We start from the raw sequence: 69,800 nt of genomic DNA, 5'->3' as shown, positions 1-69,800 counted from the left end.
CAGGCTATGCAGAGGCTCTAAGGGCAGGTGAGGGGGGTCAACTCCCCTCCCGCGGGGGTCCTGGACCTCCCAGGCAAAGGTGGGAGGATGGGGGGCAGGTGAACACTAACATTTACTCAGAGTCTGTATGTGCCTGTAGACATCATTAATCCTCCAGAAGACCCTATGAGGTAACTGTCCTTGTTCCCATTGTACAGACCGGGAAATAGGCGCAGAGACACTAATTCACCTGGACAAAGTCATAGCTCGTAGTTGGTGGAACCAGGACTCAAACGCAGCCCTCAGGCTCATCCCTCCCCCATCTCCTGGCCCCCCAGCAGAGAACTCTCAGTGGGGGGAGGTACAGATGCAGTGACCAATGACCCCCCCATCTAACCTGATGCAGGAGATAACAGAAGGGAGAGGAAGGTGCCCCGGGAGCTCAGGGGAAGGGGCACAAACTTCAGACGGGGACAGCAGGAAAGCTTTTTCACAGGGGAGGCCTTTGGAGCCGGGCCTGGCTGAACAGGTAGGGGCATCTTCAGGCAGAAGAAAGAGCCAGAAGGCTCTGCTCTGGCAGAGAAGGCAGCAGCAATAAGGCTTGAATGTCCATCTAGAAAGTTTGGCCAGGATCCTGTAGGCTTTATCCCTTGTGGGTGTGACTGTTTGATTAAGATCTGTCTCTCTTCCCAGTTTGTAAGCTCCCTGAGTGTAGAGGGCATGTCTTTTATTTATATCTCCTTCCCAAACTTGGCACACGGGGGGGTGCACAACAGATGCTCAGTACATCTTTGTCAGTTGAATGAGAAGGGCCTGCCTGAACCTAGAACTCAGGACCCCTCGCTCTGCCCCTCCCTTCACTTCTTTCCCACCCACCCTGAGCTTTCCAGCCCTTCGTCCTTTGTAAGGGATTTCTCCTCTGGGGCTGAGTCACACCACCCAGCCGGGCTCCTGAGCTACGGGGTGGAGGCTCTTCTGCTGCTTTGGCCTCTCTTCTCTCCCTCCTCAGCCCACCCATGCCTACCATCTGCAGAGCCCTGGGCAACAGCGCAAAGGGCGGCCCACACAACGCACGTCTAAATACCTAAATATCATCAAGACAGCCATCCGACTGGCAAACATACCTTCGTAATGACAAAATTGCAAAGAATGTATGAGGCTACAGTGGTAAAATATCAAACAATTTAATGATGACTATGCATGTCCCGGAGTCCTGTTGGTGGGTTGCTGTCTGGATGAGTAATAAAATAAAAACACATAGAAGAAGCTGGACGCCAAAAAGTAGATGATACAGGATTCCGTTCATGTGAGGTTCAAGAACAGTCAGAATGCATCTGTGGTGACAGAAATCAGAACATCAATTGCTTCTGGGAGGTGGGTTTCAGGGAGAAGGAATACGAGGGACCTATCTGGGGTCTGGGGTTGTCTTCTATCTAGATGGGGGCATTGGGAGAATGGGAATATACACCGACCCAAACTCATCCAACTGGACACTTAAAATGAGGGCGTGGCACCATACGTCAATTATACCTCAAACACGGTAACAGAAAACCCAATAACATCAGACTCATGAGAAATTTAGAACAACTCAGGATTAAAAATCACACAAAAATAGCTGTGCACAATGCTTAAACTGTCATATATTTACTCCACAAAATTTATTTTTCCTGCCACCATGTCAGCAAATCACCAGTTTTGCAATCAGGATTTTTATATAATTTGTGTTCTATTTACAGGAATGATCTAAGGCAACCTTTTCTGGTAGAAATAACATGAGTTGGGTGCCTGGGTGGCTCAGTCGGTTGAGCGGCTGCCTTTGGCTCAGGTCATGATCCCAGGGTCCTGGGATCGAGTCCCACATCGGGTTCCCTGCTCTGCGGGAAGCCTGCTTCTCCCTCTCCCACTCCCCCTGCTTGTGTTCCTGCTCTTGCTATGTCTCTCTCTGTCAAAGAAATAAATGAAATCTTCAAAAAAAAAAAAATGAGTCAAAGATGCGAGTCACATTTATAATTTTCTAGCAGCCACATTTTAAAAAGAGAAAATAAACTGGTGAAATTCATTTTAGTAATATATGTTATTCAATCCAAGGTATCTAAAATGTTTATTTCAACAAGTAATCAATATAAAAACCTATTGACATAGTTTGTGTTCCTTTTTTCTTATTAGGTCTCTCTCTGGAATTTGGTGTGTATTTTACACTTATAGTACATCTCAATTCAAACTGGTCACCGTTTAGGGGTGCCCGGGAGGCTCAGTGGGTTAAGTATCTGCCTTCCGTCAGATTGTGATCTCCCAATCCTGGGATGCTCAGCAGGGAATCTTCTCTTTCTCCCTCTGCCCCCCCCCACCACTCATTCTCTTGCTCTCAAATAAATAAATAAAATCTTAAAAAAAAAAAAAACTGGCCACATTTCAAGCGTTCAGTTATTATATATAGAGTGCCTACTGTCTAGGACAGCTCAGCTAAAGGTTGAAAAAAATCATAGCAATCTTATTCCAAGTGTACAAAATTTGAATATATTTTCATTAAACACTTAAGTTCAACTGATAGAAAAAAATTCAAAAATTAAATTTTGTTCATGTTTTTTAAAAAGCATGCAAAATGATTGATTAAAACCAAAAGATGTAATTACCTATTATAATTATATATTATAATTAATGATATCAAAAATTTATTTTTTAATTTTTTATTGTTATGTTAATCCCCATACATTACATCATTAGATTTAGATGTAGTGTTCCATGATTCATTGTTTGTGCATAACACCCAGTGCTCCATGCAGAACGTGCCCTCTTTAATACCCATCACCAGGCTAACCCATCCTCCCACCCCCCTCCCCTCTAGAACCCTCAGTTTGTTTTTCAGAGTCCATCATCTCTCAGGGTTCGTCTCCCCCTCCAATTCCCCCCCTTCATTCTTCCCCTCCTGCTATCTTCTTCTTTTTTTTTTTCTTAACATATATTGCATTATTTGTTTCAGAGGTACAGATCTGAGATTCAACAGTCTTGCACAGTTCACAGCGCTCACCATAACACATACCCTCCCCAGTGTCTATCACCCAGCCACCCCATCCTTCCCACACGAATATCAAAAATTTAAATCAGAATTATTTACATAATGAGGAAATTTTATTTTAATTTTTTGGAAAAGATATTTATCATTCAATATTTTTGTAAAAAATTTTATAAGAAAATAGCATTAGCTGTTCACTTTTTTGTTATTGTAATGGATCAGTATCATGCTTTTTACATCTCGACCTGCATAAAGACCATATGATTAATGTGAATTGCTCAACGTAACAAACTGTTCCTTAGTTGCTGTGTCAACTGTAGCAAATACTACACGTAATAACTTGGTAATTGTGAGTACTTCCAGAACCATTAATTGGAGCAGTCAGATAGCTAGAAAAGGACACTTGACGTTACTTGGAAGCGATATTTGTTTTTCAAGAATCTATTGCATTCATGCTATCTAAGAGCAAGGATATTCGAAAAGCTAATTAATTCTTCTTCTTGGTTTCCTAAGGGCTTCCGCGGCTCTATGCTTTTCCACGTTCCCCATTCCATCAAGTGGAGCATGATGTCAGCGGCAGCAGGTCCCAGAAAACTTCTCAGATATCTGACTGTTGTTTATTTTGCAAACCTGGAGCAAATGATGTGGATGAGGAGATGCATGTTCCTGGGGCCTTCACTGGGCAATCACGAGGGTGGGTATTTAGGATTATGGGCCATCTGATGCCGGCACTGAGCATAATGTTCCTGAGTGACAAAAGGTGCCCTTGTGTTCTTTATGGGGGTGTGTATGTAGTGAGTTCCAGCAGCTAGCTGCCTGGTTTTATAAATAAAGTTGTACCACAGTCACCCCGATTTGCTCAGGAATTGTCTGGGGCTGCTTTCGAGCTACAGGGGAGAGACCACAGTGTGTGGCTTACAGGCCCAAAATAGTTGCTATCTGGGGCTTTAAGATAATTTGTTGACCCAGGGCACGGTCTTGCCTGGGTCTGAGTGGATCTTCTCCTTGGGGCTCCTTGAGCTGAGACCTCACATGCAGTCCAGATTCATACCAGACTTCTGCTGTGGTTGTGAGCCTCTTAAAGGAGGCAAACTAGGGGACCAGGGAGGTCACCCAAAGCAGGTCCTCCAAATTCAATTCTGAGGGCCTCGGGGGTTTTCTACAGTGAATTTGCTCTATGCATGGCATTTGGGATCATATTCTTTCCTTAGTGAGGCCAAAGTAAGCAAGGGGTTGGGGCTGACCAAGATAATGGTTCTTTTCCTTCCCCGCTTCTGTCAGCCACTCTCCATCCCTCCACTCTCCATCCCTTATTAGAAGAGCCGTGATGGAATTTCCCATAATTCTCCACTCTCCTCTGAACGAGCAGAGCTGATACTAAGCTCTGTCTCCTGGCCCCAGTGTCCTGGACAAGGGATGCTGGTGAGCTGGGCCCTTGCCTGCCTGGGGAAGCCCGATTCGGCTCCAGAGGATGTGCCAATGTGGCCAGAGATGCGGGGTGAGTAGATAAAGGGCAAAGTGTTGGAGTGGGGGCTGCTCACCCCTATTGCAGTACTGGTCACAGTAGCATTTTGTTTGATTCCATACCCGTCTCCTCTAGTAGATGCATCGTTCTTCGTCAGCCCCGTTGCCCATGCAGCACCCAGCACATGGCGGCTCCCCAGTCAGTGCCCGTGGTCAGCCATCTTGGCATGTTGTTCAATGCCAGGCATATAGGTATGGGTTACAAAGATGAATCCAATGGGTTTGTGCCCTCAAGTAGCTCACTGTCCAGTGGGGGAGACAGAGAGACTAGCAGCTTGGGTCCTCTGTTTGAGGGCAGAAGCCTCAAGGAAGAACTCCCTCTGAGAGCTCCAGGTAGGACACCATAATTCAGCTTGCAGGGATGGGAAGGCTTGGGCAAAGGGTGACAAATTAGACGACTTATTGAATGAACACGTGAACAAATGAGAGATGAGGGTCTAATGCTGGGTCTGTGAACTTCAAAAATGTGGGAAGGGATTGCTTCTGAAGTTTTAAATTGAATCCGTTTAAAATGTTCCTGGGCTGAAAGAGGGAAAGGAGGCGAGGCCTGGAGGGAGGGACTGAACTGGGAGGGGCTGCCGGGAGCAGGAGGACCAAGGCCAAGGGGATGGGCTCCTGGGCCTCCTGCCTAGACTCACTGGGGCAATCCCCACAGAGCCACCAGCCCAGGAAGGTTGTCACTGCGGGGGGGGGGGGGGGGGGGGGGGGGGGGGGGGGGGGGGAGAGAGATGAGCTGTCGCAGCGGCTGGAGGACAAATCTCTTTTAATTTTGTTCTTTGGAGGAAGGGGTGGGGTGAAGCCAGTGTCAGAGTGAGAGATTGGCTGCGTGAGTAATGGCCATGCCATCTCCACTAACACCCCTGCTGAGGGATGAGGAGAGAGAGCGGCCCCCTCCCCTCGCCTTTCCCGGGGCTTGCCACCAGGGCACAGGGAGGGACTTCTGTTCTCCTGGCCTCCACCTGGGCAAGCAGAGGCCGACCATCTCAGAGAGCTGAAGCTGGAAAGGTCCTTAGGAACCATTTTCCAAGAGCTTCTGAAGTGGCCTCCATGAAGTTTTAAGGAGGAGTCCATGGGAGGGTCTTCAGGGGTCCACCACCCCCACTGAGAAGCAGGTGAAATTTTGTATGTGTAGGAATTTGTTTTAGAAAAGTGGTGGGGGTACATTCATGGTTTTCATTGGTTTCTCCGAAGTGTTCGTACTTCTCACCCCAAGTTAAGAGTCTGCCCTCTTGCTTAGCAGATGGGGAAGGAGAGCAGCCTGTTCCATGTCCCATGGCAGATGTGTGGGTCCTGGGGGCTGCGCTGTATTCAGCTTCATCTCCCCATGATCTCTGCTAAAGGGAGGTACCGAATGAGAGAATCCCAGTCTCCCCATCTTCCCTGCATGGCCTTTCTCCTTGTGAACCATGTGGTGGAAGGGCTGGAGGGGTGAGAGGTAGGGGTGAGACCAGGGGGTTCCAGCAAAGCCTGTTACGTGTGGTGTGTGCATGAGCTGCCCCACCTGCTTCCCCAGAGGTTACGAGGGGTGGCGAGGGGGCTTTGGTGCTCCATGAGGCAGACTGAAAGCACCTGCAAGGACCCCTCAGCTGAGGCAGACTTTCTCTGTACTCCCGCAAAAGACACCTGTGTGGTGCGGGGCGGGGGGGCATAGGGCAGCCTCACTGAGGGGTGAGGCGACCACAGGTTGCAGTGGAGGCCAGGTAGGAGGGTGTTGTAGAGGTCCTGGTGAGAAGTAGGAGGAGGGAGGACAGAGAGAAAGAGTAATGGAGTGGTCCCCGTCCCTGGTGGTGACAAAGGGGGGTAGGGCGGACTTCATGCTGGTGCTGGGAAATTTGAAAATGTGGAAAGGGATTGCTTCTGAGGGTTCAGACTATATCTAACCCTAGTCCCTGCTTTGGCTTCGTGTCACTCTAGGCAAGACTGGTCTATGGGTTGGCCTCAGTTTTCTCGTCTGTTAAATGGGAAATAATCATAGTAGCATCCCTTCTTAGTAAGCAAGGCCAGAAGGCAGGAGGGGGGGGGGCATGAAAGCACTTTGATGCCTACGGAGAACAGATGTGGGATTGTTGACAAGCCTTCCAGAAAGGTTGCGTGGGAAGAAGCGATAGGGGTGGGGAGGAGAGGACGGGGCAGGGAGGGCCAGAGAAGGAAGCATCAAACTCCGCTCAAGGTGTCTACTTGCCTTCCCCAAAGCACAAGCTACTTGACAAGAGCATCTGACAGAGCCTGACAAGAGGCGGCCTTCGACTGGGGAGGGAAATGGTGAACTATGATTTTCCACATGTTCTAGCCCAGTCCCCGACTGCCCTGGAATACAGATAACTCACTACAGGGGAAGATGGGAGGAACGAAGTCCAGAAATAATACGGCTGCGGGAAGCAGAAGCGGGATAAGAATTATTCAAATGTTGAAAGCCAAATTGCTCGTGAGATCCACACTCAGAGCAGTGGGAAATAAAGAAATAAAGCTGGGAGGATCTGGGAAGGCTCCCCAGGGGAGGTGGCTTGTGTGCGGGCTCTAGGTAGGATCCCGAGAGGGACAAGAGGAGAGGCACAAGAGGAGAGGCACAGCCCAATGCGGGGGACCACACAGGCAAAAGCAGGGCATCAGGAACAAGGGGAGCCCAGCCGTTTTTTTTCCTGGATCCATCTCGGAGGCAAGAGAGGTCATGAAGTGGGCTCACGGTCCAGCTGACTTCCCAATTTTTGCTTCTTGAGGGTGTGTGTGACTCCACCGAGGGTCCCAGCCCGTGGGTGCCCACGACTGGGAAACGCGTCCCAGTGCTTTCTGTCAGCCTCCCAGCCCCTGCAGGAGGCCCGCTGAGCTGGGCTCCGCTCCAGGTTGTTCTCCGAGAAGCTCGCCTGTTTACCACCTCGCTGCAGAGCAGATGGATGATGCGGAGGCCACATTTTTCTCCCCGAGCAGCGGGGAAAATGAATCTCACCAAGTGCTGCCGACACCATCCTACCAGGTTCCACATCCATCTCGGACCGGGGCTGCTGACAGAGCACCGGCCTGTCCCTCCGCCGTGCTCTGGGACCCAGGAGAGAGAGTAAGACAGAGGAACATTCCTCCCTGCGGCTCCTTCTCTCCCCACACTGGGCCTCCGACCTGCTTGTCACTTGGAAGCAGATGCGGCGCCAAGACAGAGGGAAGATGAGGCTGTGGTTGGGGGAGACGAGATGGAAGGCTTTGCATTCAGGCCTGATAGCCTTACACAGTCTTAAAGCGTGACGCAGGGCTGTCACTTCACTGAAACCCCAAAGCGTCAGGCTTCCCAGGGATGAGGCAGCTGGCCAGATGGGACAGTGGTCTGCAGACCCCGATCTGAATCCTGGCCCCTTCCATGAAGCTCTAGGACTTGGGGCAAATCACTCTACTGCTCTGGGTCTTGTTTTCTTCCCAAATTGGAATGGATTCCTCCCAGTGTTTGTGAGTGATGACGCACTGGGGATTGAAAGATATGATACGAATTGTCCCACCATTTATTGAGCACTTACTGTGTGCTTTAGACTGTATGGAAAAAAAGGGCTGATCTTCACAGGAACCTTGGGTCGAGGCCAACTTCAGCCCCATTTTACACTTCGGGTAACTGAGATGCTGATTCGAGGTGACTTTTGAGAAGGAAACCACAGCCCCAAGACTCAAACCCAGCCCTGTCATCTCCACAGTCTTTTCTTCTTACTCGATGATGTGCCCATCCAGGGCGCAGGGACTCTTGGGGGCCTGGAACTTGGGGAATCTCACAGAGAAATAAATAATTGAAAGGAGGGATTTGAGAGTCTTGAGAGAGCCCTTGGGGAAAGCATTTCCATTCTGGGACTCAGGTAGCACGTGTAGCTCTCTCTCTCAGTGGGCCCCCGGCCCCCCCTGCCATCTTTCCAAGAGCTGATCTTCTGGGGCCACTCTCTCAGTCCCCATGGGTGCACACTGGCCCCAGGAGACAGTCCACCCTCCTAGTTCAGCCCCGCCTGCCTCCCCAGTTTGCCTGCTGAGTTCTGGGGTGGGGAGAAGCCTTGTGCGTCTCCCCAGTCCCCGGGCCCTTCTCTTACTTCTCTGTCTCTCTGGAGTCTGGGTTTCCTTCCAGCGTGAGTTCTCCTTATGCTGTTTCTAGAAGAAAGTTTTGACCTTCCTTGGGCCTTTTCTATTTGGCCATTGGACTTTGTTTGACCTCCTTCCCTAGCCCTCGGGAAACCCTCCAGGCAAAAAGGTAGAGCCTATTTTTACAAGAGACTGAGGCACAGGCAGGGGTGAGCCTGAGCACTCGAGGGTAGGACTTCTTCCAGTCTGGTCTTTGAGTGCAGCTCCTGCCATGCCTGCCTGGGGCCTATGGGTTGTGGGTGGGCCAGGGAAGGCAGGCACCGCCCACCGCGTCACTGGGGACCAGCTGGGACAGCCTCTCTGCCTGTGGGCCCCGGTGGGTGAGAAACAAGGTCGATGCACATTCATTCCCTTCCAGCAGAGGGGCCTGGAGGACAGAGTAGCCCAAATAGAATCACACACCCTATCCCGGTGCACAGTCTATGGGGGGACTGAGTTTCAGGCCTCGGAAGGGGAGAAGAATGGGGAATGGAGTGGGGAGCCCTGGTGGCAGGCCCCCCAGCCTGTGAGCACAGCCCAGAGAAAGGCCAGTGTGAGATAAGCTCCCTGCCGTTAGGCTGGGAGCTTATCTCCAACCTGCAGATATCTATCTCTGCCCAGCTGCATGCTTATGGCCCACAGTGGTCCTCTGAGCCCTGTACCAGGTTGAGGAGTGGGAGCAGGGTCTGTGTGGCTGGGCAGGCTGCTCCCTGGCCCGCCTTAGCTGAGGGCCTGCTTCTCCAAGCTGAGTGTCCTGGCCTCGGTTCCAGGGGCCCGCTCTCTCCAAGCATTCCTATCCCTTATGACGTCACCTGGACCAAGATTAAGTCACTCCACCCCTCTCCTCCCTGCACACACAAAGAGTCAGTTCAGACCTCCTAGTTTTAGAATAGCTCCAAGGAATATGAGTAAAGGGTCTGTCCTGAAGATGATTTTAAATGTAAGTATTATGACACCAGCCTGGATTCAGATATCTTTTCGGTTGTCAGACCGATTGATTGAACCCCTCCTGCCCCCCAGATTAGCAAAACATCAATATCTCTCTTTTAGGGACTCCAAGCCTCTCCTCCAAATTGTTGAAATACCCCAGAGAGGTGGCTCAGTCTAAGAGGGAAGTCCCACATCTAAACACTAAGCTGAAAAAAAAATGGGAGTATCATATGGAGAATCAGATCATATGTCATATCATTTTAGAAAATTCATCTTTCCCTGGAAAATGATAAAATAATAGCTAGCATTTACTAAGGTGAGTCGTGGGCTGGACATTTTCTGTTCTTCACATGCAAGAACTCATTTCATCTTCTCCAGAACCCTGTGAGGTGAGTGCTATCTTGTCCCCATTTCACAGACAGGGAACTGAGCTCAGGGAGGAATCGATTTTGCTGCTTTCCATGGCAAAGCCATATTGGCTGGGGTGACCCCCAAGTCACTTGGGGTGCCCTTCCTGTCCAGCCAGCCTCAGCGGGGCTCCTTCCATCCACAGGAGAGGTGTTAATCTCTCCAGATCTCTGTCCCCTTTTCCCGCAGGAGTCTTCATGACTTCTGCGCAAAGAATATCAACCCAGAGAACCAGGGCGCACCCCACCCCCCATAAGGCTTCTGGTCCTAGGTTCTACCTCACTAGGCACCAGTCCAAAATAAATCATTTCATTAGAGTTAATAACATAGTCCCTTTAACTGCAAAGTGTTTCCAAATAGAGGGTCCTCCAGTCTGCTTTAATGAACAGATAAGAATCTTTGTAATTAACTCAGTGATGGCTTGCATGTAAATGGGAATGCTTCTGAGTGCCAGGAGACTATTTACTTATTGTTTTAAGTATGGGGTAAATATGGCAGGGCAAAATATGCTCCTGACCAGCCCTCCCTCCAACAAGGTCCTATGCAGTCAGCCAACCCCCCCACCGGCCCCGCCAAGTTTATTTCTGTGGATGGGCAGCAACGCCTCTTTGCAGAGACCCCCTGGGTACACGAGAGCCCAGAGTGCTGCCTGTCTTCATTCCAGCCCCTCTTCATTAGGCCCACCGTCCTTCCCTCTGCAACTCTGGGCCTTCCTGTCCACTGGCGCGGTGGGGCTGGGAGGGCTCTGCCCCATGATGCGCTCAAGCATTAGCCACCCCTGCTCATTCCCGCGCTGGGGCTGTAATGAGCATGTGCCGTGTGCGCGCGTGCATTTGCAGGCCTGTGTGTTCTCGTGTGTGTGCGCACGCGTGTGTGTGTGTGCGCATTGTGTGTGCACGCATGCGTGTTGGGGGCAGCGAGCTTGGCGGGCATGTGAGTGTGCAGTGGCGCTCAGAGAACGTGCATTTCTGAGTGCTCTGCCCGCGCGCCCAGCCACTCACCAGAGCCTGGTTCCTCATCTTTTGACAAAGGCAGCAATTTAATCATCTGATGTTTCTGGTGCTTTGTGGTGTCTGTTTATGGAGCAGGGCTTGCTGGGGTGGAGGGTCACCTCGTGGCTCTGGCATCTCTGCAGATATCCTGGAGGAGCCCAACTGCTGATGGATGCTTCTCCTCCCTTATCCCCTCCCTGGGAGAGGTAGTCCCTGCCCAGAGGGCTAACCACTAGCTCCCCTCCCCTGGGCCCACCCCTTCCTTGGATACCTGGTTAGAAAGCCATCTCATCCGGGGGACTGGAATCTGGACCAGAGCAACGAGGAGGAGGGGGGCAGAGGCAGGAGGACCCCGTAGGGTGGGCAAGTGTGTGTGAGGGAGGAGGCCCGGGACCAGTGTCCTAGCTCCAGGGGAGGGAGGAGTATGTGTGGAGGTGGGGGGGGCGTAAATAATTAAGGAGAGGCAGGGAGGGGGGAGGCTGGGGGGACCCCTCACTCTGTAGCTTTCTCCCGCCCCCTCCCTGATAGGTCCGGGGTGCAGGGCTGTAGGTGGAGTCCACTTTCAGGGCCAGTGCTGGGCTGCAGGGCTAGGTGTTAACCATGGGGCCCAGAGATCCACGCCAGGGCCCTGCTCACTTTCCCTCCTTCCCTCGGCTTGCTGTCAGTTCTCCTAGCTGGCAGGACCCCTCCTGGAGGGAGGAGCTATAGGGAGCCCCCCAGTGCCCCTGCTTGAGGTCCATGCTTAGCACCCAGGGCGGGGTTGCCAGGCACCGTGATGTCTGTGCTTGAATTTATGTATATAGGTCTGCATATGGGTCACCTCTGGGCTTCTGATGGGAGGGCACAAAGGCACAGTTCCGGGAGGGCCCTCTGACGACATCCAATCCACACCCCTTGTCTCTCAGAGGAGGGCCAGAGACTCCTGCCAGGTCACACTGAGGGGGGTTGCCCAGGGGACTGGAAGCCAAGCCTCATGGCCCCGATCCAGGCGTCCCCGCTGTGCACCAGCCTCCTTTTCCTCCCTGAGGGGCAGAAAGGGTTGGGGCCTCTCTCCGGCCTCTCCCATGCCTGGACAGCCTGGGGCTTCTCCAGGGTCACCCGAGGGAGGGTCACTTCCTCCCCTCCTCACACCCACTCCTCTTGGTTGGGTTCCCGTAGAGCTCCCTCTGTTCAGCCAGGAGAAATCCATCCCACCTCCCAAGCCCCTGAGTGCCGGGTCCCGACTTCCCAGCCGTCTGGTAGAAACTACCTCATGCCTCCCCTCAGCACCGCAGACAACCCTGCTCCAGGCTGCCTTTCTGGATTCATGCCTGCCTTCCACGTTTACTTCATCCCCTCTGCTCTGTGGGCTAAGTGTGTGTATCAAGTACCTTGGGCTTACTTGCACCAGTTTGTATGTCTGTCTGAATACACGCTGTCCTTTCTTCAGGGTGTGACCAGTCTCCCTCATCGGACGGGGTGTTTGTCAAGGGCAGGTGGCTTGTTTTCCCCCTCAGATTGGGAGCTGCTGTAGGACAGGGCCTGTTCCTCTTCTCTAAGACTGGGAGCTCCCATGGAACAAAATCTGGTCTCTCCCCTCAGACTGGGAGCTCCCTGAGGGCAGGGGACCTTTCAAGCTCTGTCTTAGCCCCGAGACTCACTGCCCCTCTGGCACGCACAGGATAGTCACCATTCCCACCCCCCTTTGCTCCTCCACTATGCTCTTCCCACCCCAACATGGCAAATGCAAACCCATGGTGGCATCAGGTAGAGGATGGCAGAGCTGACAAAGCTTTGAGGATAGCCAAAGACCACAGGAGCCTGTGACCCTCCCTCCTCCCCCACAGTAGCTATATCTCTATGGTGGGAGAGGTGTGACATGGCAGGGCTGGGTGGTGCCCAGGACTTCACACCTAAAGACACACAAACCATCAAGATTGAAGGCACTCGAGGGACCATCTGGGCCCTGGATTCTAGCTGAGGGTCCTGGTTTATTCCACACATGGGGCTCAGTCTGTGGCTGAGTGAGAACCCGCCCCAAACTGCTGGGCTTCCAGCCCGGTGTTCTTACCTCTGCATCAGAACGATCCTCCGAACTCCAGGTCCCCGAGAGGTGGGCAGTGTGGGGCAGTGGGAAGATCTGGAACTTGGAGCCATGTGATCTGGGTTTGAATCCTGCCTGACGCTGTCTGCTATTTATTTGTTCGGTGCCATGAGACACGTCGTATGATGCTCTCAGTAAGGGAGGGGGTATTGTCCCGCTAACAGCTGCAGCGAGGCCATGGTGCTCACAGTGTTCCATCTGTCCCCCCACACCACCCATGATCTATGCCTTCAGTGGTGGCCCCACGGGCTGCCCCCATCCCTGAGCTCATCAAATCTTTAGAGACCCCTCCTTCATCCTCCTCTCAAGCTCCAAGTCTCTGCAACCTCATTCCCCTCCAACTGCCAATGTGGCCTAAAGATGTAGCAGAAAGAGGGTAGATTTGTGGGTGCCCGCCAGGTCACTTCCGAGCTGGAGGCCATCGGAAAGTCACTCGCCCCCTCTGTGTTCCTATCTCTTTAACATGGCAGTTATAATTCCTATCTATCTAGACTCTTGTTGGCGATATAGGTGTTGAAACAGTGGGGCCTCGTGAGGGAGGGCAGTGGACACTGCCTAGCAGTGGTGATTTCCATGTTTGTCCAATTGGGGAAACGAGGGCTCAGAGCTGGTGATAGACAGGCTGAAGGTCACACAGCAAATGTGCTGTCAGATTCCGGGAGTCCTTACCGACTTGTCGTAGGAAGTATCCTCCCTTCAAGTGAGGGTTTCCTTTCTCTGGCCCATTTATTGCATTTTCAGCGTTCTCAGTTTGGCTCCAAGACCTCTCCCTCTCCTCCTGAAGCCTTCTCTTAAGGGGAGCATCGTGCCTGGCACTTAGTAGGTGCCTGTGAAGATTTGTTGAAGACAGGCATGGAGGCACATGCAAGGCTGGGGTGGGCAGGGAGCTGGCAGGGGGGTGGGGGGTGGGGGGTGGGCAGGGAGCTGAGCACCAGGGTGGGCACAGGCTTGAGGCCATTTCGCCGTCCCTCCGGCTCTGCCTTTGCCAGGCCTGGCTGTTTGAGAAATCTCATTTTGCTAGCAAGCTGATTCATGGGCCTGGGGTCCTGGTGTTCCCTGAGCAGCTCTCCGTCAGTAGCTATTCTTTACAAGGTCCCTCGATTCGTTTTCGGGGTTGAAGACAAATTTTTAAAGGGAAGTTCAGTGCCAAGGTCATTCCAGAGGGGCTGTTAACTTAATGTCCTGCCTTGTTCCCTCCATGCCTGCTCTCTTTTGAACTACACGAGGGTCAAGACTTGCCATTTCTAGCAATTGCTTCTGAGTTCTCGCATTTGGACAAGGGGTGAGGAATGGAGAGGAAGGGGTACGGATTACAGGACAGGGTGGCAGGCAGGGCTCTGGCTCCATTATGAAGTTTGCCAGGTGACTCTGGGCCAACAATCCCCTTCTGCGGGGTTCCCTGTGTGTGAAAACGTGGGTGCTGACAAGACACCATTATGGTAGCATCCACTTTGTCTCCTGGAGTGGCCTGGTCTCCGAGATTCATTTGGGCAGGAAGTCTCGGTGTCCAGCAGTGGCTCATGTCCCCTCCCCCTCATCCCCACGCAGGACAAGGCGGTTGGCAATTCCATAGCCGAATGCCATGGTGTCCACCCAGCTCTGTTCCCGCTGCCCTGGTTCTTGTCCCTTCTGCTGCAGCATCCTCTGAACTGGTTCCCCTGCCCCCCCAAATCTTCCTTCCAACACCAGGTCAGAGGGAAACAGTCTGAACTGCAAGTCTGAGCCTGACCCCCCAGTCCATGCTGAACCCACCACACTGCCTCTGGCCTCTGCAACTTTGCATGTGTGTTTCGTGTTTCTCCCACCACTGGGGACTCATATTCCAGAAATACGTGCATAGAGAAACAAAGAAAACATGCGCAGAGATATGGCAGCAAAAAAAAGCACGGGGTATGGGGTATGCGGCCTCCGGGCCTTTATGCCCACTGGCTTTCCCTCCTGGAATGCCCTTGGCTCCGTCCTCAGCAAACCCAGTTTGAGAATGTCTCCTCCCTCCTCCTTTGTGTCCCACCAACCCATGGTGAAGCTTTGACACATGGCATCAATCATTCCAGATAACCGTGGCCAGCTGACACGTCCATCTTCCCCGCAGGGCTGGGGCTCCTAGGGGACAGGCCCCTGGGTTTGCCTCCATGCTCCCCGGGAGGGCCCGATGCACAGTAGGAGCTTAGTGTGCTGAGTAAACCAATGGATCCTGAACGTTAAGGCCTGAGAAACTTCATTTGCTGAGAGCCTCTCTGAGCAGGGTCTGTGCTAGGAGCTTTGGTCCTCACAGCACCCCGAGGGCTGCCATGATCCGTTGAGCAGATGACTATGGAAGGCAGGCTTCCTTCCGTGGTGGGCAACAGCATGTTGGGGTGGGTGCCAGTGCAGCCCTAGGCCTGTCCCTGGTCCCTTGTGGGACAGATGTTGATGGCTGTAGCTCCCTGGCTGGGGCCCTGGAGGCTGGCCAGGCAGCCTTGGCTGGGCTCTTGCCTCTGGCCAGGCCCCCCCATCTCACCTCCGTTCCTCGGGCTACTGCCCGTTCTGGGGAGTGGTGACCCAGGGCCATGGGAGGCCCTGTGCATACACACAGGCCAGATGTACCCTGACAGGCTGTGGGCTAGCCCTTGGCCTGCTGAGAGGGAGAGGCCTACCCAACAGCCTTTGCTTTCTCCTGCCTGGCTCTCTACCATAGAGACCCCCAGGCTTTCCTCCATGGAGACGGGCAGCCTCCCTGAGCGGTGACAGTGACAGTGAGCGGGAGGGACCTGCTCTGGGGGATGGGCTGAAGGTGGAGAAAGAGTCCAGAGTGAGCTCAGGTGTGCACACCAATCCTTTCCCACCCATCTCCTTACTCTTCTGTGCCCCGCCCCACCGCCCCCCCCAGCCTTTTCTCTGGAGTCCCTGAGGTTTGCCCCACCCTCCCAAGTCAATCAGGGCAACTCCTAGAGGAGATGCCTCTTTGTAAGGGCACTTTCTGGGTCAGCGAATCCTTCATCTCCTGAGGAGGGCAGCCCCTCAGCCCTAGAGGGTCTGAAGGGATGTGGATGTTGGAGGAGCAGAAGGACTGTGGCCCGGTTCAGCCGCGTTTTGAATCTCATGTCATTTAGCGTGTCCACCGTGTGCGGGTGCATGTGCGTGTGCACGCATGCACAAGGACGAGACACAGAGCCGGGCACTATGCACTTTCTGTTCTCCAGGAGCCGTTGCTCCGGTCCAGTCTGGTCACCCCCATTTATTTAAGAAAATCCGACACAGTGGTGGGTAGAACCCAAGAGAGAAGTGGCGGTGGGCTGAGAGGGGTAGGGGAGACGCCCGGCTCCCTGCTGCCTTTGCCCGTCCCAAGGTCCTCCACAGCATCCCCTGGTACCCTCTCCCCCTCCCACCAGATTCCACTTCCTGGGGGGATGGGTGGCTGCCCCTGCAAAGAGGAAGGAGTGGTCAGCAGAGCAGGAGGGGCAGGGCTAAGGCGCAGTGTTGACCTCACTCTGGGCTCAGCAGGGAGACCCGGCCTCCCTGGGCCGCCCAGACCACAGTGCTGGGGTGTGGCTTACTAGGGGCGGGCCCAGGGCTCCTCCCCATTTAGGCCCCTGCCCAAAGCTGGTGGGGACAGAGGAGGGAGTCCTGAGATCTCAGGAAGGTGCCCGGCTTGGCCCAAGACTCCTCTGTAGGGTCAGCTCCCAGGTCCTGGGAAGGGGCTGGGGAGCACCTGGAAGCCAGCAGATGCTACAAGTGTCCCCCCATCCTCCCGATATTTTGTCCACAGCAAGATCCTTGGCAGGGCAGGCAGCCGCCGCCTCCCCCTCCTGCAGGACAGAAATCCCTGAATAGTGGTTTGAGAAAAGTCTTTGTGCAGCTTGTGACACAAGACCCCCCAAAGCCCCCCCACACAGGGGGAAGACAGGGGACATGGGGGGCAGGGGCACAGTGTGGGCCCGCCTCACCCCAAGCTTGGCCTCCATGCCTCACTTTTGGGGCAGGGGGTTGTCTAAGATGGGAGGAGGTCTGGAAAGTGTAGAACAAGGGCTGGGATTGCTTTCCTCCTAGCAAGCTCCTGAGGAAGGAGCCCTCCACCTTCGGTGGCAGAATCGGGTACGGGGTGAAGTGGCGGGAAGGACCATGTGGGGTAGGCGGCTGCCCAGCACAGAGCAAAGCTGCAGGGGCAGGGAGTACAAAATCCACTTCAGCCGCCCTGCATCGGTGTGAGCAGGGCTCCCAGCCGTGGCCCACACAGAGCCCAACCCCTGGGCGGACTGCGCCTCTATGCCATCTCTTTGATTCTGCGCATGTAATTGTGCAGGTCTGGGGGCGCAGTGGGCCGCGTGGTGCCCGCCACGTCCGGGCAGCCCCAACCCAGGTCTTCTTCGTCCTCCTCCTCCTCGCCAGCGGGCACCGAGTCATAGCCAAGCTCCTCCGTGGGCAGCGTGGTGAAGGTGGTAAACTTGACCCGCTTGCGCTTGGAGGTGGGCGAGCTGGCAGCGTCCTCGGCCTGGTCCCGGGCCGAGCCCCCCGAGGAGCCGTCGCCCCGCCCGTGCACCTGGCTCTGCACGCTGGTCTGCGAGCTGCCGCTGCTGGGGTGGTCACCGTGGCAGCAGGCAGGCACGGTCTCCAGCGGGTTGCCTGCGGGCGGGGACAGCTCCCCCTGCACCCGCAGCGGCTGCCCGTTGCCCAGGAACACCCAGTGGTGAGAGTGGTCCATGCTGGTCTGGCCCTCGGGCGGGATGCGCTTGTGTTGGTAGCGCAGCACGAAGACGATGCAGTTGATGAGGAAGACGAGGATGGCGAGGCAGAAGACGCCCAGCAGCGCATACATGCCGATCTCCAGGTCCGTCAGCCCACGCGGCATCTGCAGGAAGCCGGTGGGCAGCGGCAGGAAGTCTTCCGTGGGCGGCACGGTGGGGCTGGCGGTGCCCGGGCCCGGGGCCTCGGCTGCCGGCACTGCCGTGCCCGGTGGGCCGGCTCCCCGGGCCTCGTCCTCGCCCCCACCGGGGCCCGGCTGGCTGGGCCCTGGGTAGTCGTAAGTGGGGTCCTCCTCATCCCGCCCAAAGTGTACCCGCAGACCCACAGGGGTCGTGGCCAGCACACTCTTGCGCTTGGTTTTCTGGCAGCTCTCGGCGATGGTGAGCTCGGCACGCAGCAGTTCCCCTGCCCCCTCAGCCTCCGCCACCACCAGCGGGAAGGCCCGGTCCTGGGTCACTGTGGCCACCCGCTCGTCCAGGCTGCTCACCAGCAGCCCGTAGTCCCGGGTGCTGTAGAGGGAGAGGGGGGCGGTGGTGCCATCACTGTAGGAGAGCCAGAGGCTCAGAAGGGCTTCCTGGAGGAAGAGGAGGAGGAGGAGGAGAAGGGGACAGGAGTCAGAGAGCTAGTCCTGGCTGGCTTCACCGCTAGGTGCTGAGCAGATGCCAAGCTCTATGAGGACAGGGACTGCGGTACTCTGGCTCCCGGATGTATTCCCGGCACTGCAACCATGCCTGGCAAGTGGCAGGTGCTTAGGAACAATTGTGGGAGCAGGAAGTCCTCCTCTGGAGGTTGTGGGCAGGTAAGGGGTATGTTATGGCCTCATACTGCCCTAAGAATTTCCTTGTCCACTCATCCTTCTCCCCTTGATGAGCTGAACGTATGTTCTGCCTTGGGTCTACCTCGAGTCCCTTTTGCTGCAGGAGGAACCCCGTATCTCCATGCCTGACTTGGGATCATCCCCATTAGACATGTGGAGATTGAGAACACATACCCCACCCCAGCCTTCTCCTCTGTTAAAACATTCTGAGAATTGCCTTCCCTACAGATGAGGAAGCAGGGCCCTAAGAGAAGGGATTGGCCTGTGGTCATGGAGCAAGTTAGGGGCAGGGGGACTCCTGGCTCAGTGCTCAACACCTGCCTTCTTGCTCCCTGTGCTCCTGCCTGTCACCTTTCCACCTCTGTCTTGTGCCCCGGCGTGTGGGGCTGCAGCTGGGGCTCCAGAGATGGGGGGGTAATTCCTAGGGGTGGAGGCGGCCAGACTCCCTGTGCAGATGGCAGGAGAATGGGGTGAGCCAGGTGTATTGGGCACCAAGGGTAGGCAGAGCTTCCATTAAAGCCTGAATTTGGGGGACTGATGGCACAAGGACAGACTGGAGTTTCCTTCTTCCTTCCACACCCCCAAGCCCCCAGTTTGGTAGGCTGGGCATCCGGTTACCTGCTTGAGGAAGCTGAGGGTCTGCTGGGCGGCTGTGGTGGCCAGGATGGTGTGGCTGCTCCCTGGGCTGGGCCGCAGGGAGAGGGCAAGGCTGGCCACCACCTGGGCCTGTAGTTGTGTGATGCTGACCTTCTCCTCCGTCACTGTTAGCAGCGTCTCCCCAAGCACAGACTCCGTCAGTGGGGACACCACCTGAGGCAGAGTGGGGCAGGGGTGAGCAAAGGCCAGGAAAGCAGCACCCCCCAGGATTCCCAGCCACGGAGGAGTCCCAGTGCTGCTGGAAGAGAGGCCCGGAGTGCAGGGCCGGGTGGAGGGGTGGGGGTGGGGGGTGGCAGGCTGGGAGGCTGGACTCTTAGGCTCTGCCTTAGGGCTGCAGCTGGAAATCAGGGTCCAGGGGCTCACAGGAGCCAAGCAGGAACACAGATGAGAAGAGGTGGGCAGAATTTAAGGTAAACAATAGCCCCACACAGTGATGAATAGCAATTGATATTTGGCCTCAATGAGAGACAAAAGGGAGTGGTGGGGACTGTGACAAATAGGAGAACTTGTGCTCATGGGGGGGGGGGGCGGGGCACCAGTATTGACTCTAGCCAGTTATTGCCAGGTAGGAATGTAGGCCCAGGGTTGCCAGATTCATATTTTGTAAAACCAGAAGTCTAGATTTTTAAAAATGAGAGAGCTGCCAATTGTTTCAATGTTGGATCAGTTGCTTTACAGATAAATACATCTGCAGACAGATTCTAGCCAATGGGTTACACTATTCACCATCTCTTAGAGGGATGATTTCTACCCAGGCACCCAGATGTAGAGGAGGAGGGTCAGCTTTGAGTTCCTAGGTCCCTGAATTCCCTTTCCTGAGCCCCCTCCTCTCACCCACACCTGCTCTCTGGGACCACACCGAGCCATACAGGGTTGGTAAAAGTCGACCGGGCTTGCAGGGAGATCCTTTGCCAAGCGGAAGTGAAAGGAGCTTACCTCTGATGGTGGGGTTTCAGGCGGGGGGGTGGGGGCGGGCTGAGGGGCAGAAAGTGTGTTTTGGGGGACTGCCGGGGTTGATCCCAGAGGCCGAGGCCCTAGAAACCCTGTCCCAGGGACGTCTGTGTTCTCTGCCCACGCAGTGCCCCTGTGCCTACCTTGAAGGGGGTAGTGCCCGGCTCCAGGCCCGCCAGCGTGCTGCTGTCCACCATGCGTGCCACTCGGGGGTCCCCCACCCGCATGAAGTCGCTGACCAGGTCGGTGACCTCCACCAGCCAGTCCGGGCCCAGCATGGGGACCACCTGGTCAGCGCCCTCGGACGACGTCGTGTGGAACTGGGTGAAGACCTGCAGGGTGGCGTGCTGGTACTGCAGGGTGCAGCCTCGACTGGCGCTCTGCCGCCGCTCCTCCTCCTCCTCGTCCTCGTCCTCGCTCTCCCGGGCCGACCTGGGGTGGGGAGGCCGGGGCTCAGGGCTCCCCGCCTGCCCCTGACCTGCACAAGTCACCTCCCTCACCCGTGTGGGCTGCAGGCTCCTCCCCGCCTCCTATGGGTGGTCACTGGGCACACGGCAGCCTCCCCCCCAGCCCCATTCCTTCTGTCTCCGACCAGCTTAGAGCCAGGAGTCCCCAGCCTTTTCGCTCCTAGAAAGGGGCCTTCTTGCCCCCCCACCCGCACCCCTTGGCCCTCTCGGCCTCTGTGGGGCTTCACCGATGCCTGACAATAGCTGGGGTCCGATCCTGACAAGCGCGGTCTCTTTTTCAGCGCTAAGCCGGCGCCTGGCCCTGTTCTCCACTCTAAACTGGAGTGAAGGCATTCCTTGTTCAGAGGGCCAGACCGCTTGGCTGGGGGGTGCCCTTGCAGCTGGGGGCGAGCAGAACTTGGAAGTGATGCACTTGGATATTTGGCTGAGGAGATTTCCAGGCACCGCGTGGAATGTGTGGCCTGGTTCCTCTTGCTGCTTATAGGAAAACCCAAGAGGAGAGAGGTAAACTGAGGGAAGCACCAATAAGCAAAAGGGAGCCAGGACTGGATGATTCGGGAAATTCAGCCTATCCAGGTTGCCGAAGATGCTAAAACCAGGAGATCCGCGGTCAGGAGAGCATGCTCTGGAAAGAGCGAGCCAAGGACACAGCTCGTGCTTTGCTACTGCTGTGGATGGATCAAACAACTACAATATCCATTTACAGGGGGCTCTTTTACCTGGGTTAACCCATCCTCACAACCACGCTGAGGTGTCAACGTGCCCATTTGCAGATGAAGAAACGGGGCGCACAGAGACATTGTGTAAGTAGTCCAAGGTTGCCCAGCTAGGAAACAGCAGTCAGGATTTAAACCCAGCCTGTCTCCCTTCAGAGTTCACTACACCCTTGTGACTCAAAGCTGGCCCAGGAGCTGGGCCCAGGGCAGAATCACAGGCCCCCTCCCAGACCCACGGGATCAGAATGTGCACTTTAATAGGCTCCTCGGGAGCTCATGTGCACCTTCAAATTTGAGAGGCTCTGATCCACACGGTCTGGCTTTTCCTCATCTCTGTAGAATTGAACTGAGCCCAGCTATCCCTTGGCCACCGGCTTCTCCCCCAGCCCAGCCCCTCCCCTGTTAGTTGCCCGCCCCTCTTCCTCCCTCTGCCCTGCCGGCTCCCCTCTCCAGCAGCAGAGTGAGGGGTGAGTGGAGTGCATGCCCCAGAGATGCACACTCAGGTGCGTGAGGTCCCCCTCAGCAAGGGAGCCTGGTGTGAGTCACTGTATGCCTGGGCTGATGCACTCACGAGTGTGCCCCTGGTGTGCACAGGCTGAGGTACACGTATATAGGTGTATGTGCTTCTGTGTTGTGTGTCTGCTCCATTTTGTCTGTGGCCTGGCTACTCTCTCATCCTGTCTTCCCAGCCAACTCCTTTCTACTCATTCTTTAAGACTTAGCCAAGAGTCACCTATTCCAGGAAGCCTGCCTTGACTTGTCCTAAAGGAAGAGGCGGTTCTCTCCTTTGCGTCACCTGATTCCCCGCACAGAGGGCTTCCTGTGTCTACTGTGTCCTGTGGCACGTACAGGACGGTCTCCCTGATAGACCCAGAGCTTGGCTGGGTCAGGCACTGGCCACACTCACCCCATGTCTCAAGCACCCATCAGTGTCTGGCACACAGTAGCTGCTCAATAAAAGTTTGTTGATTGCCCAACTGACCTGCAGCCTGTGTACACCTAGGGTCTTACACACATATGTGGATCAGACCATGGGCCAGGGCTGTGTCCACCTGTGAGTATGCCGAGTATCCACTGTGTGTGGAAGGCTGTACCTCCGGTCAGGGAGGATGGGTACCCTCCAGCCCTTCACTTGGCTGAGGCGTGCGTCCGAGAGTTCGATGTGCAGGGGCAGCTTGGGGACCCAGACTGTCATTTCCAGGGGGGCACTGAGGATGTCATAGCGGAAGGTGACCCTGGCATTCATGGACCCGCGCGACTCCTTTCCGCTCACAAACACGTAGTCGCAGCTGCTGGATACCTGGGGAGGGGGAAGGAGGTTGGTTGGCATGGCTTGCCCTACAGGGCCTCCTGTGGGCTGAAAGAGAGGAGCGGGGGCGGGCGGGAGGCACCAGATTTATTTCCCTTGGGAGGTGTCAGCTTTGGGTGTCCCTGTTCCCATTATTTCTTCACAGATCATCTCTCAGCGCTTCTATGGGAGGTGTTTGCTCCCTGGCAAGGAGCCACCATGCACCTGACTACAGGAGACTGTTTCTGATGAGGCAGACCACACCTCAGAGGAGCCTTCAGGCTGAGGGGCCCCTGGGCTGGTGCTCTGGCAAAGGTGTCTTTGGTGGCAGCCTCCACAGTACAGAGGGGCATGTCTGAACCCATGATTCCTCCACGGCCCATCTGGCCCTGCGGCCGCAGGAAAATAAACAGCTGGTTCATTTCAGGTGCGGGGATGGTTCTAGCCAGGGGTGGAGGTGGGGATGGGGAGAGGAAAAATTAGGACAGACAGGTGGATGGCTGCTACCAGTGGGTGCAGCTTTTACAAATGCATGCCCACCAGGACCCCAACTCATATTCCTAGAGGTTCCTTGGATGACCACGCACCTGCCGAACACATCTCGGGGAACACCTGTGGCAGTACTCAGGACAGATGTAGGTGGGTGTGCATACGTCAAGTGTGACCAGTATGTACCTGGCACACTCTGGAGTGAATCTCATGTGCAATGCATTGAGGTGTTCCTGCTAGTACACACCCATGGGTGCACACCCTCGCATTTGGGGAGGGTCTAATCATGCGGCTGGTGGGCTCATGACATTCCGAAGGCTCTGGTGGGGGGCAGGGAGGGTGCCAGCACGGTGGCTCATTTCTGATGAGCCCCTGGCTATTCCTAAACTCCTGCTAGCTCCCTTAACCATCTCGGATGGGGGTGGTAGGACGTGGGAGAGCAGCCCCGCCAGAAATGCTCATTTCCCACTTCAGAAGGCAGAGAATTCCATCTGAAGGCTGGTAAATTCCATTCGGAGTGTTTGCAAACTCCATAAAGAACCTGAGCGTATTTCATTGAGAGTGGAAACAAATTCCATTTAGAATCTTTGTGAATTCCCTTTGGTATCTAAGCAGTCAAGACTTTGTTCTGGTCCACTTTGAGGCTGGAGGCAGGGAGTGGGGGAGTCTGGGGGGCAGAGGCAGATGCTGGATGAGGGCCTTTGAAAGCAGGTCCATTTTTTTTTCCTGTCCCAGCCTGCCAGCCCTGGAAAGCCCCACAGGCCTGGGCAAGGCTTCTACTCTGCAGGGGATGGGGGTGTGGCACCAAGCCATCTGCTCTGGCTCACCTGGGGGGCATTCTTCCTGGGGGGGGGGATGAGGTGAGGCTCCAGCTCCCCAGACCTGAGGGATCTGGGGCAGAGTGTGGAGAGAGAGAGTGCACACACCCCAGGCTAGCCCCAGTTAGCCTGAGGGAGAAGGACACCCACGGCCCACTCCTCCTGCTCTCCTTCAGGCTGAGCTATTTACAGGCTCAGGGAACAGACTCCCTTGTCTGATCATCTGATTTGGGCACCTGCTGGAGGCTGGCCTGATGAACAGCTCACCCACCACACTGACACCAGGATTGCCACTCCCCTGCGTCACTGTCTGTCCCACTGCCTGAGACGGCTGTCCGAAGGGGCAAATCTGAAGGCCCTCCTGGGGAGGTGGCAAACTGGGTCATTTGAGTCAGATGGCTGTCCTGTTTGTTGGGCTGTGAGGACCTGGGGCCCAGAGTGGGTCTCTGGCGAGGGAGCTGTGGGAGGGGCCCACAGGAGTTGGAGGATTTGGGGGGTGTGTGCCTTGAGTGGGTCCTTCCTTACACAACCTTCACTCCTGGCCTAACTTCTTACACAACCTTCACTCCATGCTTCTGGGGCTTCCGCTCTGAGCTGAATCTCCTCCATTTGGGCACCAGCACCTGGGTTCAGGGCGTCAGGGTGTGTCCTTGAGTCCCCCCCCCCCCACCACCCAGTTGCCTTGCCCAGTGTCTGTCCAGGCAGGGGCTCAATCATCACTTGCTGCACTGGATTGAGCTCAGGCTATCAACACTGCCTTCTCCCCTCTGCCTGCCAAATGGTCTCTTTCATATTCCTGCAGGAAGCCCTCCAGGACCAGTAGTACCCGGGGCTTTTCCTCACCCCCACCAGCCACGGATGCCTGAAGCTATTCCCACTGGTACCTCCCCACCCACCACGTTTCTCCTCCTTTTGCCTGCAACAGGAAGCTGCCTGGGATGCCAATTCCCCTCTGGCTTGGAGTTCCACTCCCCCTGAAGGTCTGAGGCCTTCTTCCCAGGGTTCCCACCTCCAGGAAGCCCACCTTGATGATGTCCTCATTGTCAGATTCGCATTCCACCAAGGCAGAGACATCTAGGACGAGGCCAGTCACCTCGATGGCGATGACCTTGACCGGGATGGCCACTGTCCTGCCAGTCAGAATAGCCGTGTTGATGATCTCGGTGTCCTGCAGGAAGGGTGGGGCTCTGCTGAGTGGGGACACTTGTGGTCCTCTGCTCTCCCAGGACACGCCAGCCAAGGCCCAGGCACCTGGCTGCCCTACTCCTCAGATGCTCAGCCTTCCCCTGGGGACATCTGCACACATGTGCGGAGAGGTGCAGCCGCTCAGTCTCAAGAGTCTTCTCAGACACTCTGCTCACTTGGCCTCCTGCAGTAGCCTTCTGGTCTACCTCAGCCCACCGCCAGGAAACAGTCCCCAGTGCCCCATCATCTTCTTTTGACACCTTACATGCTCCTCCGCACTCACGGAGTTGCATCCAACACATCTGCCCGGCCATTCCAGGCACCCTTGGGCTGTTTGCCGACGATCCCTCCAGCCTTACCACCCATGGCACCCTTCCCCCATCCACCGCGCCTTAGAACAAACTACTCACATTCCCATCACCACACCTTTGTCCGTGTGATCCCCTGTCTAGAGCACCCTCCTCACCGTCTCTGGTTGTATGAGCCCTTCCTTCCACATGTCCTTCAAAGCTCAACTGCACAGCCACCTCCTCCAGGAAGCCTCCCCTGAGTGGTTTCTCCATCGGTGACTTCTTCCACCTCTGTCCCCCTGAGCATCTGCTGTCCTACTCCAGCACGAGGCACAGAGCACCACCCGCCTCCAGTGAGTGCGCGTGCACATACACACACACACACACCCCTACACTCACAGGCACACCTGGGTTCAGGAGGCACTCACACTCTTGGGCGCGGGCCCACATGTACACACACATCAATCCATATGCACGCTCAGCGGGGCACATGCCGGTCATGCGCACACACCCGTGACAGACGCACGCATCCACTGGCCAGTCACCGCCCCGCTCACCATGGCTAGGGGCAGGATTGCTTGGACATCCCGCTGGATGACTGTCAACTCAGTGACCGCCCGCTCCAGGTCAGGCTGGGCGCTGGGGCTGCGGTAGTCGATGTGCCACATGATCCTCCGCTTGACCGATTGGCTGGTGAAGTTCTCCATCTCAAAGTCCAGCTGCAGGATCTCCAGGGGCCCCTGGCCTTCCCTGCAGGGTTGGGGCAGGAAGCAGAGCCCAGGAGGAAGGGCTGGGAGCAGCCAGGAGCTCTGAAATCCCTGGTGGGGCCCCCAGCCCTCCTCGGCAGCCTGCCTGCTGGGGCCTTCTGAGCCACCTGAGGTGCCCCAGCCTGGACCTCAGAGTCCCCACCACCTGAGCGCCTGTCCTTCTGCCAGCCTGGCTTCCTCCATCAAGAATGCCCCCACCCCTTCAGGTGCTGTCCTCAGAGAGGACAGAGGTGCTTACCAGGGGGGCAGCGGGGTGCCCTGGGCCCAGGCCACATCCACGGTGGCTGTTGAGTGCTTTGCCCCCGTCAGCAGCTCCGAGGTCACGTGCCACTGACCACTCCGTGACTTGGTGCCCAGAAGGGTCACACCCTTCTTGGCCTTCACCCTGGGACAAAGTGGGAAGAAAGAGAGGGAGATGGTCAGCCTAGGTCCCAGTGGCTGCCCAGCTGGCCACTCCCCCCTAGGCTGGGGCTGGGAGTAGGGGGAGTAGGTGAGTAAATGACCTCAGTAAATTATCTTGGACTCAACGCTGGAGGTGAACCTGGGGAATCTGGTATCATGTAGCTGAAACCTCCGACCCTCTGTGGAGACTACAATTGCTTCTACCATATCTCTCTGCCAAGTTCTTATCAAATCTCTACTTGCATACCTCAGTGACAGGGGACTCACTACCGCACACATCCAATTCCACTCTCAGAAAGCCCCTAAGGACTAGAAATGCCTTTCCTATATTTAGCTGAAGTCTAACAGTCATGGGTTCTGCTGGGGCAAGAGAGAACAACTCTCCTTCGCCTCAATTGTATCAGTTCCTTGGACAGCAGGAGGGAAGCACGTGTTCCCTGAGTCTTCTTTTCTCCAGGCCTAAAATCTCTAGTTCCTCCAATTATTACTTTCTGCCATAGTTTCAAGTCAATCTTTGCAACTAGGGTTCAACCCTTGCAATCCTCCTCTGGACACTGAACACACAGGCGTTGTGGCCTCTACTAAATACTGATTAATACTGACTAAAGCAGAACTGTGACCTCCTTAATTCTACATGTTCTACTCCTATTAATGCAGCCCCAAATCTGTGATGAGTGATTTAAGTCATATTCATATTCAGGTATTAATCATTGGATCAGGTCTATCCCTTCCAGGAATATCTGAACTTTAAGGTGGTACACTCAGGAAAGAGGGCAATACTTAACTCAAAAAAGTTGGAGGTTAATGGTGATGTTTTGAGTCCTATGCATAATGTCTGGGGTGGGGGGAATATTTTGGTGGGGCCTTGATACGACTTAAGGTATTTCTGAATTTGTAAACTGTATCCCGTTCAGGGTGTAGAAAAGGCTGGGACTCCTGAAATGTTTTCTCCCATCTCCAGGATTGGGCAAATGTCCTGACACATGGACGAGACTCCTGCTCATCTTTGGCTCCCAGCCAATGGGCTGCTCTCTGATCTCCATTTCTTCTCTTTGGCCTCCGTCTCCTCATCTGTAAAATGGGAGAGTTGCGCCAGCTAACATCTCCGGGCCCTTCCAACTCCGTTCTATCATTTTGACACCTATGCTTGTGGGAACTGACATTTCTGTGAGCTACAGAGGTCGGGCAGAAATTTTTGTTGCCATCAAGCCGATGAGAACACAGGCTTAAGTAAATAAGATGTCTTCCTGAGGTTTCTCAAGCGATAAACGGAAGAGGTAGGATGAGGGTGCTGGCCAGGCAGGTGTGGGCACACCCCTCAAGGGAGCGAGCTATGCATTTGACCTCGGAAGGGAAGGCAGACCCCTCTACCCACAAGCCCCCTACCTGAGTGTGAAATGCTCCACACTGGCGCTGGAGGGAGAGGAGGAGTTGGGGGCCAGGTAGAGGAGGATGCTGAGCACCTCCCCAGGCTTGAGGGGCCGATCCGGCAGGCGGATCATCAGGTTGCTGTCCAGCCGGTGCTCCTGCAGGGTCCTCCTGGGGGGCGGGCGGAACAGGCTGATGCTCCCGATGCGCAGCAGGGGGTGCTGGGTGGGGCTCTCGGCGCGGGCAACCGGCCTCGGCCCCGCCCCCCGACGGGCGCCCCCGCAGCCCCCCGACGCGTCCGGGGGGTGGAGGGTGTAATAGAGCTCGGCCTGCTGACTCTCCCCCGCGGCCTCGGGGTCCAGCCCGTCCGGAGACTTGCGGCGGGCGGCGGGCGGCGCGGCGGGGGCGGGGGGCCCGAACCAGGCCAAGGGCAGCTCGGCCCGCACTAGGCAGGTGGCCAGGCCCCCGCTGAGGCGGCAGGAGCTCTTGACCTCCCGGGCGTCCCGGAAGGCGTGCAGGCGGACACAGGGCAGCCGCTCGGTGACGCCGAAGTCGTCCCAGTCGCGGCCGGCCACGTAGAACAGCACCTGGGCCACGGGCTGCGAGGCGGGCACGCGGGCGCGGACGATGAAGGCCCGCACCTTCCAGTTGACGGTCAGGCGCTCGGGGATGTCCAGGGTGCTGGACGGCTGCAGCAGCTCCCGGGCCACCACCTGGCTGGTGCTGAAGGGCCCTAGGGAGACGTTGAGGACGGGCAGCTCCTTGGTCTGGAACACGACGAAGGGCTCGGAGCGCTGCAGGGAGCCGTTGGCGACCGCAGGCGGCGGGGGCCGCGCGTCCCGCAGGAAGAAGGCCAGTCGCGTCCGCGACAGGTGGTAGCTGACCGGCAGCACTGGGCTGGCCTGCGGCCCTGGGGGGCTGGGGCTGGCCGGGTGGGAGCGGCCGGAGGCTGGGGACAGACAGAGGCAAGAGCCCGGAGGGGTCAGCAGAGGCTGTGCTGGGACCGCAGGGCACCCCAGCCTCCCACCCCACAGGGGGCATCAGCGCCGAGCCCGCCCTGTGCTGGCATGACAACTGTCCCCTCGCCATTGCCTCTTTTGCCCCAGTGTGGGGGTGGACCTAATACCACCGCAAAGCACTGTGAGGCTTTAGAGAGGTTTTATTCCCGGGCATCCTCATCTGAAAAATGAGGATAAAATGGGTTTCTGCCTCTAAGTGCGATTGTGAAGATTTACCAAGTAGTGTGTAGAAAGGGCTGAGGGCCGAGTGTGGCGTCGGGAAAGTTCGGACTCTTGCCGTTACAACCTGCTCAGCGCTCTGCAGGCATTAGTTTGCTTGATCCTCAGATGGATCCTCCCAGCTAGGTATTCTACCATCTCCCTGGATTCAATCCATTTTCTAGCAATAATTTCTCTTTTTTGAGAGCCTATTCTTATATCTTACAAGTCAAGGTGAAGAGTGCTTAAGTAACTTACCCAAGTCACGTGAGGGACAGGGGCCAGAACGAAGATTCGAACCCAGGGCCACCTGACTCTCAAAGCCAAGCCCGTTCCTGTTCCAGCTGCCTCAGATGGGGCAGGGCCCTCAGATATCCCTTATTTCCCCCTACTCCCTGCCCCCATGTCACTATACATGCAGGGAATTTGACCCCAGTCTCCCAAACCCAACATGGGCCTTGGATCTGATGTCTCTGGTCCCCTCCCCACATCCATGCAGGACCCTGCCAAATTCTAGCAATTCCACCTGTTGACTCTGTAGTGTGTCCCGAGCTACCCCTGTCCTCCATCCCCAGAACCCTGCCCCAGTTCTGGCCTGGATCCTGTTGCTATGACAACGTAACATGGCATGACTGGGTCTCCCTTCTCCCCCTAACCGCCTCCCTGGCATATCCTCCCCTCCACAGCAGCAGAGTGATGTGTTTGCCCTGGACACAAATGGGACCTGGCTGGCCCCTCGCTGCCGGCTCAACTCCTGTTGGACACTGTCAAGGAATAGGAAGGAACAAGATGTGGGGGTTTGAGGTTTGAGAAGCAGTTCTGGATCTTTCCATGGACCCCCGAGTCACTTTCCTCACCTTTAAAAATCAGGGTAATAATAATAATGCTGATCTTGAAGGATGTGGTGCTGTCATTGTTCTGTTTTCGAGAATCAAGTAAGAAAACTCTCAATTGTGCAACACAATGCCCACATCTGTAAGTATTATGAAAGAATCTCTCCCTTCTGCTTACAAAACAAAATCCAAATTCACCTTGAGCCTGAGTGTGGCCCTCAGGGTCCTCTACAATGGGGTTTCAGGCTCCCCTTTCCCCAGGACTGCTCCCTCCAAGTCCCCGCTGCCAGCATAACTGGACAACTTCTGGCGTTAGCACTCGCTGATGCCACCTTATCTCCCCTCCTTTGCTCATGCTGTGCCCTCTGACTCAAATCCTCTTCTTTCCTAACTGTACACGTCCAGGTAGGAATCTTCCTCCGCGGGCCAGCTCCAATGCCACCTCCTCCATGAAGCCCTCCAGGATATGACCCCAATTCCTGGGATTTTCCTTCTCAGAGGGAACCTCTCATTCTGTCTTGTATGGAAGCTAGTTATCTGTGAGGCCGTTCACTGAGCAAGCCTTCAACAAATCATGGCTGATTTATGCTGAGTGATTTGTGTGGACCTGTGTCCCAAGGAGGAGACTCCTAATCAATGCTATAGTGGTTACTTGCAGTTGATGAACATTTATCATTTTATCACCATCAATGAAACCTTGACAGTTCTACAAACCTTCACAGCCAATTCCTCATAAAGGCAATGAACTAAAAATTCCCAGCTCTGGAGACTCTTGTGGCTCTGGGTCTATGTCCTTTTTATTTATTTTTTTAAATCTGTGGTTTAATTTCCTCATTCAAAAAAAAAGGTATTTGGCTTGGTGCAGGGCATTGGCCCTTTGGGTCAGGTGATCTAAGAGGAGTGGCACCTGCTCTCATGTACCTACTTAGGGCTCTCTCTGAGTGGCCCTTAGGACCAGCTGGGGAGACCACCCATGGGGGTGCAGCCCACGCTCTGACCACCAGACTGCTTCTTCCATTCCCAGGAGAACTCTGTTCCTGGGCCACTTTCCCCCCTGGATGCTCTGCACCCTGCAAGGTACACCGGCTGCCAGTGGTGGGGTACAGGAGGGCAGCCAAGTTCAAGAGGAGGACAGGAAGATGTCTGGAGAGATGGGGAGAGCCTTCCTGGCTGGAATCCCCACCCCACAGTTACCCCAGGAGTCTCCGAGGTACCCCTGCCATCGGGGTCGGGGGGAGGCTGGCCCAAGTCACACATGTTGGGGTCCAGGGTAACAATCTGAGCCAGGGCACAAGGAACCAGCCAACTGCTTTGGAAGCAGCAGGAAGCAGGCAAAGATTTCAAGACTCAAGTTCAAGGTTTTCCCTGTGACACTCGCTGGCAAGTTACTTCCCACGTTGGGCCTTGGTTCCCACATCAGAAACTGAGTGACATTGGCTCCTTCACAGGGATGTTGCCTAAGAGGCCAAGGGGGAGGAGGGGGGGCACTGCTCTGTGTGGCAGGATGGCCAGGGCTGAGACGGGGAGGGCCACCGTGCTTGTCCCACTGGGCTTGGAGAAGGGCAGCTGCTGCAGCTGGAAGCACTCACTGCCCCCAAGCCGGGGTGCATAGGATGGGGCTGCCGAAATCATAACCACCGGCCCTGCCTTGCCTACCGTCCCCAGGACATCCCAGAGGCTGCTGAGTGGCGCTTAGTTCCCTCGGACTCTCTCACTGTCCCAACCCCACGGTGGGCCATCTGGACCCCTGGGAGGCCTAGTGGGGGCAGGAACCACCAGGTGGGCAGCAGATGGGGGCATGGAGGAAGGGACTGGACACCACCCCTCTGCCCTCAGTAGAGTTTTGTGGAATGAGTGGGGCTCTCGGAATGAGCTGCCCACCACTGACGGGGGTGCCGTGTGGGGTAAGAGTGCCTCCTCCTGCAGCAGAGGCGACTGGGTGGCCGCTCAGGGGGAGGGGTCCTGGCGCAGGGCCGGTAGCCTCGCAGATAAGGAATCTGAGTTTCTGAAAGGGGGAGCGACTTGTGTTAAGAAAACAGCTTGCTTTCAGAAAGGGGAGCCGGAAGAGACAGTCTTAGGGTGCTATGGCTTTTGTATTTACGTTGTCGTGACACACGACACCCCCTCCAGTCACCACCATGAGTCATTCTCTCCTCCCGGGCCCTGAGGCCTCCGCTGTGGGGGAGGCGAGTGTTTCTGAGATTGCAGCACTAACCCCTGTTCTCCTGTGTTCACTTACTCTGGAGCCTGAGTAAGGAGTTGCTGGATCTCTCTGGGCCTCGGTTTCCCCAGGGACGTGGGAGAGGCCCTGGAAGAGTTCTAGGGTGGCAGGGGCTAGAAGGGAGGAAGGTGAGACCTGCGGAGCTGTCGGCAGACAGGTCAGGTTTTCAGGGACGCTCTGTGGGAAGGTGTGTGCACGCTGGCCTGCATCTCAGCACGGAGCAGGGCCTGGCCGGGGAAGGAAGGGCCACAGATGGGGGAGGGGAAGATCTACACGGCTCTGAGGTGCTGTAGGGGCGTGACGGGGGGACTTGGCGGCCCGGATCCCCAACAGAGGGAGAGCTGCTAACCCGGGCTGCACACTTGCCCCTCAGGCCCCACACCAGGCAGCCCACACACAGCGGGTCTTCAGGCTTGGCTCTAAACCCCGGCCACGCTTGGCCCCTCACCCCGCTCCACTTGTTCCCCAGCGCACTTGCCCTCCAGGCCCCCACCTCCCACTCTCGTGTCCTGGGCCCCGCTCGCCCTGCACGCCAGGCTTGCCGGGCCTTGGCTCCCCCCCTGGAGCGGCTCCCCACAGAGGAGCAGCCGGGCTCCCCTCTGTGTACACAGCCTTGGGCCTCCTGAGGCGTTTGAGCCCAGCCCTGGGATCCTCTCCTTCTAGAAATGGCTTCTCCGCATCCTCTCGGGCGCATGAGGGGTGTTATGAGTTGAATTGTGACCCCCACGCCGACTCATTCATGCAAGGCCTGACCCGCAGGACCTCAGAGTGCGGCTGTGTTTGGAGACAGGGCCTGCAAAGAGGGGATTAGAGTAAAACGAGGTCCCTAGGGTGGGGCCCAATATGACTGGTATCCTTACAAGCAGAGGGGATCAAGACACAGACGCGCAGAGGGAAGGCCACGGGAAGACGCATGGAGAAGGTGGCCATCTGCAGGGCAAGGAGAGAGGCCCCAGAGCAACCCGCCCCGCTGACCCTCTCGCCTCGGACTTCTAGCCTCCAGCACTGAGAAGCAAGTGTCTGTTGTTTTAGCCCTCCAGCCTGTGGCGCTTTGGGAGGGCCGCCCAAGCAGACTCACACAGGGAGTTGGCTATGTGTTCCCCTCACAGCCTCAGTTTCCCCAATGAGAGGAGACACCGTATCAGGGGAAAAAGATGGGCTGGGGTCGCACGGGTCTTGCACACAGGGATAATGATGGTGGCCGAGGCACTCCCAGCCCCTTCCTGACACCATACCTCGCATGTGACCCTTCCCAGCTGATCCGAGCAAGTTCCTTCCCACAACCCTGGAAGGCACACCCAGCTCTTTACAGCGTGGTAACTAAGAATGGGGTGCCTGTGGATGCCACAGCCCGCACTCCCATCCTCCTGGAATCCTCCCCCACAACCTCCCTGGGCCTGAATCTGCCCAGCCCCTTGGGGAGCACCAACCCAGGGCTGCTTCGGGGTTATGCTCAGCTGAGAGGCAGCAGCCTTCATTCTTTCTTGTTCCAGAAAGAGATGATGGTGTGAATAGAGGCTTCACTGGCCCTGTGTACAAGGGCATTGGACTGGACCCACTAGCACCCAAGAGAAGAAGACAGGAGATGGGGTGTGGGGTCCCCTCATCCTTCCATGCCTGGTCCTGGCACTGCCTCTCCCCACAGCCACCTGGATGGTACTTTGCTACTCCTTGGCTCTGTTCAGCCCCGGCCCCGACTGACCTGGAGCGTGGCCCTGGTGTGAGTGTGAGCTGCAAATGACCATCGAACTGTTTCCTCCGTCACTTCTGTGAATGCCCCCTGCAGGCAGGATGCCGGCCCACGTGCTCCTTCACCTGTGCAGAGACCTCTCAGGCCAACCCCAACACCAGAAGGCACCTACTTATTTATGCTTTTGCTTCTCCAGCTGGACTGGGATATGGGCAGACACTGGGTTCACGAATCTCCCTTCTACCCTCTTATAAGGCCTGGGGCACCTGCGCAGGCCAGAGGCCCTCCTTTCTCATCTCAGGCTGGCTGTTGGTGTCTAGGAGCACAGCAGGGGCCTCTGGCCACCCCCACAAAACCTTCCCAATTTCTCTCCAGGCACACAGGCTAGCCCCCGTCCCCGCCCCCCAAACCGATTGAAAATATAATCTACATGGAGGCTAGAGCCAGGCAGCCTGGGAATGGGGGTGCCTCTGGCCATCTCCCTGCTTCTAATCAAGATCAGATACCTCCTGCTTCTACCTCTAATTGTCCCAAAATTAAAACTAATCGCTGGCAAATCAGAAAAAAAAAGATTGTCATTAGCTTTGGTGAGTTTGAGGCTGAGGGACACGGCAGGGTGTGCTAGTAGGGCCTGAGGGCGCTGGGCTGTGCTGGGAGCGGGCTTGGTTACTCACGTGTGTGTGTGCGCACGCGCGCGTGTGCGCCTGCAAGGGCCACACCAGATGTCAGTGTCGGGGGATCCTTCGGCTGAACTTGCCTGAATGTAAGATTCAGCAGGAGCAAACAAAACAAGAGCAAACCGACTCTAGGGCTGGACCCAGGCTTAACACAATCCGAATCGCCAGGGGAGAGACCTGACCGTCTGCATCTTTATCAAGCATCCCAGGCCTTGTTATCACAGGCTTTGGAAAACAACAGTGCTAAGCAGGAAGGGTTGGGAGACACTGAAGGTTGTGACTTGTATGACATAATTTGGTGTTGCTGACAGTGGATGATGAAGGACCCAGAGTCTAGAACAGTGTCTGGCATATACAAGTGCCAAATCTATGAACGGATGAAGGAATGAATGAGAGGCCGCAAGAGATACGGTTGCTGCAGGTGGCAAGGATCCTAGGGTCCATGTGTCCACTGTCACTCTTGACAGGGATGGCCTTTGTGCAGTGACAGCCCCCCCACCCCCCAGCTCAAACCTCTAGGCCCACAGCAGGGGTGGGACTTCGGGGAAAACATCTCTGGCCCAGGAGAGCTTCGGGGAAGGAAGCTTCCCTCTGAGGGTGCCTGGAAGAGGGCTCTGGCCAGGAGGAGGGGTGCCTGGGTTCCAGTCCTGCTCTTCTTCCTTGGCTAATGGGTTAGATCTCACCAGGGAAGCATGCCATTTCTGAGGCCCCATTTCCCCATCAGCAAAACGGGGAATCATCAACCAATATACCAGGTACCATGGAGCCGGGTGCCAAAGTGAGGTTGAGTGAAGTTTTTTGTTTTTGTGTTTTAAATTAGTGATATCAGTATTAGCAAGGGTTTTAAGGAATGGGACATCCGCACACCCTACTTACTGTCAGAGGGTACACTAGACAATTTTCTAGACAGCACTTTCAAAATATGCTTTAAAGGCCTTGACACTGTTCATGCTCCTTGTCCCAGGGACTCCCCTTTGGGAATCCCGTACGTAGACATCAGCTCAAAGATTTATGTAAAAAGATATTCACTGTGATGTTACATTTATTAGTAAAAAATTAGAAACACCTAAATGGCCAAAAGCAGGGTATGGTTAAATAAAAGCAAATGCTTAAGAATGGATGTGCGCAGCCATTACAGATCTAGTTTTCAAAAAAAATACTGACTCCAATGGGAACATACTCACAAAATAGTTTGAACTAAACAAAGAAGGGTGTAAAACTGGCTATACGGTGTGATACCAATTTTACATAAAAAGATGTAGACATTGGGAGGAAAGACATCAAAATGCTAATGGTGGTTATATCTGGGGGGTGGGGATTATGGGTGATTGTTATTTTTTACTTTAGGCTTTGATGTATTTTCCAGTTGTCTGCAATGAACATGTATTGCTTGTAAAATTAGAAAGGAAACAATAAATGTCATTAAAAATGAAGGAAAGTGTTTGAAGCTATTCCAAGATTTTTTTTAAAGGAAATTGGGGAAAAAAAGAAAGAAAAGAAAGAAAGAACCTGTGTGGTTGGGGGGCCACACAAACCCCCGCTCAGATCCCAGCTTTGACACTTCCTCGCTGTGTGAACTTAGGTAAGTTACTTAACCTCTCTGGGCCTCAATTTCCACACCTGTAAAATGAGGATCCTAGAACGTATTTCATAACGTTGTCATGATTAAATAAGCAAATTGCTGGTACAGAGTCAGTGCTCAGTGTTCATTTGTTTATTCATTCAATACTTATTGGTTATTTCATTCTGAGGAGAGAAGTGCTGACCTGCTTTTCTCTAGCACTTGATGCATTGTTTAGCTCACAGCAGGTCATCTGTCAGTGTCTCTTAAGTTAAAAAGGACAAGTACAGAGATGATAGGTGTGTGGAGCAGAGCGTCCCAGGGAGCTCAAAAGTGGCACAAGGCTGGAAGGAGTACTAGTTTTGGGGGGGCCCTGAAATATACCTCCGGCAAATCTGCTGTGTGACGTCAGGCAGTGTCCTCCCTTCTCTGGGCCTCATCGAGGAGAAGCGGATAGTCCCTGCCCTGCCTGCTGCATGGGTGACCTAGGCGTGGACAGATGCCATGTGTGCAGGAGTCTGGTGGGTTCTGGACCAAGCCGGGGTCAGCGGGATAAAGGGGAGGTGACAGCTGGGCCCAGTGGGCCCCGAACACTGCCCTCCCCTATCTGCTAGGACAGGGCTTCCACATCCTGGGAAATAGTTTGGGTCTTGCACAAAGATGCTGGGCCCAGGGAGCCAGCAGGGGATTAAACCCAGCCCCAGGCTCTGTTCATCAAGCCCAGCGCCTAGTGCAGAAATGCTTGTCTTTCTCTGAGTTGACAAAGATGCCATATAGGCTGGTCCATAGAGGTATGTCCCCACCCAAGGCTGGGGCTGCCCTAAACCACCTCTTTGAGGAGGAGCCCAGCATAGGAATGGGGGCCTCCCTGAGGTCTGGGGTCTGGGCTGTCCACCCTCCCCCTGAGCCCCACTGTCCCTCCCTCCCCCACTTTGCTATACCCCTTCCCAAGGCAGCTCTGTCAGGGTGGGGCTGTCCCCCTCTCAACCCTCACACTGAGGCCCCGTGTGCCTGGAGCCTTGGCTGGTCTGGGAGCAGCCAGTGTGGATGAGAACTAATCACTCCCGTCGTGGGTCGTGGAGGGCGGGCTGGAAGCAATCGAAGCTTCCAGAAGCCCATAGCCCCCAGGTGGCTCTTGCTCTCCTCCTTGGAGGCTGTAAATCCTGGGGAGGTGGCTTTCCTGTACTGTCACACCCCCTGCGACACCTGGCTGGAACAAGCTTGGGGAGGGGCCAGTGGGAGGGGCACCCGTCCCCCACTCTGCCTCAATTCCCTGAGGCCTGCTCACCGCAGGAGCACCAGTGATGGGCCACCAGGTCACCTTCTGCGTCTACCGGGGAACTCCCTCTTAGCTGCAGGGACGGCAGGGTCCCTACCCCAAAACGGAGGGTCAGGAAGGCTCCCCTCAGATGGGCTCTGCCACTCATCAGCTGTGTGAGCTTGGGCGAGCAGCAGCTGAGCATGCCTCTTCCTCAGTTTCCTAAACTGTCCCAGGGGGTGAAAAGGAAATGCACGTGTTGTAAGATGACCCATAAGCCCTTCAGCCAGGCCTGGCACACAGTCAGCCTTTTTAAATGTCAGCTTTTGTTTGGGAGTTACTGTCCTCGTCACGGAACGGAACCCATACAGCCTCCTGAGTCATGGCCCAGGGATCCCCGAAACCCAGCGACCGGCTCCCCTCCTCGCTGTGCCTGAGCCTTCTGCTGCTTTGACTGGGGGTGACCAGCCTGCTGCGAGGTTGCTTCCTTTATCCCTGGCCCCCAGCACAGAGCCATGAACAAATGAATGACCGGGGGTCCTGAGAGGTCGTGCCTGCTGCTGCACACGCATGCACACATGCACACACACTGGGTCTGTACCAGGGGGCCCTGGGAGGTCGTGTCTGCTGATGCACGTGTGCGCGCGCGCACACACACACACGCACACATACACAGGATCTGTACGCATCTTCCCCTTGCAGGCACCCTGCCCTACCCCTGTCCTGGGACAGCTAACCCAACTGGGCCACTCCTTTTGCTCCCTCAGCCTCAAATCCTTCCCTCCACCAGCTGTGACCCATCATCTTCAAGAATCAGGAAGGAAATCAGAGAGACGCAGGTGGAAGAATGGAGGGGAGGAGGACCCACTGGTGAAGGAGAGAAAGAACCAAACTCAGCTAAGTCAGGGGCTAGGAGCTAAGTCGGAGGCTTCCCAAGGGCCCAAAGGAGGGCCAGGGCCCCAGGGGTTCAGGCAGCCACAACCCCCAAGGTGCTGCCACTGGGAGGGCCCTGCTTGCTGGCCCTGACCACCTGGTCCTTCTCCAGGGCACCTGAAACCAGGAAGGAAAGAGCTGCTCAGTACGCAGCACAGCAGATCGGAGACCCACTGGAGCCAGGGCTCTTGTGTCCTGGCTCCCTGCTGGCCCCAGGGCCACCTTCCTGCCAGCCCCGGAGCCTCGGAGCCAGAGGGAAGCGACTCCAGGAATGGTTTCCTGGTCCTGAGAGCCTGGCTGGGCCCACTCCCTCCCTCCCCCTTCAGCCTCTGCTCTCTCTCTGTGGGATGCTGTAAGCTACACCAGTGAGGCCAGAGGGTACAGAGTCTGTGGGCCCATGAAGAGAGGGAGGGGGAGAAAGGAAAGCCCAGGAGGGGGTGAGACAGACCTCCTGGGGGAGTCAGGATGGTGACCCTGGGCTGGAGGAACCTGAGCACAGAGGCAGGGTTCCTGGGCTGCGCAAGTCCAGGAGAGGAGGGGTTATCAGCTTCAGGGACAGAAGCTCTGTCCCTTCCAGAATGCGCAGTGGCCCTGGCCCCCGTCCGAGTGCCTGCTCTGGGGGCCTGCCCTTCGGAGCTGTGAGTGTGTGTCTGTCAGTCTGTCTGCATCTGTGAACTCAGGATGGGGACCAGAGGCTCAAACAGGCTGGTGAAGACAAGGAGGCTTTGTATTTCCAGGCAAGCATCCCTCACCCCTGGGGAACAGCTCTTTTACTGATTTCTGAAAATCCAGAGGGGACCCCATCCTCACCTCTGCCCCCTGCCACAACTCTCAGGGCGAGGGCAAACCTCAGTCTGACCAGCTGTAATGGGCCTGATGAGAGGTCCCCTTTGTGGTAGAAAGGGCTGGGAGGGGGGCTCCGGGGTGGAGGAAGAGGGGTGGGGGGATCATATGTGGTCAGGTCTGGAGACTCCTAGCGGCCGTGGGGCTCAGAACAAAAGGAAACTACTGGAGTAGCCCCTGGTACTCGGCTGCCCTGTCCACCTCCGGCCGTGTGAGATGGAGGAACTCCCCACCTACACCCCCCAGAACCCCAACTCGCTCCAAACACCACTGTTTCTGGGATTTCAGGAAGACCACAGGTGCATGGGGGAATAGGGCAAAGGAGTCCCACTGCTGTGCTCATGGTAGGGGGCTTTTGCAGACAGACCCCTGCTCTGCCAGTCGGGTCCTCAGGCCTTGAGCAGGGAGGAGGGAGGGCAGGGCGCCCTCCACGGAAGCAGGCCTGAGGGAGGCGGGCCCCCACGAGGTCACACCCTACACTAGAACTGCCCCTGCCCAGGGCCTGGAAACCCAGGCTTGACCTCCTCGGCTGGCCGATCTGCCCAGACCTCTGCTTCTGGCTCCCAGGAGGGCTGGGGAGGGGGCACAGTGGAAATGAGGCAAGGGTGAGGAAGCCCGGCCCGGGGGGGGGGGGGGGGGCGGCGGGAGGCGATGGTTGGGAAAAGGAGAGAGAGAGCTAGAGTCAGGAGAGAAGAGGGGAGGTAGAGAAAGAAACCAGGAGAGGGAGAAGGTGGGGAGGGAGGAACACCTCAGCCTGGCAGGTGCCAGGTGGGGGGGAATGGAAGGATGGGGCAGGGAGGTGGGCAGAGGGCAGCGGTGGGGTACACGGGCCACCCAGCCTGGGAGCTGCAGCAGGAGCTGCGGGGGAGGGGCTGCTCTCCGAGTTACACTAAATGACTAATGTGCATTATCCTAATTATAGCGGAGCAAGCTGAGCCTTCCCACTGGCGCAGCCGCCTGCATCTCCTAATAAACAATTAGCCGCAAACAACAGAAAAAGAAAGAGTGTATGCGCATGTGCGTGTGTATGTGTGCGTGTGCGTGTGTGTGTGTGTCTCCAGGATGTGTCTCCCTGCCCTGGGTGGGGGTGGGTTTGGAGCTGGGCCTTGGGAGGGGGCAGGCTTGGGGACAGCAGGGAACTCCATCACCCCTGCAGCCCACTCCATCCCAGTCTGGGGGTCAGGGCTGCAGAGCACAGAAGGGCCACGAAGGGCAGGGCAAGCTCCTGGGGGGCCCGGCTCATCCTTAGAGGCTGCTTATGGAGTGCAAGCACTGGGCTAAGTGTGTCACTCCTGTCCCCACAATAAATCCAGGAAATAACATCTCTCTTTCTGCCAATGAAGGAACCACAGCTCAGAGAGGCTAAGAGGCTTGCCCCAGGCCCCCATCAGGCCTCCTGATTTCCCTGGCCCCGGCCTCACTTCCTGGGAGTACTGGGACCTGGAAGTTGAGGACCCGGTGTATGGACTGACTGAGCTGTGTTTCCAGAGCCGCTCCGGTGGAGGGTACTATTATGAACTCAGGACTTGAGGCTCATCCGCAGTGCATGTGTACGCGAACCATCTCTGATGTTCTGACAACAGTCCTGAGAAGTGGATTTTCCTCCGATCCCGTTTTCAGGGAGGCCTAGTGACAGGAAGGTAATCTGTTCACAGTCCCAGAGATTTCATGGCAGAACAGGGTTCGGAAGTCAGACTCCAGGGTGGGGCGTCTGCTGGGGCAGCATGGCTGGGCCCAGGGAGCCAAAGTCCAGAGTTTCTAGTTGGGGAGGAGAGAGCCACCCACCGAGGGGCAGAGCACATTCCAAGCCAGTCTGGGCATCCGGACCTGGAGGAGGAGCCCAAGATGGTCCTAAGGCTGAGCCTTGGCTGGGTTTCCCTGACTCAGTTACAAACTATCTAGGGCCTTCCCTAGGGAGTCTTTGGTGGCCCCCAGCTTGGGGCCTTGGGAACTGGGAGGTTGGGGAGGGAGGCCCCTTCTTGAGCTAGCCCCTGGGCTGGAATATATGTGTGTACTGGAGGTGGGGCAAATTTGGGGACCAGGGCATTTGCCACCTGCACACCTTGCACTCCCTGCAAGGAGTGACTTGGGCCTCAGTTTACCACTTGCAGATGAGTAGTCTGACCCATCTGTCTTGGTTTGCTTGGTGTCATGGGTTTCATACCAACAGCCCCTCAGTCCTGGGCAAACTGACAGAGCTGGTCACCTTAAGAACTCCTTCTAACCCTCTAACCTTCTAAACATCTAACCATCCCTTCCTGCTCTGCCCCATAGGGTAGTGACAGGGCCGAGACAGAAGAACGACAAAGTGTGCAGGGCGACTGCAGGGCCTGGGCCAGTTTCCCACGGGTGGGTGGGGTGGAGGGTGGGAGCCTTGGGTGATGGTATCTGCCTGCCAGTTGGGGGGAGATCAAGCCACTTAATCTTTGGGCCTCAAATCCCTCACCCACAAAATGGGGCCAACAAAACCCACCTATATATGGGTGTGGTGAAGAGTAGACATGGGAATCCATACTGAATGTTCTCACGGACCCCAGCTCTGGGGTGCCCCCCATCACCCCCATGGAACCCTCCTGATCAGCTCTGCCCCACCCTAACTGCCCCTCAAAGCCTAGGCCCTCTTGTACCTGGTTTCTCTTGGTGCTACACTGACTGATGGGCAGTCGTCTAGTTGAGGCTCCATGGGCATTTCTAATCCAGAGCAGGTCAGGGGTCTTCAAGATTCTCTGACTGGAACCACTCACTTTACAGGTGAGAAGACTGAGGTTCAGAGAAGACAAAAACCCTGCCCAGGTCTCAGAGCTCCCGCCTCCCCCATGGACCACGCAGCCTCATAGCAGCCCATTCCTCCTCCTTGTGGGATGCTTTCTATCCTGCTCCCCGGGCCAACATCCTCAGGAGTGTTTCATTCCTACAGTGCCCTGCATTGTGCATCCCTACCTGCTCTTGAGTCATCTCCCACTCCCCACCTCATACACTTGGGTCTGGGCCACCGAGCGGCAGAGCACATTCCAAGCCAGTCTGGGCATGAGAGCCGTGCTCTCTGCCTCTGTGCCTTTGCAATTCTGTTCCCCCTGCCTGCGATGCTGTTCCCCATGCACTCTGCTTGGTAGGTGTTGCTTGTCCTTTGACTTCTCCCGAGTGTCACCTCCTCTATGATGCCCTCCTTGACCACCCCCAAGGCTGGGTTAGGCACTTCTGAGCTGCTTGCCTCCCACATTCTGCGTTTTTCTCTGTATGGTGACTGTCATTTTCCAGGTTTTGCTTTCTCTCAGACCGAAGCCTTGCTGAGGGCAGTGCCTTTCACCTTGAAGCCTGACTGCCCAATACTCAATAAAGCACTCAATAAAGATATTCAACAAGTAAATATTTACTCAGCCCCTATTCTGCTCAAGACCCTGCTGGGAACTGCCAGGGAGACAGAGATAAAGAAGACAGTTTCTGCCTGTAAGGAATTTACCAGCTAACAGGGAGGCCAGACAGGTATATAAATAACCATGCTAAAAGGTAGGAAGTGCTGCGAGGCTCAGGGGGAGCCAGATGCCCTGGGGGGATGAGGAGGGACAGAGTGGCAGGGCTTCCTAGAAGAATGGGAGAAATGGATCAACTAAGGAGTGTGATGGGATCCAGCGGGGTCGGGGGGCTTCCAGGCAGAGCGAGCAGGGTGGCAAATGGGGCCAGGGATCAAGGTAGCTCTGGGCTGGGTGGCATGAAACAGGGAGCTGGGGAGGATGGCACGGTGACAGTGGCGGGGAGTGGGGGTGGGGGTGGGTGGGTGGGGGGAAGGGCCTTGGGCGCCAGATGGAGGAATCTGGGGATTTTATCCCAGGGGTTTTCTAGCTGTATTCCCTGGAGCCCTGGGGCACTGCAGATGGTCTGAGGCCCTACAAGGCCCAGGGTGGCCCAAGGAGGGGGGTGCTATAGGGGTCCTCAGCAGCTTTTGTAGTCAGGGATTTTCACAGAGGCTTTCACATGCGTAATAGCTTTTAAAAGTTCACCCATCATGCCGAGGGTAATGGGGAGCCACTAGGGTTCTGGAGCAGGGCAGTAATGCCATGAGGTGGTGCCTGGCCTTATTTCCCAGCCCCCTCCCATACACCCTGCCCCCAACATAGGCTCAGGACGGCAGGGCAAAAGCAGGGGACCTGGATGAAGCTGCGGCTCTGAGGGGCTGATACATGGCATGAGAAGCAAGCGCTACAATGTAAAGAATTTCCCGAGCTTATGTTACTGCAACAACATGTCAAGTGAGCCTGAGCTCCAGGCATCCTCAGGCGAAGGGGCCAGACCCCTGGCAGGCACCTGCCCTGGCCCCCAGCTCACCCAACAGCCCCCTCTGCTCCTAACGGCCTTTTTCTTCCTCCTCTCCCGCCCGGTCCCTGTCCCCAGTCTACTCGACACCAGCCCCGCCTGCTCTGTCTCTTGTGCCCCTGATGGGAGGGCAGGAGGACTGAGCACAGGGCCTTCCCCATCCACACCTGGAATGTGCTCTCCCCTCAACTCCTTCAGGAAGCCTGCGTGGGCTGCTGTAGAGCAAGACTGGTTGAGGAACTCCAATTGCTCATGTGGAGGAGCCCGAGTTGAGGGTGACTGAGACTGAGTCCACACTCAGTGGAAGAAGAGAGCCGTAAATGCTGACTATGTCTGCTGTGAGGGCTGGATGGGGACACAGTGGCCCCTGCATCTGTCTTTAGTGTCCTGACCCTCCTGACTCCAAGCACTGAGATGGGGTATTCAACGAGACATTTTGAGCTTCCTTACAGCCTTCAGATTCCAGAAGAGGCCACACAAGAGCAGATGACATCTTTTCCATGCGAAGACCACCTGCTCCCCGATGTCTGTGGAAGAGATGCGCCCTAAGGCGTCTGGGGTCCTAATGCCGCCAGTGGTTCTCCGGGCGCAGTGACTCTGGTCCTCCTTTCTGAGAGGAAGCGACAAGAAGGCAGACAACAGACTCCCATTCTCAAAAGTCCTTTGCTCACTCCAACTTGGGGGCGACTGTGAAGTCCCGCTCTGAAGGTCAAAGTTTGAACTTGCTGAGTGCAGATGTGCTAACCGCTGACTCCATCTCGGGGCGCGGGATAAACAACGATGATGGCAACAGTGCCATTCGCGGAGCCCTTCTGTGTGCCAAGAGCTTTAGGCACCCTTCCTTCCATCCTCCCACGGGGGCACGTGTCCATTATCCCAGGGTTATACAGGAGGACACTAGGCCTAGCCATGCCCAAGGTCATGGCTAATAGATGATGAGTCCGGAATTCAAACCCAGGTCTGACTAGCACCAGAGCATCTCAAGATGTCCTGGGGAAGAGATCTGTCTGTTGCCCCAGGAGGCGGGAAGGTTAGGACACCTCCCAAGGACAACCATGATTCCCTGACCCGAAAACCTGTCACCTCGTACCCTTGTCTGCCTCCCCTGTGGTCTGCGGTCCCTTGGGCATGAGGACAGACTCTCATCTCATCTCTGTATCCCCAGGCCCCAGCAGACATGTACGTTTTCCTAAATATTGGACTAAGATTAATGAGTGGAATTTTGGGGCAGGCAGACTTGGAACTAAAAATGAGTTGGTAATTTCTTGGGGTCCGAGCTGCCTAGCAACAGAAGGGACGGCCTTGTGGGGGTAGTGAGCTCCCCATCCCTGGAAGGAACCCAGCCACCTGAGGCTGACGATCTCCCACAGGGGCCTCTGCGCAGGCAGAGGGTTGGCCTGGAGGACCTCCCAACCATGAGATTTTGTGAGGCTACCGTTCTTAGGAACTGCGTCTACTGTGTAAAGCTGGAGGAAGAGAGGAAGGAGTAAGGGAAAGGAGGAGAGAGGGAAGGGCTGAATGGGAGAGGCAGAATGGGGAGGGGTCCTTTGGGCAGGGCAGGTGTAGCCAGGGAGGGCAGCTGGAGAAATTCAAGCAGTCATGTCTCTGCTCTTTAGGGGAGGTCATGGGATTGGGATGGCACACTGCCCCCAACCCCAGGTAGTCCAGTCCCTCCCTCTCTCCAGGGAACACAAGCACAAATGCAGGGTATGAGCCTGGGTCCCATGTCTCCCTGGGCACATCCTGTCTCGTCCCTGGGCCTCAGTTTCTATGCCTGTGATCTCTGGGGCCCTTTCCAGCTCTGAGCCCGGCTCACTTTCTCCCTGGGTGGCAGACGGAATGGTTGGTCTCGGTTCTTCACTGCCCTGTACCCAGCCATAGCCTTGTGTAGGTGGGGTCGACTTCCCCACCTCCTGATTTGGAGTTTGGCCATGGCACTTGCTTTAGCTAATGAGATTCCAGCAAATGAAACACACACAGAGACTTGAAACATGCTTGCACCGTTGGGTCTTTTCACCATGAGAAGAATATGCCTTAAGTAGCACCTGGTCCAAAGAGGATGCGAGAAACATGGAGGGACCAGCGCCCGAACAGCAGCTTGGGAGTCCCACCGGCCAAGCCCAGTGCAGAATAGCCAAACCCCAGATACCAAACTCACGAGAAAGAGGCACCCCTCGATATAGAGGGGAGTAGTCTGTTATGTGGCCTGATCGTGGCAGGAGCTGACTGCTAATTGTTCCTAGCTGTATGGAATCCTGATGCTGACAAGGGGCTTTGAAAGGTTGTCTCAGCCCTTCTTCTGCCAGTTGACAAGCCCACAGCTTACTGGAGGCACAGGGCAGTCTCCCGTCTGTCTGCAGCCTAGGTGGGACAGCAGGACAGGGTCAGGCTGCCCTGAGGCTAGGGGTGTATTTGGGGGAGGCTGGCGCCTCATCCAGGCTGGCTCTGGATGACAAGGGAAGGGCCTCCATAGGAGCTTGCCTGGAAGGGGCAACCCTTCCTGTCCCAGGTAGCCATTAAGATGGGGGTGCCGAGCTCACCTGACCCCCTTATTCTAAAAAGAAATACCTTCGCAGGGCCCAGTGGTGAAGAGCCACATAGTTCCGGCACTGGGCTGAACCTCACTCATCATATGGTTCATGCTCAGAGGGCCCCAATTGCCCGTGTGACAGTCAGGAACAAGGGACCTGAGTCTGCTCACTTAGGACTTCATGGCCGATTACATACGGAAGTGCAAGCAGCTCGTCAGGCAGCGAGGACAGGCACATCCCTCTCAGCGCTGCCCACACACGCATGACCCCTCCAGGCTTGCCCCACTTTTCTGGGCAGTTCTGGGCAACGGGGTTGCCAGCAGTGGGGGTCTGCAGCTCAAGTTTGGAAGAAACCTGGCTTTGAATCCCAGCCCCGCTTTTCTTCAGCTGTGTGACCTTGAGCAAGCTGCTCAACCTTGCTGAGCCTCAGCCACCTGTCCGTTAAAGGGCTGACAACAGTAATGGATGCTTCACGGGCCTGCCGTGAAGATAGGAGGGTATGATGCAGGCTCTGCACATGGCGCCTGGCAGATACGTGCTCAGTAATAAATGCTAGCAATTGCTATTAATAATAAATCACTCTCATTAGACTTAGGACTTTATCTTCCTGAAAATGCATTTGTTCCTTTATTCAGTCCTTCAAAGGCTTTCTGCGTGCCAGGTAGGGGAGAGAGAGGTCACCATTGGACTCTGAGGGGGACAGACCCACAGGTAGCTAACTTGGCTGCTAAGGGTGTATAGGGCAGGGAATCATGGGGTCCGCCTGGGAGGCTCAGCAGGCCCCTCCACTGGGGCACGTGAGTAGGATTTTGCCAGGAAGAGCCAGGGCTGGGTGGGTGAGCACGGTGACATGGGACATTTGGGATGTGGTGAGTTCAGGCACCAATGGCCATCTGGGTGGGGGGAGCACCCCGAGAGCATGTGTTTAGCGGGAGAGGGCAGAGAGGTGGGTGAAGGCACAGGAGAATGGGCAAGGCCAGATCAGGGCTCTGGATGCCACCGTGAGGAGCTTGGAGGATTCCATCCTATACCTGGGCAGTGGGAGAGGGAGGCTGGTAAAGGCAGGAGCGCAGTGGTGACATGGTCAGATTTTCATGTTGAAAACAGACCCCCTGGACACAGGACGCAGTTGCGGTGGTCCGGGGGAGAGACGCGGGGCCCAAGTGGGGTGGTGACGGTGAGGAAGCAGAGGACCCTTCCTGAGAAGCCACTGTGAAGCCCAGACTCAAGGGCCCATCTGTCTGAGCCTGGTCCCAGCTCCACAGCCCAGCTGCTGTGCGGCCTCGGGCAAATTACCACCCTCTCTGGACCTGCTTCCTTGTCTGCAAAGTGGAGACAGTACTGGTACCCACCAGGGTTGTTGGGAGGATTCAATGAGTTAATATGTGCAAACCCCTTAGAAAAAATGCCAGGTCATGAGTAAGCACCAGCAGGTGCTCTGTCTCTCTCTGTCACTTTATAGCAGCATTGCCAACCAGACCCAGGCCAGGTGAGGGAGGAAGGAGGTGGGAGAGGGAGAGGTCTAGATGGTGGGCACTTTGCCCACTTTGGCCTCCGGGTGGAAGGAGGGCAGCTCCACTGAGGGAGGCAAGGCTCAGCGGGGTGACCGGGCCCGGTGGGTGACAGAAGTGAGGAAGCCGTGCCATATCCCGAGCAGACGTGGCTGGGTGGCTGGGTCTGGCGCCCAGGGCTCCGAGCGTGGCTGAGACGGCCGAGGGGGAGGACTGCCCCCAGGGCACATGGCTGAGAGGGGGGGGAGGGGGGGCGGGGAAGGAGAGGAGCTGCAAGGAGGCTGAGAAGGCGGGGTTGGGGTGGGGGGTCGGTGCATGGGGACGCCCAGGGGAGAGAGCTGGCCAGAAGAGGACAGCACCACAGATCACACCCAGGGAAGGAATGGCCCCTGCGGGCTCCCTCCAAGGTCGGGGCCAAAGTCCACTCAGCATCACCACCCACGTCGCCCTGTGTCCCCCGTCCAACGGATGCCTATGTAGGAGCAGGCACGGCACACACCCTCCCTGTCCACGGCACCTCCCACGGTGTGGCGGTTTAGTTAATATGACCAGGAAGGCACCACTTGGCTAAGCCTGGGAGTCCTCAGCTGGCTTCCGTGGAGCACATCTGCACGTGTGCTGGCCGCTGAGCTGTATCCTCCCTTGTGACCTCTCTGGGCCTCGGTCTCTCTCCCAGGAACGATAGCAAGGAGCTAAGTGGCCCCTCCCCGGGCCCCTTCCAGCCCTGACAACCTCTGCCCCAAGGCCACAGGTGGTCTGTGGGTCTGTCACTCCAGCCTCCTGCCCTGGGGGCCCCCGACACCCACAGACTGGGCAATCTGAGGTCCCTCACATCCGAGAGGCCACCCTGGCTTATCCTCGAAGGGAGTGTCCCAGGAGAGGACACCTGGGAGGTGAGGGTCTCCTGCATTCGTCACTGTCCTGCACCCTGACCCTCACCCACCCTACTTCCTGTCAGCCAAGATGCAGCCCCAAAGAGCACTTCCCAGAAGAGCTTAGCACCAAGAAACTACCTCTGGGCCCCACACAGGCCAGCTGGTCTACCTCCATCCCTGGTAAGCCAGGCCTAGGCTAGGGGACAGGTCTCACAGGAAGAGCTCCTCGGGAGGCCATGTCCCCACGTGGCCCTGCACAGCTGCCTCTGGTGTTCTGCACCAGCACTTCTGGGGCGTCTCCTGAGAGGTGACTCTCTTCTCTCTGCAGACGGTTCACTTTCTTCAGCCCACTTGGACCTGCTTCCCCATCTTCTGCCCTTGGCGTAAGTGAGTCTGTTCACGAGGCGGGTGAAGAAAGCCATGTGGTAGGGTCTCCAAGGGAAGCTCAACTCATTCCATGGTGGACGCTGACCCTGTGTGTGGCCTGCTTCCAGATTCTCTTCTCCTGCCCACCTCCCCCAGAAACCAGTGCCCTGGGCGATGCCCTCCCTGCCCTGAGTGTTAAGCCCAGATTGAGTCCATGGGGAGGAAATCTGAGCCATAGTGGCTTTCAGGAGACGTGTGAAGGCATGGAAGAGAGAAGGGCTCCTTCCCCTCCACCCCCCACCCCTTCTAGGATGACTTGTCAAATGTGAGAGCTGTAGGGCCCTAGCCCAACTTCCTCTCCAGGTCCGGAGTTGGGTAAACTGAGGCCCAGAGGAGTGAAGGGGCCTGTCTCAGCTCCCACAACTCAGGGTAGATGGAGCTACGTGTTGGTCTGGGGACCCTCGCCTCAAGTGCTGCTACCCCCACTCCTCTTGTGGGTGAGGCCAGGCCCAGGTACTCACAGGGCCCAGCTTCCGAGCAGCACTGTTGTCCCTTCCAGAAGATGGCTGTTCTCTCCGTGGCTGGGCGGCCAAGCAGACGCAGCTGGCTTTTCTCTGGAGACATGGATTTTTGTCCCCACCTCCCTTTTCTGGTGGACGGTGGAGCCTGATAGAGTGGGGAAGTGGTTTCCAAACCGTGTTCCTTGGCACCTCTTGGCGGCACAGACCGAGCGCCTTTGGGAAGCTGTAGGGTCCAAATGGTGTGGGGAGAGGGGCGCGGGACCCAGGCTCCGAATGCCAGGCGCAGATCCTTCTATTCCGCTAACTTGGAGCCATCTCCTCCCTGGAGGACCCCTAATTGCTCATCTCTGGAGCAGGGATTAACCCTGCCTGACCTACCTTACGGGGCAACTGCAGGGGTGACAGCTGTGGAGGCCCTCAGGAAGCGCACTGGGAGGGGTCACAAGGTTCAGGACTGTCCCTGAGCCTGGGGCTTTGGGATGGGGGTGGGAGAAAGAGGCCAGGGCACTGCGTCCTCCTTCCCTCCGCACTGCTTCCTCCCTTGGAAGCCCCAGAGGGACCACAGCCATTACAGAGAAGGGACTTCAAGTCGACAAAGACAAATTGGCTTAATTGACCCAAATTAGCAGCAGGGAGGGCCTTGATGGCCCAGCTGCTGGTACATTTAATCACTGTCACCCTGTGTGGTCAGGGATGGGCCCCCTCCCCCAAGGCCATCAGGGTCACCTCCCCTCTGAATGGCCGCCTCTCTGGAGTCCTCTGGCAGCAGGAAGTAGGGCTGGGACTTTGGGGACAAAGACAGCTTTCGGCCAGAGGTCGGAACACCCTGCAGAGCTGAGCCCGGCACTCAGGAGAGACACCCTGGTCTGGGATTGGGCCGCCTCAGGAGCTGGGGGGCCCTCTCAAGGCCCTCAGTCTGAGTTCTGTGGCTGCCCTTTGCAGCTGACTGGCCCACAGACGGACCATCATCCCTCCCCTGAGATGCTGCCCCACTCCTGCACTCTAGAGGCTCAGCGGAGGGAGGGCGCTGGCCAGACCTCTGGACCAGCCTCTTCTCTGTCAGTTGTCCCCCGCATTCCTTAATGACTCTGGGATGATGGTCAAGTCGGGGTCTCCTGCAAACCTCCAGAAGGTTGAGCCAGAGCCCTCCTTGGTGTCTGGTGACACCCTTCCCAGGACTCTGGTCAGCTGTTACCGCCCAAATCCTGTGTCCTGAGAAGGCAGTAAGGACACTCCTCCCCACCCCAGCCCCCTTCAGGTTTCTGCCTGCTCCCTGGTGGGGACCGTCCCCTCTCTCTTCCCACAGCAAACACTGTTAGACACCCACTGTGAGCTGGGCCTGGGCTGGACCTCCAGGTCAGGGGGGGTCCCGTGACCTCATGGCCTCCCTCTCCCAGCTCCCCATCTCCAGCTGCACCTTTTTTTCTGCTTGGAATCTCTGATCTGCCAGAGCTGTCCTTGCATGCCCTGTGGAGGCCGTGTGTGCAAAGGACCCTGACGTCTGTGTCCTTCACAGCTGCGTCCCGGGCCCCAGCTCTGCCCTGGCCACTCTAACCCCTGGCCCTCTGCCTGCCCCGGACACCTCAGCCCTTCTCTGGCTTCTCTCCTCAACTGCCACTCAGCCCCCCTCCCTCTGACTCCTCTCTGCCATCTCCACAGATGCGCCATGGAGTTCAATCTGGGTATTCAGGTCCCAACTCAGCACAGGCCCCAAGGGTGGGGCCCATGTTTTGCTCACTGGGAGTGGAACATTCTCTCCCTCTCCCTCCCTCCCTCCCTCCCTCTCTCTCTCTCTCTCTCTCTCTCTCTCTCTCTCTCACACACACACACACACACACACACACACTCCAACTGATAGACGGGCTGCTTATCAAAGTTCCCCGGAAATTGGGTATTAGGACCTGGAAGTGCATTCCAATGCCTTCCTCCACAGAGCCAGTGTTACCAACAGCAGTTCTGTTCCCAGGCTAGCCCACCAAACGGAGGTTGCCTATAATGTGTCCAAAAGATATTTATTGGGCACCTACTAGGTGTCTCATGAAACTGAACAGCGGTTCTAACAGTGTCCCCTTGAGTTCTGTGCCCTGAAACAGAGGACTACGTGAGAGAATGAGAAGACAAAAAACAAAACCAAGTCTCTCTTAAAAATCACTTAAAAATAGGACAGGCCTGTCCTTCCTATCACCTTCTCTATCCCCTTCCTCCTTCCGAGGGCCTCCAGCCTCTGGACCCCAGGGCCTCCAAGTCCCCTCTGCACAGGACCCCAGCATGGCGGCAGCCCCCCTGGGCTCATCCCGGTTCTAGAAGCTTTATAAGATGCAGGTTCCCAGGCCCCTCCCCAGCCACACAGGTCAGCAGGTCTGGGCGGGTCCTAGAAGGGGACACCTGCCTACTACCAGCCCTCCTGTCTTGTTCTAGTAGTGCGTCTCAAGGATCACCTGGGAGCCCATGCCGTACCCCAGACCAGTGGCTTCAGAATCACTAGGGCTGGGACCCAAGGCACAAGCAGTTTTTTAAAAAACTCCTGAATGTGTGGCCAAGATTCAGAAGTGCTGTCGGAGTTGTTCTATTTCTCTTTGTCTCCCCTTTCCCTACACCTGAACCCCCAGACACCATAACTCACACCTGCCCCCTCCCCCTTCTCACTCCCGTGTCTTCTGGGGACCCACGTCCCTGCCTTGATGGTGACACTTAATTCCATACACCCGGAGTCAGACCAAGCAAGTGTCTGCAGGACCTGGGATGAGGAGTCCACATCTTGGGGCAATCAAGTTTGGCTGAATGGGATCCCGGAGGCTGGAGGCCAAAGGCTGTGTTTAGGCCTGGACAGGATTGCCCTGCATCTCTCCCAGCTGGGGGGTCCAGGGTCCTGTGGGTTACCACTTCCTCAGCCCCGGAAACCCTGCACTGCTGGGCCAGGGCCGGGGTCCCCAGCCTGGGTCCCATAAGCTCATGACGAGTGCAGGCTCACAAACCCAAATTGGTGGAAGGTGATTTCACATTTGTAACAATTACTCACTTAATTGGGTTCCAATTAAATTGGAGAGGAAGCGCGGGGCTGTGTCTGTGTTTATTCTCCTCCTTTCTCCTTCTGTACATCAAAGAAAGTGCAGGGAGGGTGACAAACGGCCTTTATTCCATCTGGAACAATCCGCATCCTGTCAGGGGCAGCCAGGGCTGTCCTGGGGCCCCACCTGCCGCCTCCTGAGCAGCTCTCATGCCTGCATTTCTCATCAGAAGCTGGACTCATTCAAGAGTCCTGGGGGGGCTGGGTGCCCAGGCAGGAGCCAAGTCTTCTCATGGGCTTCACCCTCACCAGCGGGGCTGAATGTGGACCCAGGGGATCAGGGGCAGGGAGGTGGAGCGACTGCCCCCAGTTGAGCAGCACTATCCAGGCAGAGTGGATGGGGCCTCAGAGATGGATTAAGGAGACCCTGGGCTTGCCAGCTGGGCTCACTAGGGTGTCTCCAGGGCCACCCCAGGGTGACAGGGGAAGGTGGGGCAGATGAGCCCTCAGGGAGACACCTCTACTCTCCATTTAACCCATAGCTCTTTGACCTACATCATCTATTAACTGTATTATATGTAATTTATGTAATATATATTATATATTATGTATTTCCCTGGCCAGAAAAGAAAATTACTGATTGAGTCCAATTCTGTCACATCTTAGAAAGGGAAACTGAGGCCCAGAAGGGGGAAGAGACTTGTTCAAGTCCGTGCCACCATTTTAGGGCCTAGTTTGTTAGGATCAAGGTCTTCTGGTCCTGATCTCAGTTCCCTGTGGCCAAGAGATGGTCAGGGCAGTGGGGGGAGGGGGGAGGGGGGACTTGTGGAGAGGTTGTGGAGTGAAGGATGGCCAGGCCAGGGTCTCGTGGAAGCACCTCCCTCCTGCCTCTGACCTCTGCTCCCCAAGAGGGCCCTCTCTGTGGTCCACACTGCAAAGAGGCCAGGAGGTCATGATGGTGACCAGGGGCTGAGGCTGGGCTCATGTCCCCAGGGGGTGCTAGCTCATCCCCTCTGGCTGGATACCCTACCCCCAGGAGAACCAGGCTTGTGCCTGGGGGCCCTGGTCACAGGAGGACATCAAAGGGGCCAAATATGTGGAAAGACACCTACCTCGCCAGTGTCTGGTGCACAGGAGATATTTAGGAAAGCTTTATACAATGAATGAATGAATGAATGCTTGACTGAGTCATGGAAATGGAGCCCAGTCTAGGAATCAGGGCCTAAGCTCCTAATGTGGGGTGAAGGAAGTGAGGCTCTACAAAGAAGTGGTTGCAGAACAAAGGAAGTTAGCCCTGCCCAGAGAGAAGCCCCTGCTTGATGGGGCAGGCACAATCTCTCCTGGGAAAGCCTCTCATCTGATGAGAGAGGCACTGTCTTCTCTGGAGGAGCCCCAGACTGATGAGGGAGGCACAACTTCACCCTGGGAGAGTCCCCAGCCTGAAGGGGGAAGGAAGAATGTCCCTGTCCTGGGGAGCTCCCTGTCTGATGGGGGATGCACCTGACTTGGGCGGCCTCCTGCCTGAGGGAGGAGGCAAAGCCTGGTCTATGAGGCTGTGGTACCTCTTCCTGGGTTAAGGGGCAGAGAGAGGGCTCTGTGTCTGGGTGCCGGGCAGGAAGGAGCTGGGAGCGGGGACCAGGCAGGAGGAGAGCCATCCACATTCTGGTCAGGCAGCCACTCGCTGAGTTATTATTATTTCTTTTCTTTTTTTTCTTTTTTTTTTTTTTTTGAGCTACTTAGAGCAATTTAAAGAAATCATTTAGGGGCCATTTAGGGAGAAGAGAAAAGATGAAGACTTTTAAAGGCAGGGCCCGGGGATGGTTTTATGCAGATCAGCTTTGCAGGGCTGCCAAGGAGAATCTGGATTCTGAGGGGTGTGGAGAAGGGGAGGGGGCCTGCAGGGTTTCTGCTCTGACAAATCTCCCGCTGGGGTCCCAAGGCAGCAGCCCGGGACCGAGGAAAGGGATGGGTGTGGAGCATATGTTGGGCAGAGGGCTGAGACACATGAGGATGGAAGCCAGCACCAGTGGATGAACCAGTCACTTTGTGCTTTGGTTTCCCCTTTGGTAACTGGGGCATCTGCATGGGTGAGTTGACGGCCCTGGGACCAAGCTGAACAGGGATGACACTTCCTCTATGATATTGGGGCAATATCACAGGGGGCCCTTGGACCTGGAGCTGCAGACTCAGGAGCTAGGGCCCAGCAGGAGTGGAAGGCACAGTGTCCAGAGAAGAGGCAGACTTCCCCATCTGTGACCTGGGCCCGTCACTTCTCCCTTCGGATCCCCTCCTCATCCGTGTAATGGGGATCAGGATGGCCCATTTCACAGGCTGGGCTTACCTGTGATAAGGTGATAGAGTGTGTGCTAGCCATTTTTGAGCTGCCCAGGGCACCATGCTCCTTGGTCTTGGCGGGGAATGGTGGCAAACATCAGGGGTGAGAGCCTGACCTTTGAATACCCCCTCCTCCTGCCCACCCTCCAGACAGGAGAAATTGCTCTTCGAGGGCTGAACAGGGACCTAAGTGACCTGCGCTGGGCTGGGACCAAAGGCCTGGACCCGATGCCCGGGGAATGCAGGTCACTTGCGTGTGTATCCATGTGTGGGTGTGTGACGCGGCAGTAAGAGAAGCGGGGAGGGCGGGTGGGGGGAAAATGAGAAAATGGGTCACACATTTAGCAAAGCCTTCCCCACAGTTCACATTTCACGCTGTTTGTGATGTGATTATCGGAGATGGAATCTGGTTACTCCGTGTGAACCTCGTGCCTGCTGAGACAGATCCCCCAGATACAGCCGCTGTGGAAGCTGGACGTGGCAGGGGTACCCAGATCTGTGACCAACTGGCTTCCTCCGGCGACTGTTGGCCTTGCTGGCCCCTCACCCACCTCCAACACCCTCATGCAAGACCTCTGAAGACACATGACAAGCTCACTGCGCCGGGCATCAGGACCCCGGGTCTTAGGTGTGGCTTTGCCGTGCCCCATCGCTGCGTAATCTGTCCCTTTCTGGACCTTTGTGTTCTTATCTTTCAAAATAGGGATGGCTCAAGAATGAGAGGGGGGCCTGAAGCTCCCATCTAGCTCCCCTGACCCAAGGCGCTCTGACTTTAAGTATCTTGCTGCACTGAGCGGCCCCTGTGTGCCACGGTGCAGAAAGGATTTTAGAGGGCACCAGCTTTCAGTACGCTCATCAAGCATGGATGGCGCGCCAGCCGCAGGGAGGGCGCTATGCACGGGGATCCCCGCTGTCCGCCTTCCCTCCGGCCAGAACTTCAGTAGCGAGGGTAATAATCTATCTAGTATGTCTTGTCTGCCCAGCATCCAGACAGAGCCGGGGCTGTCACATGCACCAGCTCCTGGAACCCCCGTGACCTCAGGTATAGGTGCTGTTTGCAAGGAGGTTCCCTCGCCGCGAGCTGGACTCTCTCCAGCACTCGGCAGGAGCCGGTTGGGCGCGGCTGGGGACAGAATGGCCACCCCTGCTGCCACTGCGGCTCAGCTCACCAGTTCACAGAGACTTGGGCACTGATCGTTGCAAAATGACAGGACACCGCAGCCGCCCCTTTCCAGAGTCCAGGGGAGGCCGGTCGCCTGCCCCTCTGGACCCTGGCACGGATCCTACTGCACGACAAGTGTTTGCATCCTTGTCCCACATCCGCTGGCGACCGCATTGTCACTGCTGCATGACCACTGTTTGTCACAGCACTTGGCGCGGGGTAGGTTTTCAAAACCATGTGCTGAACAAAAGTATCGTTACCATTTCCTGAGCATTTAACTACCAGCCAGGCACTGCTCCAAGCACATTATGTGCATTTATTGATGCATTACAACAACCCTATGAGACAGGTACTCTTGTTCTCCCATTTTATAGATGTGGAAACTGAGCCACAGAGCAGTGACATAATTTTCCCAAGACCACAAAGTTAGGATATGGCAGATGAGTGTGGGAAGGAAGGAAGGAAGGGAGGAAGGGAGGAAGGAAGGAAGAAATTAGTTCTCTCTGGTCTCTGTCACCCATTTAACACCCAGATCTCTTGTCCCAGTGGCTCTCTGGGGAGAAAAGTGAGAGGAGGGGAAGGAGCAACGTTTTTATTCTTTCACTCCACACGTGTGTACTGAGCATCTCGTGTGTGCCAGGCATGGATCCAGGCGCTGGGAATGAATATAGCAGTGAACAAGACAGCCGGGGTCTCAGCTCTCAGGAGCTTCCATCCCAAGGGGGGTGTCAGTCCCTGATCCAGGAAACATATAACTACACACCATGTCAGGTGAAGGGAGACAGTGGGGGGCAGAGTGAGGTGTGGGCAGGGCTAGCATGGATAGGGGATGGCCAGGGAGGGCTACTCTGGGACATGCATTTGAGGGGAGGCCTGAAGAGGGTGGGGGCATGAGTCACGCTTACTGGGGGGAGGAGGCCAGGTGAGGGGCAACAAGAGACAAGTCACTAAGGCTCGGTGCCTGGCGTGTGTGAGGACAGCGGAGGACAGGGCTGGGGGCGCCAAGCAGCCGAGAAGGAAGATCCGGCCAGGAAAAGGGACAGATCATGCCAGCCTTGTCACTTGGCTTTCCCTCTTAGTGAGGTAGAGGGTTCTGAGCAGGAGAGTGACTTGATCTGACGCATGGTTTACAGGATCTCAGGGCAGAGACGGAAGAAAGGTGGCCTCCGGGAGGCGACTGGGAGCCCCTGCATGGATAGGTCACCGTGGCCAGCATGAGTCACGCCAGGGCTGGGAAGGAGCTGGGTAGGCTCTCGTGGGCAGGGAATATCCAAGGACTGCATTTGAAAGGCCAGTGGCCCAGCCCACCAATCCCAGGGCCCCTGAAGGAAGCTCCCAGGGGACAATTTGGTAGCGTCCTTGGGGAGCACCTGGCCCTGCCCTGTCCAGGACGGCAGCTACTCTCTTGGCTTTGCTACTGAGCAACTGAAATGGGGCTAGCTGGAATTGCCATGTGCTTCTGTAGGAGTTAACCACAAGAGACTTCGAAGATTTAATACAGAATTAAAAAGAAACAATGTAAAATACCTCCTTACTAATTTTTATGCTGACTACATGTTGAAATGATAACCTTTTGTATATATTGGTTAAAATATATTAAAATTCATTTCACCTGTTTCTTTTTACTTCTTCTCTGTGATAACTAGGAAAATGTAACTTACAGAGGTGGCTCCGGGTCTATCTCCATTGGATTTCAGAGACCCAGAGACCCACCTCCAGCGGGAGGAAGGCTCTATCTGAGGCAGGTGGCTGGTGGAGAGAGCCCAGAGGCAGAGGAAGGACACAGTGGGAGGTTGGGGAGACAGGGGCCCTGTGGGTGGGTCAGATCATTTGAGGTGACTCCTAGGGGCTCATGATGAATAAGAAATGGTTACAGTGACCTGTACCAAATTCTGACTCGCCAGCAGGGTGAATGACCCCAGTTACCCTGCCCCTAAGTGCCCTACAGGACGGGTTTGCTTTTTTCCCTCCTGTCTGCAGATGAAGAATCTGAGACCCAAGAGGAAGACGAGGCAGCCCTGCGACCAGGATCTGCATGTGCTTTGGGCTGCAGGATGCATCAGACCAAGTGTTTCAGGAGCGCCCCGGACTCTGCATCTATAACCCCAGACCTATTTTTGGCAACGGCGCAGAACTACCGTGCAAGCAATGCAAATATCCACAAGCCATGGCCTCACCAGCCCAGTATGACCCAGGCATTGCGGTGGGGCCAGATGTGGGACCCCAGAATGCCTCTCCCGCCCGGGGACAGGAAGAGAAATGGAGGGAGGGAGAGGGTCTGGCTGCTGGCCGCTGCTGTGTTTAAAGCAGGCAGCATGTTGCTAGGAGGCATCAAGGGTAAGAAAAATAAGACCCCAAACAAAACAAAACAGAAAAACCCAACCACCAGAAAAGCGATCTCCGGGAAGTCTTTGGCACCATCTTAACTGTGCTTCCCAGCAGCGAGGCCTGGCTCCAGGCAAGAAAAGAAAGACACAAACCAAGCCTACCATGTTTACTGAGCCCTCCAGCAGGCCCACGGCTTTTGTTCTGGGCACTTCCATCCTTGCACCCTTGCAGCAGCCTTGCCCCAGAGAGGTGACGCCATTACTCCCATTCTGCTGATGGGGAAGCCGAGGCTCAGGGAGACAGGCAGGCAAATGCTTCTGGGTCACCCAGCTGCACTGCAGCGGGGCTGAGATTCAAACCTACATTTGTGTGACTCGAAAAACCTACACCATTCTCTGAGCTGACATGGCTTCTTCTGAGGCTTTCCTGGGGTCCAAGCGCTGGCTGTGACCCCTGGGGAGCTGACCCCTTGACCTCCGGCTGCCAGTTGGGCTGGGGAACGGGGAGAGAGGCTGGGCATTTGTTGAAAATGCTGAGGGTGCTCTCGTCTCTCTCACTTCTCCTACCAGGCCACGTTCCCCAGGACTCCTGACACTCGTGGACCCCCAGGGGGTCAGAAATGGCTGTGGGCCTTAGGCGAGTCCCTTTGGCTCTCTGGGCCTTAGCTGCTGGGATAATCAGGACAGCTCCAAACAATGAGCCTTAGGCTGCAGGCTCTGGACCTCACATCTGCCATCAGATCTCAACAGAGGCAGGAACCAAGAAGTAGAAAGAAGTCAGGCCATGGGCAAGTGGCTGAGTCAGCACTCAGATCTGTCTCTCTGGTTCTAAGGGTGGGCTCTTTGCCATATGGTGGTACCTCTTATGACAGCTAGTGGTCACTTCCCATCCCCAGAGTCCTCACTCAACAGCGTCCTTCAGCATTGCTCCAATCTGCAAATTGTCCCCAACCAAGTCATTACGGAGAACCCTGCTTTGATCACGTCACTCCCTCACTCCAGAACACTCAGTAGCTCCCCAGCACTCCACAGAACATAGGGTCAAAGTTATGAGGGGTCTCAAAAGAGCATCCAGGTAAAGAATTACCAACCATATACCCTGCATTTAGCCCCCTGTCCTGCTACTCCTTCCTAGGCAGCCGTAGTTCTCCCTCATTGGACTGAATTTGTAGGCCAAGAGCCATTTTTTGTCCTGTGTTTCTGTCCTCCCCAGGGTAGCAGACACACAGTAGATGCTGACTGATTAGTCTTCAGAGGCAGAACTCTCAAACCTTGTTAAGGCCTCCTGAAGTGGTACCTCCTCTGGGAAGCCTCCCATGATCTCTGGACTAGTTATGAGATTTCCCCCTCCATGACCCTCTTTATCCCTCCCGACACACCTATGACTGCCTTGTATCACAGTCTATGCAGACACAGTTCATCTGCCCGGGGCACCCCCTTAGAAGCCCCTCCTGGGACAGGCACCATATTTTCTTCATTTTTACATTTAACACAGTGCCTAGCATGCACTAGCCATGTTAATAACAACAACATTGACAGCCATCATTTTGGGGCACTTAGTATGTGCCGGGCACTATCCTCAGTGTCTGACATGAAACAAAGACTCATGTACGTAATTGTAACAACCCCGGAAGCTGGGTATTTTCATAATCATTTGCAGATGAATAAACCGAGGCACAGAGTCACATAGGAAGTGACAAAGCCAGGCAGGCTGGTTTTAGAGTCCAGGGCAGGGAAAAAGTGAGGGTAGAAGAGGAGAGCTATGAGCATCAGGACTAAAACAAAATGGAACAAAGTCTACTCCTGGCCCCATGGGAAAGATGCCTGGTGCCCACCACAGGGTGGGGCACATAGTAAGTGCTCAGTTAACAGAAGTGACGACTGAGGTAATCAGATAATTCAATAGGTGTTCTGACACAGGCTTGTGGTCAGTGGGGGCTGGGCTGGAGGAGGGCTGCAAGGCCTGAGTGGGGAGCCCAGCCCCCTGCACGATGCAAGTCCCCCCCACTGCTCACCCCACCACCTCCCCCAGCTCCAGCCTCCCTTCTCCAGCATTTCAGACCTCTCATGCATGGGGCAGGCGGCTGGCAGTTTTTCTCCTGCCGAGAACAGCCACAGAAAATTGAGATCATTTCTCTGCTATGTTGGCAGCTGAGAAAATGGTAATTTTTCCTATTTTCAATCCAAGAGTTCCTTCCTATTGGACAAAGGCCCCATACCACCTCGCTCTCCCCAGGAGGGACAGGGCCGGGGAGGGTGTGGTTCACCCCCCCCTCCACCGCCACCCCCAGGGCAGGTCACCTCCCAGCCTAAGAGGCATGGGCTGCCGTGGTCCTGCAGGGGCAGGGGCTGGTGGTGGAAGGAGGGGCCCCCAACTGAGCACTTGCAGACATAAAGCAGGGACAGGCAGAGAGGTCAAAGCAACAGGTAATCCAGAGTCCCTGTAGGGTGCTCAGGGATCCAGGGAAATGGGGTTTTGCTTTCCCTGCCCACAGAGCCTGCACACATCCTGGCTGGCATCCTTCCCAAATCAGAGTGGTGTAAGATCGCCATCCAAACAAGTGCCTATAATCCCCCTTGCCTCTGGAGTGAATTTTTTGCAAAAGGAGACAATTAGTTAAAAAATCAGAATCTGTGAAACAAACCGAGGCTAGCTCAGCATCCCAAATGTCTCAGCTGAGATGAAGGCGCTGGGGTCTGGCTTCCGCCATGGAGGCGATGGTGGGGGTTTGAGCAAGAAGAGGCTGAGGAAGCACCCAGTGCTGCAGCCCCATTTTACAGACAAGCGGTCCAAGCCCGCCGGAAGAGGCCAGGACAGCCACACGGTTCCTTTGGACATCTCTGCTGCAGCCGGCCCCCAGCATACCCTGCTCCTGCTCCCCTAGCATGGGGTGGTGGTGGGGCAGCAGGGAAGGCGACCACAGCCAGGATTGTGAGGATCAATAGGCTAAAGGGAGTAGCAGAGGTCCCCTCCCTGTGGCACTGAGTGTGTGTGTGTGGGGGGGCAGTCCCTGACCCTGCAGTTTCTGGAGCTCTGCAAGCCTGCAGCTGTGGGTCAGCTCAGGTCACCCCTGCTCTAAACTCTGCTATGGCTCCCCCTGTCACTGAGCCTATAAGTCAATGTTCTTACAAGAGCCTCCCTCGCCCCCACCCATTTCCCCCGATCCTCCTCATCTCGCAGTGTCCAGACCCTCTGGCCTCCACCCCTCGGGCCTCCTCGCTGTATCTGAATGGTCAAGCCCACTCCTGCCCGATGGCTGCCATCTGCAATATTCGCATACTCAGTGTGCTTCCTCACCTCCCACAAGTGTGCTTAATGCCACTCTATCAGACGAGCATTCATTCTGTACCGCACAACCTCTCCCAACACATACATGCATCCCCAATGCCCTTACCCTACCTTTTTTACTTTCCTTAGCCCCTTTTGCCTTCTAACAGATGATACAGTCCACTTATTTAACATATGTATTACTTGCTGTCTGCCTTTCTCCCCGCCTTCCACAAGAATACAGGTTCCATGAATACAGAGATTTGTGCTATACTCCCTGATCGTGGCAAGTACCTAGAACAGTGCCTGGCCCACAGGAAGCACCAACTGAATACTCACTGAGTGACAGGGAAGATGTCTATGTGTGCAAGTATGTGCACAAGGGTACATTCATTGACTCATCTGACAAATCATTAAATGCCTATTTTATTCCAGACATCCCAATAGACCCCAGGAATACAGCGGCAGGGAAGAAGCCACACACCGTCCAGGTCCACTCAGGCAATGGCCAGCAGGGAGGCCATGCAGTACGGTTATACACAGGGCAAATCGGCAATGAGTTGCAGAAGGCAGTGGGTCTTTGTCCATCTGAGAATCAGGGTGGGCTTCCAAGAGGAGGTGTGGTTACATTCTGACCTGAAGGCCGAGTAGGAGACAGGTATGGGAAGGTGTTTTGGTCAGAGGCCACAGCACGTACAGAGGCTCTGACACGGAAAGGAGCACCATTCATTCAAGGGACTGAAAGAAGCCTAGAGAGCAAGGGGGAAGAGGGGCTCGAGATGAGGGGGACCCACTCGGGTGTATGGGTCTATATGTCTGTCTGTCCATGTCTGTGCTTCTTCCCTGTGTGAGATGGGGAGGTACGGCAAGAAGACTTCCGTATTCAGGGTCAGAACGTATTCAGGGTGTGACCTCAAGAGCTGGTGTGGCGAGGACTCTGTGGAGCCTCAGTTTTGCTCTCTGTAAAATGGGGATCTACTGTGGAGATCCAATGAGAGGGTGCATCTGAACTTCAAGGAACCGTCTGAGCTCTCAAGCGCGTCTGGGTGTGCCCATGACCGAGTGGGCGTGCATGCAAGCGGGCGCCTGTGCCTCAAGCTCCCAGCGACACCGTTCTCCTGCCGTGACAAGTCTGCTGTGTCATCCGTACCAAGCCACCAAAAATATACTTGCTCCTGGCCCAGAGCCATGCTCTCCAACAGCCCCCGGGGGCAGTGGGGAGCGGAGGAGGAGGCCTGCAAGGTGGGGCCCTACACTTCTGGGCAGAGGTGGCCCTCTTGTCTCTCACCGTCAGGCCGTCACCAAGCAAGAGGACAGAGGCTACCTCTGAGGGCTGGGGCTGTGCTTCCTCCATCAGACTGGGGCCTCTTTGGCATGAGACTGTGTCCCCCTTGTCGTACTGGGCACTCCTGGGGGGCAGAAACCATTTTCCCTTCTCTCCGTCTTTCCCTCAGAAAAACAGAGAGGCTGTCACTCAGTGTAGCTGTGGCTCATTCTGTGTGAGGGTTGGCCACCTCCGGGGCCGTGTCCCTGGGCAGGGCTTCAGGGTTCAGGGTGTCCTGGCTGCCAGAGGGCCTGCCCTGTAAGGTCCGACGCCATTCAGACCTGGATTCTTGGGGGGAGATGCCTCTGAAAACCTCGACTATCATGAGTGTCATCCCGATTATCTAGGTGACCCTGGGCATATCACTCTCCCAGCTCTGAGGGCCCCGAGGTACAGGCCTAGGACGTGGAGACAAGCTGCAGAATCCACCAGCACGCGTGTATCCTGGCCTGCATCCAGTGTGGACAGAAAAGGAAGAGTCCCTCAAGAGAAGAGAGCAACCAGTTGTCCATCCTTCAGGCCAAAAAGGTGTGGGCAAGAATGCAGGAAGGGAATGCAGGAGGGATTCAAGGTTGATAAAAAGCAGAACTTTCCAAAGGCAGATAATCCTCTAGATAATTTAGGCAAAAGGGATTTTATTCAATTACCTTTTTTACCTTTTTCTGCACTGAGTTATTCGTTCTCGCATTCATTCCCTCCTGCAACAAGCCTTGAGTACCAGGCAATTGCTTCCATCATCCACTTCATCCTGTGTGTGCCAGCCCACAGGGGTGGATGTGTGGGCAGGGGGGGCTGGGGAAGGAGGGGCCGAAAGGGGCAAACACGACAGAAAAAAGGAGAAAATGACTTCTGGCCTCTCCCGCCTGTGTCCCCAGAGGGGCTAGCCCCTCTCTGTTACTGCACTGGCCTCACCTGGCTCGGTGTTTCCCTCCCCGGGGCGGGCTGTTTGTCCAGCAGTAGCCAGCCCAGCGCTGGTGCTCCCTGATACACTGCCCCATCCTTGGGCACAGCTGGAGTACGGCAGAGCTGGCCGAATTGATGGTCAGGAGGCCCACTTTTCATGTCAAAAGACAGAAAAGGAAAATAGAAAAAGAAATTCATTTTCTTAAAAAAACAAACAACGCACCACAACTGGTTCATTAATCTCTTATTAAAATTCTGTGCTGAGTACTGGCAAGGAAGAAGTAAGGAGGACCCTGAGGAGGGAATGGGGAGAAAGAAGTTAGCATCTGCTGGGGCCATCAGTGGAGGGAGGCCCCTCATGGGGCGGAGAAACATAAGGGACGAAACAGCAGGCTTGTCCATCACAAGAAGAGACGTGGAAGTGGGCGTGCTGGGCACTGTCCCCTCCTTGGCACAGGAGGAAAAAACTCAGAGAGGGAGATGGCTTTAATGTGGTTGCATGGCAAGTGGATGACAAAGTCAGGTTTTGAACCCCTGTTTCCTGTCTCCTGGGGACTCTGATTTCAAACTGCCTTGAATTTCAGAATCTGGCCCTTTTTCTAGTCTCCTCAACTGGACTTCGAGCTCATGAAAGAGAGCTGAAGATCAAGTCCGGAACTCCTCCATGCTCCGCTGTAGTGCTCCCCGAGGCCTATTACCACCATTGTGATTGGCTATCCTGACTGGTTGGGACTCCAGGTGGGCTTGAGGCCAGAAGTGTATCTTTGGACAAAAAGCCCTTGGGAGATGGGATAGCAGAGGTGGCAGGATCTCTGCGGAGTGGCCTACCAATCTAGGAACCCCCTTTAGGCTCTGGTGTTTGTTCTGATTCCAGAACATATGGCAGGGTGACCTTGGCCAGGCCCCTTCCCTCTCTGAGCTCCCAAGTCCTCATCTGCATGAAGGTTGGGGTGGTGGCTCTGTGTGGTTCTTTCAGTTTCAGGTTGTGGATGGACATCACCATGGGTAGGGCAGCAAAGCCAACCCTTCCCCTACCCCCACCATGCAAGCCCCCCCTGCCGCCCCCCGCCCCAGGTGGGCAGGCAGACCCTTGTGGTTGGAGTTGGTGCCCCTGAGGGTCTCGATTTCTGATTTCTGCAGCCTCACGAGCACTCACTGCCAATCTCAGGTCTGGGGGCCATCAGTTCCAGACAGGCCCCCGGCAAGGGTCTAGGAGATGCCCACGTCCTCCCCGCGTGTTCCAACGTGGCCTTACCTCCTCCAGCCAAGCACTGAGTTATCCTCAGGACTCTAATAAAGCTCATTTTCTGCCACCAAGTTTATAACACATCCCCACCTACTGGTCTTAAACATAACAAGGCTGCGTTGTGGTGTAGGGCTCCATGTGGCCAGGATGAAGATGGGTGTGTGTGCTTGCAGGGGGAGGGGGAGAGCATCTCTTCTCACTCCCAGTAGTGACAGAGCACCCCAAAGGTCAGTGCTGACCCTGTTCTGTGGTCCCTCCTGCCTCTCCAAAGGAGCTCAGAGCTTGGGTCATCAGTGGGGTGGAGAGAGCGTGGACCGAACCCACCGGGGAAACTCGCGGTTGCCAGTTGCACGTAAAGACACATGTATTTGAGGTCATGTAGTCAGAATGCCATGGGACACTACACTCATAACCTCTGGAGCAATGTTATAACATGTCACTCCAGATACGTGTACCCTGTATGTCCCCCACTAGAGGGTGTGGTGTGGCTCTGCCCCATTCCTTTGCTCTCTTCCTGGTGTCTCTGCCTAGCCCCTCCCTGTCCCGGCTTCTGCCCCATGCTCCAGAGCTCCCTTTCCAATTGTCACTGGGCAATTGAAACAACTCTCCATACAGAGTTGTCTTCCCAGCCCATTCATTTCTTCTGAGGACCTACTATGTGTCAAGCACTGGAAAATGGGGCAAAAATGAAGAATTTTAGAGCAGCACCTGCTCTAAATGCAAGGATGTGGAGACCAAGATGGGTGCACACATAGATATGCCCACGCCCCCCCTTCACACACACACACGTGTGCGCACGCATGCACGCACATACACTGTGGCCCCGGAGGAGTGCTGGGAAGGCGGCACGAAGAGCTGAGGCTGCACTCGAAAGAGCACTCGCCTCTGTTACAGGGTGGGGGCCACTGGTGGGAAGCCAAGGGGGAAGAGAGGCAGCCTCCCTGGAGGAGATGAGGTTGGAATTGGGTTTTGATGTCTGGGTAAGGACTTCTGGAGGCTGGTATTCCAGAGGGAGGAGCTGCTGGGCACAAAAGCAGAGAGACAGGGAGGTGAGTAGGGTGATACCTCCTAAGATGCATGGAGGATGCCGGGCAGGCAGTGCCTGCCCCTGAGGTGAAGATGCGGCTCGAGACAAGATCATATAGGGCCTTTGATTCCAGGGGCCAAAGAGGGGATCCTTGATCCTATAGGCAGCAGTGAAGGTTACTGAGTAGGAGGCTGACATTATCAGCTCTACCACAGACTTCACCAGCACCCTACCCCCCTAAACTCCCATTCAAACTAAAAATGGAGCAGAAAGCCTCCCCAAAGGCCAGATGCAGGAAAGTGGCCTTCTCAGATGTTCTCTGGCAGAAGCCTGGAGACCAAGAGCGGAGTCTGGGCTGTCACCCCACAGGCTGAGCTGGGCCCTGAAAGATAGTGGGACTCCATTCACACATGGTATCTGCCCAGCGGTCCTGGCAGAAAGTGAGAAAGGAGAGGGACGGGAGGCCACACTGCTTGTGGAAGATGGGGAACATGAGGGAGACAGCCCAAGGTCACCCTGCCCCATGGCGCCAGAGTCAGACAGCAACCCAGGCTATTTGGCTCCCAGTCTGGCTGTGTGGTCAGAAGTCTGTGGGCTCAGTAGCCTGCCAGGCACCAAAACCTGCAACTTCCCCCTCCCGAACCCCGGCATCTTTGAAGAGCCCAGAGATCCCAACCAAGAGCAAGCTTGAAGTGAGACGAAGTCCATGTACCCTTTTCTTGATAGAGGAACTGTTTGGGTGGGTAGGTATCAGGCAGCCTTAAAGGAAGAAGGTCCAGGGAAGATGGGTTTTTTTGGGGGGGGGTGGATCTTCTGTGATTCTGGCCTTATCCATTTTTGGGGGGTGTTTCCCTAAGCTTTGAGCATCTGCTGGCACCCTTCCTCAAGGAAGGGGAGATTGAGGCAAGGGATGGGGACTCAGGGAAGGAGCTTGGAAAGGGAGCGGGATAATCAGGAAGGGAAAAATGCCTGCTCAGTGGGGGGGACTCCCACCCCACCTCTGTCAACAGCTTCTTTCAGCTCACCAGCCAGCCCTGGGTCCTGTGTGTACCCGCACCGGGCTAAGCACTGGTTGTGCAGAGGGACAGTGGAGAATAAGCCCATGGGTCTGCCTCCACCACTCCAGGACTAACAGGGCACAGGGAAGACAGGGACATCTAAGGAGAAAATGAAGTAGATTGCTAACGCTCCAGAGAAGCAGCGCCAGGAGGACAAGGCCCTACTGGGGCTGGATCTTAAGAAGCAGGCAGGATTCTGGCACGTGAGGAAAGAGAAAGGGTCTTTAATGCCAGGCTTGAGGGCTCGGGAAGCTGGGCAGTGGGAACCTAATAAGAGCGTCTGAGCTGCCCCCAGGTGGGTTTTAGAAAGGGAACTCAGGCGACAAGACACAAGGTGCAGAGTGGGGCAGAACCACGCCTAGACCCAGGCCTGAGCTCAGTTTCCTCCTGCTAGGCGCCCAGGTCCCCTGCTCACCAGGGCCAAGTCCCCAGCGCAGCCCCTACAGCTCCAGTGCGCAGACCCGCAGAGCCCACCGCCCCACCCCTTCCCCTCCCTCACTCTTGCACACGGAGCCGAGATTTCTGGTTCCCAGCTGCATTCCCCCTGCCCCCACCCCCTCCCGCTGCCCTGCCCATTCTTCTGATAAAGAACTGAGCTTGGCTGTGTCTGGTGAACTGAACTCCAAACAGCTCCCATCCCAGGGTCACCCCCAGCCGGGAAGAACCAATCCACCCTCGAGGGAGGTCAGCCTGTTCCCCACCCCCTCCTAACCCCAGGACCCTAGATTCCCGGAGCCGATTCCTTTCCTTATTCTTCCAACCTTGAGAACGCGCCTTGGTCAGGATGAGAGGCAGCTGGTTAGAGGCCGTGCGCGCGCTCAAGGGGAGCTTGGGCAGGCTCCTCAGGACTGGGCAGATGTGGGCAAAAGCTGAGCACGACATACCGAGGGTCTTGCATCAACCGGAGAGCCTACTGGTCTCTCCATCTAAGTCCCTCTCCAGCCTGTCCAGGCTGGGTGCACCCCTCAGCAGGGGGCAACAAAGCCCCCCCCACCCCCACCCCCGTTGGGGAAATGTGTCCCAGGTCTTCCGGCTTCACGTTGGGAGGGGGCAGAGGGCCTCTCTTTTCCATTCTCCTCCTCCGCCCCAGCTCTCTCCCTCCCCACTCGGTCAGCGCCCCTCGCCTCCTGGAGCGCCTCCAGCTTGCAGAAGGCCCGCTGCAGCCTACTCCCGTCGGATCGGAGTTTCCACTCTGGGGGGCTGTTCAGAGACCCTCTGTCCCCTACCCGTACCCCTGCTGTCCCACTGCCAGAGCGCGCCAGCCCCGGCCCCTCCCTCTCCCACCCCCTTTACCGCGGAGCCCCGGGCGAGCCTAGGGAGCAGATGCAACAGATTGCAGAATGCGAGAGCGCAGAACCCGCTCCCTCCGCGCGCCGCCCGCCGCCCCGGCCTGTGCCCGTGGCCCAGACCCCCGCCCTCCGGGCTCGGCTAAGCCGGCCATTTAGATGCAGCTCACAGGACCGTGGGCGGCGAGCGGCGAGCAGCCACGGCTCCCCGGGTCCCCGTCAGTCCACTTCCCTTCCCGAGGACCGCCGCAGGAAGCTAGGCGGCGGGCGGCGCGGCCCCGCACCGGCCTGCGCACCAGGGGCGGAGAAGACACGATCCCCGCGAACCCAGCCGGCCCCCAGCCCCGCCGGCTGCGGGGGTGCGAGTGGAAGGAGGGGCGGCCCGGACACGATCTAGCGGATCCCTTGGATCCCCACAGATTTCCGTGGGCGGACACGCCCCCAGACTCTCGGGTTTGGACCCTTCTTGTGGAGTGCCCCCCCCCGCCCTTTTCTGGGGCCGGGTTCGGTCCCCAGGGCGGGGCTCGCAGCCTCCGCTCCCGCCAAAGGGCTGGGGGAGCTGGAGGTAACTCGAGCTGCAGCCCGAGATGCCCGGCTGGGAGCGGCGGCTGCGAGTCCGGGGGGTGGGGGCTCGCCTTTCTCCAGTCTCCTCTGTGCCCCCTCCAGCGGCGCCCGCCGCATCTTCACTCCCGAGTCCGCGCCGCGACACTTACCGTGGGCGAGCAGCGCCGAGAGGCAGAGCAGGGCGGCGCCGCCGCGGCCCGACATCCTTGGGGCCATGGCCGAAGCTGGAGCGGGAAGGGGCCGAGGGGGCAACAGTCGTCGACGACTTGGCCCCAGGCTGGGCTCGGTCACATCCAACTCAGGGTGGCCGCGGCGCCCGAATGTCTCTGCTGAAGCTCTGGGGGCCAGGGAGTGCAATTCGGGGACACTTTGAGGGGAGGGGGCGTCCCAGGCGCGGCCGGCTACACCCTCGGAGCTGGTAGGGGCGCAGCTCCGGGCGGGAGGAGCCTCCACCTCCCCAGGCTGGTGCCCCCTGCAGGATCTGTGCGGCGAGGGGGGAGCCGCACGTGCGGTCCCGGAGCCCAGTGGCCACCGGCGTCTCGGGGACTGCCTAGAGCCAAGTGCTGGATCCCCCAGGCCCGAGGCTCAGCTCGAATCCGAACTCGCTCGAGGGTGCAGATTTCCGACGCAAGCCCCAGTTTCTTCGGTTTCGGTAGTAACCCCACATAGATAGCGCGGCTTCCTTCCTCCAAGCGCCCTGCAGCAGCCCCAGCATAAAAATCCCAGGTTAGGTGCAAATGAATGATTTCTTTCGCAAAGAAAGAGAAAATCCAGGCAACTTTAATCCATCTGTAGCAGGAAAAGTTTCCGTGCAGTGCTGAGACCGGCAACGCGGGTCGCCACCACCCTAGGCGACGCCAGGACAAAATGCCCGAGGCTGGCGGCCAGCGGCTCGTCCCCTCGCAGAGCTCTCTGCTCGGCTCCAGCGCGCTCTCTCCAGTCTCGACCAGGGCCCGGCTCCACGCAGGCTGCCTCAGCGCCGCCTGCCCGGGCAGCGGCT

General features: G+C 56.3%; 1 protein-coding gene across 1 annotated transcript; it reads right to left on the bottom strand.

Moving 5' to 3' along the window:
- Positions 1-17,252: 17,252 nt before the first annotated feature.
- On the bottom strand, positions 17,253-69,016 carry TMEM132E (transmembrane protein 132E). The gene is made up of 9 exons (XM_035027456.1): positions 68,950-69,016; positions 27,965-28,943; positions 26,415-26,561; positions 25,967-26,159; positions 24,959-25,102; positions 22,434-22,639; positions 20,300-20,588; positions 19,167-19,358; positions 17,253-18,305 (listed from the first exon to the last, which is right to left on the bottom strand). Exons 1-9 carry the CDS (start codon positions 69,014-69,016, stop codon positions 17,253-17,255), a joined length of 3,270 nt encoding a protein of 1,089 aa, XP_034883347.1.
- Between the last annotated feature and the right edge of the window lie 784 nt (positions 69,017-69,800).

This window comes from Mirounga leonina, unplaced genomic scaffold, assembly GCF_011800145.1.
Source record: "Mirounga leonina isolate KUSES-001 unplaced genomic scaffold, KU_Mleo_1.0 Mir_200, whole genome shotgun sequence".
Classification (NCBI taxonomy): domain Eukaryota; kingdom Metazoa; phylum Chordata; class Mammalia; order Carnivora; family Phocidae; genus Mirounga; species Mirounga leonina.
Note: the sequence above shows the minus strand (reverse complement) of the source record. Positions and strands in the feature narration are given on the sequence as shown.

Bases quoted from the DNA above. Each gene is read 5' to 3' on its own strand.
- TMEM132E (XM_035027456.1), bottom strand. From the start codon at position 69,016: ATGGCCCCAAGGATGTCGGGCCGCGGCGGCGCCGCCCTGCTCTGCCTC. The intron at 25,103-25,966 runs GTGAGCGGGGCG...CCCTTCCTGCAG, and splicing joins CAATCCTGCCCCTAGCCATG to GACACCGAGATCATCAACAC. The intron at 20,589-22,433 runs GTACAGCCTTCC...TCCCCACCCCAG, and splicing joins CCCATCCTCCCTGACCGGAG to GTCGGCCCGGGAGAGCGAGG.